Source organism: Wolffia australiana, chromosome 7 (genome assembly GCF_029677425.1).
Source record: "Wolffia australiana isolate 7733 chromosome 7, ASM2967742v1".
Lineage (NCBI taxonomy): Eukaryota > Viridiplantae > Streptophyta > Magnoliopsida > Alismatales > Araceae > Wolffia > Wolffia australiana.
In genome coordinates, this window is record NC_135841.1 from 7,868,531 (window position 1) to 7,936,402 (window position 67,872).

General features: G+C 42.4%; 10 protein-coding genes across 14 annotated transcripts; 5 read left to right on the top strand and 5 right to left on the bottom strand.

Moving 5' to 3' along the window:
• The first annotated feature begins 6,674 nt into the window (after positions 1–6,674).
• UBC27 (ubiquitin-conjugating enzyme 27) lies at positions 6,675–9,788 on the top strand. Its single transcript, XM_078577922.1, has 5 exons — positions 6,675–7,143; positions 7,604–7,652; positions 8,040–8,199; positions 9,430–9,519; positions 9,607–9,788. The coding sequence occupies exons 1-5, from the start codon at positions 6,951–6,953 to the stop codon at positions 9,712–9,714; spliced, it is 600 nt and encodes a 199-aa protein (XP_078434048.1). The 5' UTR covers positions 6,675–6,950; the 3' UTR covers positions 9,715–9,788.
• On the bottom strand, positions 9,521–13,134 carry LOC144705314 (uncharacterized protein At2g33490-like). The gene is made up of 10 exons (XM_078577921.1): positions 12,835–13,134; positions 11,746–11,818; positions 11,532–11,610; positions 11,274–11,331; positions 11,122–11,190; positions 11,033–11,061; positions 10,771–10,969; positions 10,452–10,688; positions 10,343–10,375; positions 9,521–10,259 (listed from the first exon to the last, which is right to left on the bottom strand). Exons 1-10 carry the CDS (start codon positions 12,952–12,954, stop codon positions 9,801–9,803), a joined length of 1,356 nt encoding a protein of 451 aa, XP_078434047.1. The 5' UTR covers positions 12,955–13,134; the 3' UTR covers positions 9,521–9,800.
• Positions 13,135–13,249: 115 nt separating this feature from the next.
• Positions 13,250–15,506, bottom strand: LOC144706135 (uncharacterized). Of its 2 annotated transcripts, none has more exons than XM_078579032.1 (3): positions 14,792–15,506; positions 13,566–13,636; positions 13,250–13,480 (listed from the first exon to the last, which is right to left on the bottom strand). In XM_078579032.1, the coding sequence occupies exons 1-3, from the start codon at positions 15,234–15,236 to the stop codon at positions 13,346–13,348; spliced, it is 651 nt and encodes a 216-aa protein (XP_078435158.1). In that variant the 5' UTR covers positions 15,237–15,506; the 3' UTR covers positions 13,250–13,345. The 2 variants fall into 2 exon arrangements, with proteins under 2 accessions (XP_078435158.1, XP_078435159.1); XM_078579033.1 differs by having other exon boundaries at positions 13,566–13,624; positions 14,792–15,504.
• Positions 15,507–18,335: 2,829 nt separating this feature from the next.
• On the top strand, positions 18,336–19,461 carry LOC144705830 (uncharacterized). The gene is made up of 2 exons (XM_078578659.1): positions 18,336–18,523; positions 19,282–19,461. The coding sequence occupies exons 1-2, from the start codon at positions 18,386–18,388 to the stop codon at positions 19,360–19,362; spliced, it is 219 nt and encodes a 72-aa protein (XP_078434785.1). The 5' UTR covers positions 18,336–18,385; the 3' UTR covers positions 19,363–19,461.
• Positions 19,462–20,100: 639 nt separating this feature from the next.
• Positions 20,101–24,520, top strand: LOC144705990 (uncharacterized). The gene is made up of 9 exons (XM_078578875.1): positions 20,101–20,114; positions 20,165–20,342; positions 22,115–23,056; positions 23,141–23,346; positions 23,450–23,544; positions 23,622–23,691; positions 23,786–23,849; positions 24,094–24,173; positions 24,342–24,520. The coding sequence occupies exons 1-5, from the start codon at positions 20,101–20,103 to the stop codon at positions 23,523–23,525; spliced, it is 1,416 nt and encodes a 471-aa protein (XP_078435001.1). The 3' UTR covers positions 23,526–23,544; positions 23,622–23,691; positions 23,786–23,849; positions 24,094–24,173; positions 24,342–24,520.
• Positions 24,521–26,528: 2,008 nt separating this feature from the next.
• LOC144705648 (NAC domain-containing protein 83-like) lies at positions 26,529–27,531 on the bottom strand. Its single transcript, XM_078578420.1, has 2 exons — positions 27,305–27,531; positions 26,529–27,222 (listed from the first exon to the last, which is right to left on the bottom strand). The coding sequence occupies exons 1-2, from the start codon at positions 27,456–27,458 to the stop codon at positions 26,798–26,800; spliced, it is 579 nt and encodes a 192-aa protein (XP_078434546.1). The 5' UTR covers positions 27,459–27,531; the 3' UTR covers positions 26,529–26,797.
• Positions 27,532–29,969: 2,438 nt separating this feature from the next.
• LOC144705647 (glycerophosphodiester phosphodiesterase GDPD1, chloroplastic-like) lies at positions 29,970–32,322 on the bottom strand. The gene is made up of 8 exons (XM_078578419.1): positions 32,107–32,322; positions 31,847–32,022; positions 31,674–31,733; positions 31,517–31,597; positions 31,241–31,441; positions 30,596–30,691; positions 30,337–30,533; positions 29,970–30,228 (listed from the first exon to the last, which is right to left on the bottom strand). Exons 1-8 carry the CDS (start codon positions 32,207–32,209, stop codon positions 30,030–30,032), a joined length of 1,113 nt encoding a protein of 370 aa, XP_078434545.1. The 5' UTR covers positions 32,210–32,322; the 3' UTR covers positions 29,970–30,029.
• Positions 32,323–32,631: 309 nt separating this feature from the next.
• TIM8 (translocase inner membrane subunit 8) lies at positions 32,632–34,286 on the top strand. The gene is made up of 2 exons (XM_078578421.1): positions 32,632–32,756; positions 33,922–34,286. The coding sequence occupies exons 1-2, from the start codon at positions 32,709–32,711 to the stop codon at positions 34,108–34,110; spliced, it is 237 nt and encodes a 78-aa protein (XP_078434547.1). The 5' UTR covers positions 32,632–32,708; the 3' UTR covers positions 34,111–34,286.
• Positions 34,287–55,842: 21,556 nt separating this feature from the next.
• Positions 55,843–58,924, top strand: LOC144706155 (Ypt/Rab-GAP domain of gyp1p superfamily protein). 4 transcript variants are annotated; one of them, XM_078579059.1, is made up of 9 exons: positions 55,843–56,285; positions 56,375–56,467; positions 56,667–56,771; positions 56,905–57,057; positions 57,342–57,440; positions 57,535–57,663; positions 58,179–58,358; positions 58,446–58,562; positions 58,644–58,924. In XM_078579059.1, exons 1-9 carry the CDS (start codon positions 56,016–56,018, stop codon positions 58,806–58,808), a joined length of 1,311 nt encoding a protein of 436 aa, XP_078435185.1. In that variant the 5' UTR covers positions 55,843–56,015; the 3' UTR covers positions 58,809–58,924. The 4 variants fall into 4 exon arrangements, with proteins under 4 accessions (XP_078435185.1, XP_078435186.1, XP_078435182.1 ...); XM_078579060.1 differs by having other exon boundaries at positions 55,843–56,282; XM_078579056.1 differs by having other exon boundaries at positions 58,446–58,924.
• Positions 58,392–62,099, bottom strand: LOC144706154 (uncharacterized). The gene is made up of 4 exons (XM_078579055.1): positions 59,349–62,099; positions 59,181–59,247; positions 58,994–59,074; positions 58,392–58,817 (listed from the first exon to the last, which is right to left on the bottom strand). Exon 1 carries the CDS (start codon positions 61,962–61,964, stop codon positions 59,514–59,516), a length of 2,451 nt encoding a protein of 816 aa, XP_078435181.1. The 5' UTR covers positions 61,965–62,099; the 3' UTR covers positions 58,392–58,817; positions 58,994–59,074; positions 59,181–59,247; positions 59,349–59,513.
• Positions 62,100–67,872: the final 5,773 nt, after the last annotated feature.

A 67,872-nucleotide genomic window follows, 5' to 3' on the forward strand; every position in this document is an offset into this window, starting at 1 on the left:
GGTTGATTTATAGGAGAAAATTCAGGGTCAAATATTGAAAACAAAGTATTTGATAAAATGCCTAAACTAAGTAAATGAATTTTTATGGATTTTTAATAATGAACGAGAATGATTTTTAAGATGTTTTATCTGATTATGTATATAGATTAGGAATTTTATCTTAACAGATTTTATTATATATTTTTGTAGAATTTTAAATGGTTTAAAAATATTTAAAAAACTTGTTTAAAGATCGTTTAGAAAACAGGCACATTAAGTGTTTGTTGAAATGACTCAACAGCTATGTTTTTTAACCTCTATCTTTTGCTCGAAATTGAGTTAATTCGATTTCGAGGAGGTGGATAAAAGAGATGATTCCTAAATATTTCTTTGATGTCCTATAGTTCTCAATTAAAAGTATTAAAAATTTTGATTACTGACCAGAATTCTCATTTGATGGCTTTAGATCCTCATCCAGTGGTGTCTTCTTTCAGGTAAGTCTTCCTTGAATTTCTCCTTCCTCTCTTCTCTCTGGCTAATCTCCCTTCAGGCCATGGCTCTGTCACCACCGTTGACCAAGAGATGGAGGAGAAACAAGAAGAAGACGGAGGATTGTCCCCTCCGACATTATTTTTATCTCAAAAAGTCAATTCAAAGTTGGCGTCAAAAGATCCTTTTCCGGCAGTTTACAGCATCTTTATAGGTCAGGAACGGTCTAATGACCTTCCTGACCAGTATGGATCAATTTCGGTGCCATCTCCGGCGACCAATCAGCAGAAATCTGCCTTATCGTCACCGGAGTGAAGTCTCCGGCGACGAAGACGGCGACGGGAGGAGAAAAATTGGTCGAGTAATTCTCGATCGTCCGATCATAGAAAAGAGGGTTCGACGGCTACGATTAAATCGTAGCCATGGACCCTCTTCATCTCCGGTGGACCCTGCACAGTCAACTACGCCATGTCAGCGCTGATTCCACGTGTCTATGTCTGATTCATCCACTTCGGCACTCCTCGCTGAGTTGTCGCCTGGAAATAAAAGAAAAACAATAAAACATATTAGGAGCTGATATTGACCGTTCAATCTTCAAAGAGAAGATCGACGGTCAAGATTATATCATCATCTTTAGGAAAAGCCCAAACTGACACGAGCTTCGAGCCGGATTGGCTCGAAGCCCGGTCTGGTTCTGTTTGTATTTTTATTAAGATCGTGGCCCGATGGGCCACGATCATTCTCTTGCCATTAATGGCCCTGCCTGATCCTTTGAAAAGTGATATTACATTACAATCCCATATGGCCACTTTCAGAAATTGGGAGCAATATATAAACTCCAAAATGCATAACGATTTGAATTGAAATAATATGGACTTACCTTGGGCATGGGCTTTACTAATCTTCGGGCTACTTTGAGGAGTCAGCCTTGGCTGCACCTGCGGGTGCCGCCCTGCCAATGCGGCCTTGGCTGTGGCTGCGGGTGGCGCCTGCGGTGCAGTGGCCTTGGCTGCGCCTTGGCAGCTCCTAAGGAGCCCTTTTTATTTATTACATCTATATTTTTATTATTAATTTATTTTATTATTTTTTATTTTTTTATTTTGTTTCTACTTAATTTATTATACCCATTAAAAATATGACATTTCACATAAGGAATGAATAATTGCATAAAAATGGAATTTAACATTAAAATGCATGGTTCATTTCATTATATGACTTTATAAACCTTTAAAAATGTTGATTTGCACGCATGATTATGGTACGTCATTAAGCCTTATTTCAAGGTGTTTTCCTAAGGGGGAACTCGCAGAAAGTTGGTTAGGGCTTATCATCTCCAGGCCTGAATAACTCAGATAACCATTAAAGACTAGCCAAAGCTGTCAAAAAAAATATTAGTCTACCCTACCCTCCATCTCATTCCCTAGATTGGCATATCATGTATCATATAGTTAAATATATTAGAGATACAAAAATTTAAAGAACCTTGTTCACCTACATGAATCAACCTAAGCCAATAAATTTCTCCTCTCAGTCCAATTAAATCCAAACTATCATCTTCATATCTCTATGTTTCTCTCTTCCATATCGTTGATTTTATATGCATATCTTGTCATTTCTTAATAGTCTTTAGATAATTCTAAAGCTCTTATCACTGTTCTCTGTGGAGACAACCTATACTCATCTCTAGCTAGATTGATTTATGTAGATATTGGTATTCATAAAACTCTATTAATTAAACACAAAATCACCAACAACATAAATTTAACCTTAATTTTGAGGTTATCTATATTATGTGGGCCTCTAGCTAATCACACTACTGTATCATGTTTAAGCTCATTGTAAGAAATATGTATTCATTATTATTCTCATGTGATGTTTTTTTAAATCCTTGAATACATAAAATGATTAGGTAAATTATGATGCGATCAAAATATAATGATCACTACATGTATTCTATGTATTCCTATTAAAGGGATACTCAAGATAGACATTGAAATATCCATATAGAATAGCACTACCAAATCCTACTTATATTATAATTAGGGCTTGTTTTATGTCCATTACTGTAGAGACACAAAGTGATGAAATTATACGCCAATTACACAATTCATATCTTGTTTAACATTCATTGATACCATTAATTCACTTTAATGAAGTCCAAGATTACCTGAATGTGATGAGATCATAATACAGAGATAACTAGAATGAGTAGGTTTTTACTGATGACCATAAATTAGACACAATTTTAAATAATAGGATATGATAGTGTATTATATCTGAATGTTTTAATGTCCATCTTGGATATCTCTTGAATATGAATACTTAAAGTACATTTCAAACACTAGTGATCACTATATGATGAGATCATCATAATTTACTCTGTCTTTGTTTGTATTCAATGACGTCATTATAATACCATGTGAGAATAATCATGAATAATAATTCTTGAAATGAACTTAAACATAACATAAAGGTATGATTGGCTTGACAAACATACACAAGATATTGATCGCAAAGGACAGATTATTGGTGCTTGCTGGATAAATATTTCACACAATTTATTTTTATGAATCCTTGGATGATATTGTACCAAGTGTTGATCAGATTCATGTCATAATTATGCAAGTGTTCATAAGACCTGAAACATTAAGGATATCTTATGGATAGATAGTTGTGATTTGACTGACTTGTGAGTCTTTGACCATGCTATTGAAAACTGTCCAAGCTTGGATGCATCGACAAGTCCTCGCCCATGATTGTGCCATCAATATGGGATCATCCATCCTTGGTATAAGAGGAGATATACTAAAGGAATAAGATGTAGTTAAATCTGTCACTAGGGTGGTAGAAATATTGGAGAAGGTTTATGCAACATGACGATTGGGAACCAACAATTTGTGTTACGTCACGGAGGACAATCACTAAATGCAATGTTAATGAGATGAAATGATGAATAGATTTGGAGAATTAACGAGAAGTACGACGGCAGTCAGAACATACGAGACTCGACCAATCGACAACACCGACGGGTTATGTCACAAGCAAGCTCCCAATGACCCGTGTAAGCAGATCAAAAGATGACGAGTGGGGAACGATCTCATCCAAGAGCGTCTGTGTCACCGACGTAATCGACCAATCCGGACACCCTCAAAGAATCCACTCTAATTAAAGACGAGGGCTAATCTATAATGATTACAAGATTTCACTCGAGCCAGAGGAGCAATGTAAATCAGCACTGAAAGACGTAACTAATAAGTAAAATGGGAAAGAGGAGGGAATGAAACCTTGTGAACCGTGATTTGTCATCCGGATAAGATGTAACCAGCACGTATTTGTGAGATCAATCGAATGCAGCCTTAGTCTTGGTCACCAGTAGCTAGTATTCCTGAGGAGAGGGTAGGGTTCTCGATCAATGGATCACTGATTCGAGAGAGTATTTCCTGAGAAAAACTCATTGTTTCTGGCATCGATTATCCAGAGTGTCGGTGATCAGAGAGATTGATGGTGATGGACTATCGACATAATACCCAGTCCGCAACAGAGTTCTAACGACCAGGAAGGCCCACAACCTTATTAACAACAGCTATGGAGTGTTACGGGGGTCGAAGGAGGTTGACAGAGTTCTGCAGAAGCTTGAACTGTCGATTCTGATCACAAAGAGAATAAGTTCCAATCTACGGTGGATCTCAGTGTTTCCGTTGATCGAGTGATGTGAACCATTTCTGAAGGTCGTCCTGACGACCACGACGGCTGACACAGATCGTCGCACTGTATGTCATGGTCACAGTGGGAAAGAGGGTAGCGTTCTTGAACAAACCACAAATCTTCTGACAGTGATTGGAACCTCAGTGGATTGCGGGCAAACGGTGACACTGACAGACGAAAATCATTTCTTAAATGTAATTGACAAGCATTAATCGCATTCCTTTTAGGGGGATAGGGAGGTGGCGATCCACCCTGGTGTAACACCGCTAGAACTCCTTCTTCCAAAATAACCAAGGTAACTTCTTTCAAGAGGACAATAATTGCAACACTAATATCAGAAAATCAAACAGAAGAACGATGAACAAAACGAGATCTGGATTTTCAAAGACACAAGCTTGCCATCCAACGTCCACTTCTTCCCCTCTTATAGAAGGGAAGTGGCAGTTGTGGGTGGCCTAATTGGGCCCCCTTTTAAGGAGAAAGCTTATTGGGCTTTCCCCTTAAACGGGCTCTTTAGGGGGAGAAGAAGCCCAACATGGATTTCCTCCCCCTAAAGATGACAACTAATTTTAATCAAAATAAAACATGTATGAGGGAGAGGCCGGTACTCACGCAGGATGGGCCTCCGGATACTCCAAAGATGATGAAAATAAATAAAAGAACACAAAGACACACGACACGAAGCGAGACAACGACGCCGCTTCTCAAACCTGATAGTGGAACTGTAGATTCTTCAAGTCGGCTTGGGCTCCGTGACGTGGCTGGCGACGGGTCGGGGCGCGATCAACTGGATGGTCCTCCATCAAAGGTGGTCTCAGATTAATTGGACTCATATCAGTACTTACTAGAATGAACAAATAGGGGCCTACAATGAACCATTCCCCAAGTTCTCTAGGATTCTCATGTGAAGGATTATACATATATGGCAACCAATGATGTTAAAGGATCCTTAAGAAAGTTGGCATAATATTTTATCATCTGGATCATGAGGCACAATGTGGCGACCCATGGGCTGTAAATTCAACATATTGATTGAATTTAATTTATTTTTTTAATAATTAATCTATATGGTGATATAATTAGCCTCCACCAGATCAGCCGAAGTCATCAGAAATTGTCAACACATAAGTGGTGACCTAAGTTTTTCAAAATTCCATAATTCATTCCTTACTGATTAATCCATGTTATCACTGCATTGGATGGACTCCTGCGATTCAAAATGACACAGTATTGCAAATAGTGGAATAGATTTGTTATGACTCTTACACTTCCATGGATATCCATTATAATCTTAATCGATATGATATATAAATTTAGAGGAATGATATTGTATTATCAAGTAAGAACTATGCTTGTGAGTTGCTTGATATTAATCATTGGACCCAATGTATCTGTTAGTTAAATTAAATCATTTGTAAATCCATAAAATTAATGAAAGAACATAGTACTAGTTATGATTTGTGGGTAATCACTGAATGAAAGGGGATTTCAACTAAATTCACAAAGTTGATAGCACATGAAAAGTCTTGCCGTAATAAAATAAATATTATAGACACAGGATCTGATAGAGAGATTTGTGTGTGAGTAAGGTTTGGGTCATTTGGCTGCAGATATTTAAGGGGCTATGATGCCACATGTGAACTTTGTAGGCCATTTGATAAGCTGCAAACCCATTCGCTCCCCATAAGATTATGGTCTGCTGCAGGTTTCCAAGTTTGAGAAGTTTCTTTGATAACTGATTTTCTATAAAATCAGTGATCAAAGATATGCCAAACCATAAATTGAAATAATTTCATATTAAGTAAAAATAAAAAAGTAGAATATAATAATTCACAAAAGTAGAATATATTAATTCCCCCTTTGCACACATACACAAAAGTAGAACAATAAAATGAACTCAAAAAACCATAAAATGAAATAATAATTTCATATTAAATAAAAATAAAAAACTTGGTTCTCATGATATGCCAAACTTAATGCTAAATTGATGCATTCATGATGAATCTCTAACTTTCCTAAATTTATATAATAACAAGTGATTTTATATAATTAAACACGAGTAATGAGTTGAAATTATTTGTAGTATTATTATGTTTCATAAATATTAACAGGTTGTGAGTCATATTTACGTAAAAGCTTCAACAAAATGATAATGAAATGAATGGGCAATAAAAATTAAGAATATCAAGTCCTGACCTAGATACTTCCGGCTATATTAATATTTAATATTCAAAGGTTCACTGAATATCCTGAATTAGAGCCACAAGCATGTTGTTCTACAAGGTTTGCTTACTAACTTTGCTCTAAAAAATTACATTTTTAAACAACCAAGTATACATGATTTGAATTCCACATATGCGACGACATCCCAGATCTGAAAAAAACAAAAAACATCAAATCATACCATCCGAATAAAATATTAAACACGGACGGATGCGCGCATCTTTGAGCTACATTTTTTTATTTTTTATTACTGGCGAGAATCGCAATTTGGATGATGATCGCATGGAAATTAACGGAACGCAGCAATCAGCCCATCAACCATGTCCGTGATTGCAATATCTTCCTCCAATAGGAACTATTCACGATCTGGTCTCGAAATTAAGATTTGAAATTCTTTCGCCATCTTTCTCGGTTGGAATTCCAGCTTTTTGCCAGCTTTTTGAACAATCGAAGATTGGCGAGTTTCAAAGAGGGAGAAGAAAAACCCACAAAGGGCAGAGTTCTTGGCTTCTTCCTCTTCTTCTTCTTTCTGAGTTTTCCGATCGAGCGCAAGTATGTTGGACGTTTCTCGAGTTCAGAAGGAGTTGACGGATTGTAACAGGGACAATGACGTTTCCGGAGTGAGAATCGAGATTTGTGAAGATGCTCATGGCCGTGGAAGCCTCTCGCATCTCCGAGGAACAATCTCCGGCCCCATCACCACTCCTTACGAGGGCGGCACTTTCAAGATTAACATCCAGCTCCCCGGTAAGGGCTTCTGGTCATGTATTTTCGCCCTAATTTGTCATTTTTCGCTTTCCCAGTTCATCTTTCTTCACGGAATTTTGCTATTTTCCTCGCGTTATCAGCTGATTATTGATCGAAATCTGAATCTTCTTGGATCTAACCTCTTTACTTGGCCTACGTGCCGCTTGAATTCCCCCTTTTTCTCGTTCTCTATCCTCGGTTTATCTGTTCATTTTCCTATGATCACGATGGGAACATTCGATCGGTGAGGGAATTTTCTCTCAGTTACAAGATCTAGAAGAGGGAAATTTCTCCGAAGAAGCGATCTTGAGCGCCGTTTCCTGTTTATCTCGACGTTAAAATATCTCTCTTCATGAGCTTCTTCCTTTTTTTTCCAACCATCTCTTGCGCGTGTTTCCATCCTTTCGGAATGGATAATTTGCGTGGAATATTTGACAAAATCATTGAAATGGAAGTGCAGATGGATATCCCTTTGAGCCTCCGAAAATGCAGTTTATTACTAAAGTCTGGTAAGTCGATTCCTCTCTTTCACCTTGTTCTTTGGTTCATTCTTCATTTTCATGGGTCATTTTCGTTTTAAACCCGATTCACTGCTGGAGTCCATAATCGAATCTAGATTCTCAAGTTCATGTTGGAGCTCTGATTATGAGCTAACCCATATGAAATTCAGATAAAGAATTGAATTTTTGTTAACCCAGTTGTCATTTTGCTCCGATAACCAAACCGACACTTGCCGCTCAAAGTTTTTGATAAATTAAAATCTGCAGCTTAATTGGCAAAAAAAATCAGATTAAACCCCCAAAACAAATTGTGGAGTCTTAATGTTATGATAAGATTTTTATTTAAAAAAAAAACATGCTATGATAAGATTTCCAATTTTTGTGATGTTTGGCAAGGCATCCGAACATCAGCAGCCAAAACGGAGCAATATGTCTGGACATCTTGAAGGACCAGTGGAGCCCGGCGCTGACTCTTAAGACGGCTCTGGTTTCTCTGCAAGCTTTGCTCTCCACGCCCGAGCCAGATGATCCCCAAGACGCCGTGGTTGCTCAACAGGTCCAATTCCCCGCTCTCCTTGACTCTCTCTCTCTCTCTAGACATACATGGGTCCGTTTAGAAAAGTCCTCTCTCTCTCTCTAGACATATATGGGTCCGTTTAGAACAGTACTCCCTCTCTCTTGACATACATCGGTCCGTTTAGAAGAGTACTCTCTCTCTCTAGACATATATGGATCCGTTTAGATCAGCACTCTCTCTCTCTCTCTCTCTTGACATACATGGGTCCGTTTACAAAAGTACTATCTCTCTCTAGACATATATGGGTCCGTTTAGAACAGTACTCTCTCTCTCTTGACATACATGGGTCCGTTTACAAAAGTACTCTCTCTCTAGAAATATATGGGTCCGTTTAGAACAGTACTCTCTCTCTCTTGACATACATGGGTCCGTTTACAAAAGTACTCTCTCTCTAGAAATATATGGGTCCGTTTAGAACAGTACTCTCTCTCTCTTCGCATACATGGGTCCGTTTAGAACAGTACTCTCTCTCTCTCTTGGCATACATGGGTTCGTTTAGATCAGTACTCTCTCTCTCTCTTGACATACATGGGTCCGTTTACTTAGTACTCTCTCTCTCTAGACATATTTGGGTCCGTTTAGAACAGTACTCTCTCTCTTGACATACATGGGTCCGTTTAGAACAGTACTTTCTCTCTCTCTCTAGACATATGGGTTCACCTTGATCACTTATCTCTCTCTTATTCTCCCTCTAGAGACATTATTCGGTCAGCTATCCTCTTTCCCTCCCTCTCTCTCTATGTGTCACATTCTCTTTCTAAAGATATGGGTCGGTCAGTCATGAACATCTCTCTCTCTCTGTTTCCATAAATATGGGTCAGGCTTTAATAAGCATCTCTCTCACACACTCTCCAAAGACATGGGTCGGTACGCCATGAACATCTCTCTCTCCAAAAACATGGGTCAGACCTCCATGAATATATCTCTCTCCAAATACATGGGTCAGTCCGTCATGAGCAACTCTCCCTCTCTAAAAGGATGGGTCTCTCTCTCTCTCTTTCATGCTCTCTGCAAAGACATGGCTCTGACTACAATGAACAACTCTTCCACTATCTCTCTCCAAAGACGGGTCTCTCTCATGCTCTTAAGGCATGGTTTGGACTACCATGAACAGCACTCCCTCTCTAAAGACATGGGATGGTTTGCAATGGGCATCTCTCCCTATCTTTCTCTCTCTTTCTAAAGAAATGGGTGGTTCACCATGAACAGTACCTGCGCGACTACTCTACTTTCGTGGCGACGGCTCGGTACTGGACAGAGGCCTTTGCGAAGAACGCAGACGCCGGCGTGGAGGAGAAGGTAACAGAAAAACCAAACTCAGCATGCTTGCTGTTGTAACCCAATTCTGTGAAGAGATATATCTTTAAATTGTACCAAAATTGGCAGGTGAGGAAGCTGACAGAGATGGGCTTCCCTGAGAATGCAGCGAGGGCGGCGCTGGAAGCGGCCGGCGGAGACGAGAACATGGCCTTAGAGAAGCTCTGCTCCACCTGACCTCCCCAGTCAACGACCAGCTTTGACTTTTCTTCCAACATATAGTCCAACAGAAACCCCCCCAGCTTCTTCCATTGACTGAGAGCTCATTGATGGGGTTGACCAAGCCCTGAGACGTTGACTTTTCTAGGATCATCGGAGAAAGCCAACGGTTTGACCAGGGTGGAGGAAGTCAACATGGAGGTCCTCTGCCAGCTGGAGGGTATGGAGAAACTCCGGGCCATGGTGACGGGGGGCCTCGGCAGCGGGGACATGGTCTTGGGCAACGGAGCCCTGCCCGCCGGCTGCGGCCGGGGGAGCTCCTGCAGGGCGCCGCCGAGCTTGGGGGCTCTTGTAGGCAGCGGTAGAGGCAAGGCCGAGACGCCTTTGCTCGGGAGTGGCCCCGAGAAGGCTTGCCGGTAAGAGACGGGTGGAGCTCTTCTGGTGCCTTCGTCGGGGGTTGGAAGAACGTATGTGTGTGTCCTCTTCTCCGGCGCGTGTTTGCCCTCCACAGAGATAGGTGCCGCCGACAGGCTCCCCCCCCTTTTGGGTCTCTCATGGTATTCCTGCGCGCAGAGAAAAGAAAATAACAAAACGACGTAGAACTCCCACTGGAAAATAAAAATATTAGAAAAAGTCCAAGTTTGACCTGGGAAAAGTCCGTGGGTTCCACCGGGTCCATCTGAAATAAAAAAGGAATTAAATATCTGAAAACCTTTTTCTCCAGAAAAAAAAACGGGAGAATGATTTCTGTTAACCTCCATAGAGCTTCTCCGGGATCCATAAACAGCATCCAGACCGAAATCAAAGCTCAGCTCGTTGTTGTCGACGGCGGCGCCGCCGTGACCGGTGGAGCTGACGTCATCGCCATCGCTGCACTGTTCTTGATCGTCTAGCCCGCTGAAGTGATAATCAATGTGCTGCTTCTGGGCGATCGTTCTAACATGAGGTTCGACCCTCTCCAGAATCCTAACTCCCTTCCGGAAGAAGCTCAACTGCATTATAATAATAATAATAATAATAACAATAAAAACTGTTTCGGGCGGGGAACGAAGAACAGAAAGAACAGATGAAAACCTGGGCAGAATGATGGCGCACGGCTTGGGTTAGAAGGCTGCGGGATTGCCCTCGTTTCAGAGATTTAAGACGAAAGACGAAGAGCGTCGCCTCCTGCTCGTACTCCTGCCGAGCGTCCTGCAATTTCTTCGGCGAGAAGCTTCCGTTCGAGGTTTTTGTTCTTCCTTTCTGGGATTCGACCATGCGTTCATATAACACTCTGGTGGAGATCCCTGTTCGTTAATCGGTGGACAATACTCGAAAAAAATAGAGCATCTTGTACCTTTTTTCATCACAGTGGAGTTTCATAGCCTGCAGTATAAAATTAAGTTATTTTCAATGTTTGGGATTGATGGTTAAGAAGAAACTTGCCTGCACTGTTTGGAGTTCGTTGAGAATAGAGTCTGATGGGGTTGATATGGTCTGCGTGATATGGGAGCGCTGAAAAGCATGCGAAAATGGCGTTTTTATTCTTTTTTTTTTGGAAAAATTAAACGCTTGAATATAACAGGAGAAGCACCCACATATCTGTCCACAAGTTTTCGAAGTTCAAACTGCAGCTTTCCCAACATCAATAAAACTCTACCTGTGAGTTGAGCCAAATCCAGGGAGAGAAAAGTCAGTTAATACGAAAATTCCTTAGGGAAAATACACGGTAAAATACAAAAATTCGAAAATTTTAGAAGCAGTTCTTTTTAATAAATTTCCATAATTGCTTTTACCCAAGAAAAAGCAACATCATGATCAGACAGAACGCTCACGAAGCAACACGGGTTAATAACCTACCGCTTTCTTCATCATCGCTAAAGGCTTTTTTCTCGAGCAGACATGTTCCCAGCTCCCTCAAAGATTCGGAGAATTCTACAAAGAGGCAAGCCAAGAAAAAGTCAAAGGTTCAGCGAATACATTAATTTTAGGGAGCCAGGCGACAGCAGCATTATTCGATTATCAAAACGAAAATTTACAGTTCATAAAAGAATGGAATTAACGAAGCACCATATGCTGAATTCGCAGCAGACGCGGCTGCAGATGTCAAGCTATCATAAGAGTCCTTCATGTCTTGCATGTCCTACAAAATAAATACAATGCCGTTTAAATGGGATATTTTGGATTCTGGATTTCCTATTACTGCGTAAAAAGGTTTCCAATACATAAAACACACATTTTTTAATAATACCATCTCATCCATTAGATTGATGATCATGAAAATGCAAGAACGGATTTTATAAGGGAAATACATCATATAAAAATCAATATAATGGTTTTAAAGAGCAAACTTCGGATGCTTACAGTGTCTTGATTTTTTGGAATTAATGTCTACTGTTGATGAGAAAAATTCAAAATAAAATAACTTCCACGCGTAGGCAACCAAAGCGTAACATAGAATTTTTTAGAATAGTGTCGTCGTATTCATAAGATATGATGATCATAAAAAATTCAAGAAGGGATTCTCTAGGTTAAGGGGATAAAGAATAACTAAGTCCATATTATGGTTTTAAAGAGACAACTTTGGGTGCCTACGATGTCTTGATTTGAGGAATTAATGTCCATTATTGATGAGACAGATTCAAAGTAAAATAATTTTCAGGCGTAGGCAACGAAGCTGAAAATAGTTAACCATCGCATCTATAAGATACACTGATCACGAAAACGCATGGTGGATTTTGTAAGAAATGGCCATACGTAATAACTTATATAATATTACGGTTTTAAAAAAGCCCAACTATAGGTGCCTACGAGAAAATCCTAGAGAAAATATTGTAAAATAGATTTCTAAGATGCGTGAAATCGGAGGATAGATTTCGCATTTGCAAAAAACTATAATATTTAAGGTATTCAGATTCTTCATAGAGCCAGGCCTACTTAGAATAATCCAAATACGATCATAACGTAAAAACATCGGCCAAATGAAGAAATAAAACATACAACTTCCAATAATGACGTCCCGTAATTTAAAAATATTAGAACCGGAGGAAGGGCAGAAAGCTTTCCGCCACATTAGAACCCCAATATTGAATCCCGTTCAATCAAAACACGCGACATTCGTCTCTTCATTCAATCACTTAGCATGAACACAAGGAAAACCTGAGAGGCTTGCGCCAGCTCTTCAATCTGAGCCTTCTCTAACAGATCTCTTCTCTTCTCCTTGCTCTCCAGCCGCTGAGCAGCCAAGCTCCATAACTTCCTCAACGGTTGCTTCGGCATCGCCTCTAAAATCCGAAAAAACGCCCTTTTCCGCAAACCTTCAACGCGTAATCTTCTCACAAATCCCGCTATCTACCCATCACAAACCCTAGAAATCGACCGAGAAGAATCCTCTCCCCTCCAGCGAAGAATCCATCGTCCACCTCTTCAGCCCTCCCCGGATTTCCAACTCTCCTCTTATACAGCAAAATCCCAGATAAAATAGTCTCTTCGCGCGCGTACGAGTCCATGAGAGAGAGATTTTTTATACCTAAAATACCCTCAGCATGTTCAGACGGCGGCTTGAGTGAAGATAGTCCAAACGAGCCTACGTGCATCACGTGGTCAAGCCAATTTAAAAAAATAAGCCAATAGACACGTGTCGTTTACTTTTCAAGGTCAAAGGATTGACTTAAATATATTTGACCGAGGGGTTTACAGGGTGGAGAAGGAGCTGACGTTGACGTTGATGTTGACGGGCGCGGGTGGTGAGGACGGCCCGAAGCCGGCCCTTCTTGGCCCGGTTGGGCAGCTTCGCTCCCCCTGCCTGCGGCCAGGACGTTTCATCGCCGTCATCGTGTCTGTAGGCTCAGCTCCCCGAAGGGTGAGGCAAGCTCAGTTTCCGACTCTACCTCTGTGTTGCTCATCTCCGCGCTGAGCCTCCCCTCCGCCTCGCTGCCCTCCGCGTGTCCTGCCATAAGAGCTAGCCTTCTATGACTACGGTACTAGCGGTTGATGACGATGACGATAATGTGATAATGTGTTCATCATCGTCTTCGCCATCTAAAAGAGCGAAAGTAGTGAAGGCATCATTCGTCACAGAGTCTGCAGTTTTGTTTCTCTTTTTCACGACGATAACGATGACGAGCTCGCCATCTAGGATGATGATGTTGAGTTTGCTGTCATCATCGTCGTCTAGAGTAGCAAAAAAATGAAGGTGATAGGCCAGAGTGACGATATAGTGACGATTAGACATGGTTGTTCTGTTCTGTTCATTTGAAATGAACAAAAAATTTCGCACAAAAGAACCGCACAGGGCCTTGTTCTTTGTTATGTTCTTTTTTTCCAAAAGTAGAACAAAATTCGCACAAAGCGAACAAAAGAACCGCACACGGGTCTGTGTGATGTTCTTTTCGAATTCGTTTTTGTTCTGCTCAGAAACACGAACAGAACGAACGATTTGCACAAATTCACATAAAAAGAAGAGGACCACGTCTAGTGACGATCTAATCATTTACGGTGGACGATGGCGACGATGAAGGGTTTGTCAACTAAATGATAACAAATGCATCACAGATTCTCCAGTTTTGTCTTCCTTTTATGTAGTAGGGAATGGGCAGATAGTGAGAAGGATGAAATTAGCATCCTAGCCTGAGATGGATGACAATGACGACAATGGGTCCTCCATCATCATCATCATCGGTCAAACAAATTTAAAATGTAGACGAAAACGGGTTATAGTCACATGGCCAAAGTTCGGGTTGGAACTTCTCGGGGAATGGGTGCAGCAATTTTTGGCTAGAAGAATCCTCCATCAGGGCCCATAAAAAAAACCAGAGAAAGGACAAAAGAACTATGAAAAAAACCAAGGCTTGGGGACAGACAACCAACAATGGAATATGACAGATGGGACGAGGTGGAATGGCATTTCAGTGAATCATCCATCACAGAGTCCGCAATTTAATTTCCGTTTTAGTCCTGGCTGGTTTTCTAAACCCCAAATAAGAATGCTTTAGAAGTTCCGTTCCTTACAGTCATCCATCCTGGCCTTCAGGAAGGGTGTGTGATGACGATAAGGAACGGATGACGGATTGAACTCGTCATCGACATCTAGGTGAAGTAATGTAGAGGAGCTCACTGTTGGAGGTGGCGCCGGGGTTATCGGGTTCGGATCCGGCGAAGTAGACCCGAAAACTGGGGGACCCGGGAAGCTCTTCCCCCTCAGCGGAGAGGAGGGCCCCACCGCTGGGCTCCTCCTGGGCCGCAGGGGGGGTCGTCGGTTGACCTTGAGTCTCGGGCGTTGACTTGTGGGGAAGGGGAGGTGACGTGGAATCGCCGGAGGGAGGGGGGAGGCGGGAGCCGCAGTGGGTGCAGACGGGGGTGGGGTCCAGGGGGCAGCTGAGGGCAGATTCGTCATCTTCTTCCTCGGGGTTGAGAAGGCCAACGTTGGATGCGGTGCTGTGCTTCCTGGGACGGACGGCGACGAGGCGTAGTCGTCGGATGTCGTCGAAGCGGCGGTAGATCGGACGGCCGAGGGCCGCCGCCTCGGCCCCGTCCTCCGGCTTGGAGACTCCGCAGCCCATGGGGGGAGAGAGAGGGCTGGCCGGGGAGGGGGGCGGGGGCGGGGCCCACGACGAGGAGGAGAGGGAGAGGAGGAGGAAGAGGAGGACAGACTTCTCCTTCTTCCCCCCCTAATATGGAGAGCCATGGCCGGTTGGACAGCCATGGCCCGCTTCCTTCCCCAGAAATAGACGGCCATGGCTGTCCCTACGTTCAACTCTCTCTCTCTCTCTCTCTCTCTCTCTCTCTCTCTCTCTCTCTCTCTCTCTCTCTCTCTCTCTCTCTCTCTCTCTCTCTCTCTCTCTCTCTCTCTCTCTCTCTCTCTCTCTCTCTCTCTCTCTATCTATCTATCTCTATCTATCTATCTATCTATCTATCTCTCTCTCTCTCTTTCCTTCTCTCTCTATCTCTGTCTCTGTCTCTGTCCCTCCCTCTATCTTCCTCTCTCAGTCTCTCTACCTCACTTTCTTCCTCCCTTCCTCTCTTTCTCTATCTTTTTCCCTCTCTTCCTCCCTCTCCCTTTCTCCCTCCCTTCCTCTCTCTACCTCTTTCTCTCTCTCTCCTTCCTCTCTTTACCTCTCTTAGTCTCTTTCTCCCTCTCTTCCTCTATTTCTCTCTCCTCTCTTCGTCCCTCTCTCTCTCCCTCTATTCCTCTTTTCCTCTCTCTCTCTCCTCGTCTTCTTTCCTCTCTTCCTCTCTCTCTCCTTCTCGTCTTCTTTCCTCTCTTCCTCTCTCTCTCCTTCTCGTCTTCTTTCCTCTCTTTCTCTCTCCTCTCTTCCTCCCATCTCTTTTTCTTTCTCTCTATCTCTCTCCCTCTGTTCCTTTCTCTATCCTTCTCGTCCTCTTTCCTCTCTTCTTCTCTTCCTTTCTCTACCTATCTTTTTTCTCTCTTCCTCTCTCTACCTCTCTTTATTTCACTTTCTGCCTCCTCCTCTCTCCCCCTCTCTTCCTCTCTCCTTTTCCTTCTATCCCTCTCTCTCTCTCTCCGTCTCCCTCTCTCCCTTTTTCTCTCCCTCTCTTCCTCGACTCCTCTCTTTCTCTCTCTCTCTCTCTCCCTCTCTCCCTCTCTTCCTCCACTCTTCTCTCCCTCTCTTCTTTTCTCTCTCTCTATCTCCCTTTGTGCAAACGTTGACCGTCAATGACTGAGAGGAGTCCCAGATCGATTTGGTCTGCCTGATCACGATCTCTACGCCAGATCCGATAACGAGGACCTTTCATGAACCAATCGGCGTCTCCCATTTATCGGATAGACTCCATGGGTTGGGTCAATCCTGAAAAACTACAAGCTTTTGCCCCCTAAGATCTAGTGCAATATTTGTAGTTATTTATATTAAAATATTAGATAGAGTTTAACTGCTGTGTCAAAGATTTTTCGCATTTACCAGAAGAAAACTAAATTCAGCAGAATTTATATCCAATCTTCCCCCCCCCCTCTTCCCATCTTCCATTATGTCCATTCCATCTCGCCCATTATAAATCATTAGCCGTCGTCCGTCCCTGAACTTTTTGGGATAGGATTCTTGGACTGACGACAGATCGTCAACCGAATTCCGCATCCGTCATCGTCCACTTTGGTAGACAGATGATCAGATAGAGACACTTCTGTCATTTAAGGATCGCCCGTCCCGATACCGGTATCGGACTACGGTATCAGGACAGATGCTGTACTGGATACAGAAAATCAATTTTTTGGTATCCATCTTTTCCGATATCTGGATATTGGATATTGGTTGCTACGGTACCGATATCCTATATCGATATCTGTCTCGATGTTGTCATCCGCCTCCGTCTCTCAGGGAGGATGAGGATATCAGATATCAGATGTGAGTATTGGATTTCGACATCCAGCTTAGAAAGGTTGTTTAAAAATATAACTTAACTATCATTGTGCAGCAGTTAGAAAGGATCAACGCGGGGAAGAGGATAATCGGAGAGCTTTTATTTATTAAGTGGCTCGTTTAATATATACAACCGAATCTTTTTCTTTTTTCCATATGGGATAACAGGATTCGGAGTTTAACATCAAACTCCGAATCCTTTTGTCCCATTTGGAAGAAAATATAAATTTTCAGCTGTATTTATTTGACGAGGAATTAATATATTAAATATATTACATATATAACGGGCTTAAATATAGTGACCATTTATTAAAAATACTATTATATGATTTAATGTATATTCTACCTCATTTAATATATACAGGGCAGGATTTCTATTTTCTTCCATATGGGATAACAGGATTCTAAGTTTACATTAAACTTCGAATCCTGTTATCCCATAGGAAGAAAATAGAAATCTTGCGCTGTATATATTAACCGAAGTTGAAAATATATCAAAAGCATACGACATTGATGTACACAAATCATTGAATGTGATGATAAAAAATAATATTATCTGTCGATAACGGATATCGATATCCGGATACCGGTTCCGATATCTGGATATTGAATTCCGATATCCGGTATTCGATACCCGTTTCGTCCCTACCCCTCCAATATCCATCTTCGATATCCATCTAGACCTAAAGGACGGATATCGACCGATATCAGATATCTGATATCAGACACCGTCCCGATTTTTTTCTGATTATCGGATATCGGTTGTCTGATACCGGATATTGGACGGATATTGGAGGGAAAGAGATAGGTGGTCTGGGAAAGAAAGAGAGGTGCCCTGAGGACAGTGGCTGAAGGACTGAACGTGACTGAGAGGGAGAGGGCTTGAGAGAGGGCAGGGGACAAACAACTGAACAGGGTCGATGACCGAATGGTGACGATGATGAAATGCAAGTAGATGAAAACCCGACTGAACCGACGGTCGTCCAGTCCCATTCCGTCCTTCAATAACCGTCATCTATTATCCTTATTCCATCGGTTACCGTCATTCGCCACCCGTCCATCCATATCTGAGTCAGAATTCAGGATGACGAAATGCAGACAGATAATGGTGGAAAGTAAATCTGGACGAATGAACGGATGACTGAACGAATGGTCGCTCGGTCCCGTCCCGTTCTTCGTAGCCGTCATCGACAACAGTCATTCTTATATGGGGTGATTTCAAATGTGGTCTGAGGGGATAATGGGCTAAGCCCAGGATTGAGCGTGACTTCTTTTGGGGGGGAGTTAGAAGGGCTGAAGAGAGAGGAGGGTTCTTGAGCTTCGGAGTAGGGCAAATGGCGGGGGGCTTCTGGGGGACGAGGATTCTTGAAATCGTGAAGAAGAACGACTCGCCGGGGCTTCTTTGGAAGAGGATCAAGCTCACTCCCACTCGCAAGGCCAATGCGAAGAAGAGACTTCGCCGCGTCTGGCAGGTTGATCGCCGTCTTCGTCTTTGGTTCGAAAATTTTAATTAAAACGAGAGAGAAAGAGATTGGTTTTTTTCCTTCCTCGATTGAAAGGTGAAGTTTTTGTGTTCGCCGTGAGGGCGATTGGTTCTTTTTCTTGATGATTATTCTACTGTGGATACTTCTTCTGAATGCCTAGCTTTCGTGATACCGAGATTAAAATTTTAGGAACGTAGAATTCGTCAGATTTTTCTGGAATCTGCTGCAGAACTTGATACTCTCTTTCGGTTATTGGTTCAACTGAGTATTTTACATCATGTTTTACCTTTAATTCTATTTATTTGGGAGGCGCTGGCTCTCGGTCACTGCTCAACATAATTCCGGAATGAAATTGTGTTCGGCTTATCGGTGGAACTATGTTTCCCCTAAGCCACCACTAGATATATTTGAAGAAAGATAAGAGGTATCACACAAAATTGGTGACCCTCCCGATCATTATATTCAAAAGTCTCAGTTCATTCAACTTAAGTGAAGAATTCCGGTTTAAACAGACGCTGAAACCTTCTGTTCTTCGTAAACAGGCTAACATTTCGTTCCCCCAAGTACTTAAACTTTGGCTCGCTAATCAAATGAGTGACGACTATCTATCAAAGCACGTTATGCCTACTGTGGCCTGATTTTCAACTTTGGACAGTCCTATTATGAACCTCTTAAGAATCATTTTTGCGAATCTGCGCTTAATTATCGTACCCGTGTTACTTAATCTCTTGAATTATGTATCGCAGAATGAAGCGGTTCTGAGGAGTTGCGCCGAACCAGCTCCGGAGAAAGTAGCATCAGGCGTCGACCATACTCGTAGCTCTTAGAACACCAAAGTAATAGACCGTTAGTTCCTCTATGTTGTTTTCCTCTCATGTTATTGGTTGAATATTGGTATCAAATGAAGCAAGCACCGTAAATCTCTAGACGTTGACATCGGATAATGATTACGTCATGGAAAAACCGCCCTCCAACGTCTACATTAGACGCAGAAATTTGCTCAGAACAGTGATTAAGCGGAGAACGATCACAAAATTCAAAACCCATCATTTATTTTCAAGAAAAAAATCTTCTTTAAGCTTGACCGACGGTCTTTGCGGTCGGGTCAAGCGTTTTGTTTGAAGGGCGAGTTGAACCGGGCTAAAGAACCGGTCAACGCTTGATCCTTCCCTGTCACGTAACCCGGCTGTGGAGTCCCACACCTCTGTTTTAATTTTTTTAAGGGAATTTAGCACCCTGCAGGCTAGAACTTTCAAAGTTTGGCAGATACATGCCAAACTTTGAATTTGACATCCTACAGTCCAGATATTTTTAAACTGCCAGATCTAGGACGCGCCCGCTTACGTGGACACCGCCTGCCTGCCAGGTGGAATCCGGAGAGTCCACGTAAGACGGGATTCCACCTGGAAGCCAGGCGATGTCCACGTCAAATACCCGATTTCTTACGGGGATCGAAGGGAGAAGGGAGAAGGGAAAGGGGAAGGGGAAAGGCCTCCGGCGGGGAAGATTTCTGAGGCTGCCGGATTCGGGCGAGGATTCAAGAGCTTTAACCGGAAGAGGGGTCGATGGGGAGCCGAAGGTTGGTTTTTTTCTTGATTTTTAGCTTTTTTTCTTCAGATTTTGAGGTAGGCTGTCCGGGGGGCCGTCGGAGGCCACGCAGGACGCCGGGAGACCTCCGGCGACCACCGGAGACCACCTCTGGGTGATCTCCCGGCAGCATGGCCTCCGATGGCCTCCGGAGGCCTGCTGCCGGAGGCCATGCAAGGAGGCCTCCGGTGGCCGTCGGCGGCCTGCGTGGCCTCCTACGGTTAAAGCTCAATCCTCTCCTCTCCAATCCTCAACCTTTCTTCTTATTCTCTTCTCGTCTTCCCATTTCTTCTTCTCTTCTGTTTTCAATTTTTCTCCTCTTTTTCTTCTCGCTTCGTCTTCTTCTCTTTTCTTCTAAATTTCTGCTCTCCTCTAATCTTCTTCCCTCCTCTTCATTTCTCAATCTTTCTTCCTATTCTCTTTCCCGTCTTCCTATTTCTTCGTCTCTTCTCTTCTGACTTTTTCTCCTCTTTTGCTTCTTCTCTTTTCTTCTTACTTCTTCTCTCCCCTTCTCATCTTCTTCCCTCCTCTCCACTCAATCTTTTTCCTATTCTCTTCTCATCTTCATCTTTCTTCTTCTCTGTTCTTCTCTTCTCTTCTTAATTTTTTTATCCTTCTCTTTTTCTTCTTCTCTTTTCTTCCTATTTTCTCATCTCATCTTCTCATCTTCTTCCTCCTCTCCAATCCTCAATCTTTCTTCCTACTCTCTTCTGGTCTTCCTATTTCTCCTTTTATTCTCTTCTCACTATTTCTCCTTCTCTTTTTCTTCTCACTTTGTTCTTCTTCTCTTTTCCTCTTACTTTCTCCTCTCCTCTTCTCATCTTCTTCCCTCCTCTCCACTCCTATACACATTAGCAGTTACATATTTCTATTTTTCTGTCAAGTAGGGGTGACGACGAGAGAAGAGTGTTCGGTTCTTCTTACGATAGTGATACAGATTCTGCATACCTTCCAAGTGAAGAAACTGAGGGGAGTGATGGATATCAGAGTGAAGAGTGGAATGATGAATTTGTTGCCACCCAGCTAAACAGAGAACAACAACTTCAACGACAAGTATATGGTGATGAATGTCATAGTGAGTATGACATTTCAGATGATGATATATTAACTCCTAACGATACAGATGACGAGGGCGAACCTATTATGAATAGGTGCGATGGCACACATTTTGATTCTAGATGCCCGATTGATAAGATAAAATTTTAAGTAGGCATGGGATTTGAGTCGCCATCTGAATTTATCGCTGCTGTGAAAAACTATGCAGTCTGGAATGGGTTGAAGTTTCCACCGTCTAGTAAGAAAAAAGTTGAAGTTGTTTGCACTGAAGGTTGCCCATGGAGGATGTATGCTAGTTTGACTTATACCAAGGGGGTTTTCGTTGCGAAGAATCTAAATGATGTTCATAGGTGCAGTCAGGCTTCAACATGTAGACAAGCTAGCTATCAGTGGATTGCAGACCACCTCTTAGAGAAATTTCGACTGAATATGGATTGGAAGGTAGCAGATATGGTGCGGGAAATAAACGAACAGTTCGGCATCACAGTGACCATGTCTACATATTATAGAGCGAGATCTGCGGCCCGTAAGATGCTTCAAGGAACTTTGGATGACCATTACCACTTGCTTCCTTCTTACGTCACTGAGTTAAAAAAAGTTAATAGGAGGAGTACATTCGAGTTAGTGCTTGATAGGGACGACCCTGATTCTCTGAGTAGGTTTAAGAGACTTTACATATGCTTCGAATCACTGGCAAGAGGTTTTGTTGGCGGTTGTAGAAGACTCGTTGCTCTAGACGGTTGTTTTTTAAATACTGAAATGAAAGGTCAATTAATGAGTGATGTGGGGAAGGATGGGAATAATCAAATGTTCCCTATTGCTTGAGCAGTGATTGAAGGAGAAAATCAATCCTCCTGGACTTGGTTTATTCAACTGCTCATGAGAGATTTAGGAATTGGCGACGGTCTTGGTTGGACGATCATAAGTGACCAATAGAAGGGTCTAGAAAACACACTGACAAATCTGTTACCACAGGCGGAGCATAGAAACTGTGCGAGACATATATATGCGAATTGGAAGAAAAAGGGACACTCCACCAACATATTGAAGAACTTATTTTGGGCCGCTGTGAAGTGCACAACTATTGAAAAATTCCGGAGGATTATTAGAGAAATGACCGCCTTGAAACCAGAAGCCGCGCAGGATTTCGTAAATGTGGGCGTACAAAAGTTTTGCAGAGCTTACATCAGTGAATGGCCGAAGTGTGAGACGATTGACAACAACATCTGTGAATGCTTCAACAATTATATCTTACAATTTAGGTCTCTACCCATCATAGACATGTTGGAAGGTATCCGAAGTACAATCATGGAGAGGATAGTTAGGATGAGGGAGTTATTCTCTAACAGAACTGATCAATTGTGCCCTCGCATAAGAGAGATGGTGGAACGAAACAAGTTAGAGTCTAGGACATACTTTCTTAAACCTGTAGGGTGCCGTCAATTCGAAGTTTCAAAAATGGGGAACAGATTTGTGGTTGATTTACGTGTCGGGACATGTAGTTGTAGATATTGGGGTATGCGAGGTGTTCCATGCTGCCATGCCATTGCTTGCATTCACTGGAACAAGGAAAACCCTGCAGATTATGTCGTTGACTGGTTGAAGAGAGATGCGTACGAGCTAGCGTATAGTCATGGTATCGCACCTATGAATGGAAAGAACATGTGGGTTGAAGTTGGAGGGAATTATGTTTTCCCTCCTCTCGTGAAGAGACAACCTGGAAGGCCCAAGCAGAGGAGAAGAGTTGACATCAGTGAGAAAGAACTAAAGGGTCGAAATTTTGGCAAGAAAGGCGTCCCAATGAAATGCTCTCTTTGCCAGCAAGTGGGGCATAACCGGAAGACATGTATACGACGAAGGATGCAAGCTGCAGGCCAGGTATGGATTGAAATTCTTGTATAACATCCCTAACATGCTCTAAATATTTTTGCAACAATGAATACATACTTATATGTCACTCAGGGGTCCGAGGGAGGTGAACACCAGGGAGCTATGGAACTTCCACTTTTTCAAACATATGATGCATATGAGCCCACGATTGACATGGTCAGCCAAGTTTCAAAAAATTTAGAGCAACCATCAGAACCATTTCCTATACATAATACCACCGAAAAGGGAGAGTACTCTTCACGCGGCACCTATGGAAAAGGGCGAAAGAGCATTGGCAAGTTGCAGGTTTTAATGATTCTTCCTTTTATTTATATACAATGTAATTTGTTGTTTAGATCTCGTATAGTAATCTGTTATTCTATTCTGCCGGTGCGAAGGAAGGAAACAGAACACAATAACGATGTTCAGGTACAGAAGCAAAAGTTCGAGAAGGGCATGGGGTAATAAGGGGAGCTAGTGGAGTAGCCTATGCGCGCGTAAGTTTATTCTATGTGTCCATTGTTACATTTCTGTTCACATTGAGGAAAAATCTTGAGTCACTAAACTTTTTTAGATGCATGATGAACCAATGAGAACAACTTATATGGGTGCATATGGTGGACAATTTTTCACTCCTTACAAAGGTTGACTTTTCACTCCATACACAGCCATTGATTTTATTTACGATTGGGTAAATCACCATTTAGTTATTGACCTAATCATCTCTTTGTGGATTAGACGATGGGGCAAGTGATCAAAGGAAGACTATGTAAACTCCACCGCAAGGGAAACACTAATCATGGTAAATCCACGCCATGGAGCAATTGAGATCTGCTTGACACTATTGCTATTTGCTTTTTTTTTATTTTAAGACAGTCAGCTGACTATTTCGATTTGGAATAAAAAAAATATATGTGTCTAAATCCCAGATGATGGGCTCATTTGCGTTTGACATTGGAGAATTTGTCGCCATTGGTTTTTTTAATGTATTTAGTGTGGCAACCTTACTATTAATTATTCCATAATCGGGGATTTTTGTAATTTAGGTACCTGAAAAAACTAATGCTGAGGCTGCAAAAACATCCTTGACACCGGAGGAAGCTAAGATTAAGGCGCAAGAGCTAAGGTTTGTACTTTTTATTCATGTCTTGATTGGCATAAGTAGGACGAGTTGTAATTTACAATTAGTTGAGCTTATTCGAAAGTTATGCATCGGAAATTCTCATGTGACATTCTCTTCCTCCAATATGTCGTTTCATCTGTATGAATTATGAATTCAAGTTTATTCAAACAGGGTGAGAAATGAACCAAGTCGAAGTTATACTTGGAGAACATATTTGGAAGGAAAAATTTTCGGCACTGAGACAGAAAGACAAGCATTAGCCAACCTGTGAGGGACACGGTCAAGAGAAGACTGTACGCGTTCAAGAGAGACAACTTGCCCGCCAAAATCAACTTTCAATTTGTTAATCATTCGAATCACTTCACTTGCAGGCCTCTGCAAGAACTAAGTAAATGAGTGATAAGAACAGTCAGGAAACGTCTGAATTAAAAGGGAAGAGTGCGTAAATTTTATTAGCTCATGAAAAAGAGTTTATTTTTCTCAACTGAAATTCGTAATAACTGTGAATATGAAATTGGCCTTAGGGTAGGGTTTCAGAAAAGCCATCGAATTTGTTGCGCAAGCATGCTTAGTTCAAAGATGAAAAGCAATTCACTCCATTGAGAAAGTAACTTCTTTTCTTGTCATATCTAGAGAACCAATTATCGCTCTTTCTAAAGAGGAAATCGGAAGAAAATATGAAACCACTTCACTGAAGAATTCTAAAAAGGGACATAGCAAACGACTATGAACTGCCAAAATGTAGAATTAACTGCCCAAATGTAATAGCGAAATGTAAAGTTGCAGTAAGTCTAAATACGTAATAGCAAATGATTATCAACAGCCCATTAAATGCAAACACTAAACCTTAATGAATATAAAACCTGGATTGGTCTGTAGTGTATTTTTATTTTTGCCAATAAAAAAAAATTACTGGCCTTGTATACTGTTTTAGTAGGGAATGAAGGATGGAGGATAAATTGGTTTCTATGCAAGATTCCCAGCGCATAGCAAGCACCAATATTGAAACATTAATAATTCCCTCCCAGATCGCGGAGGCCTGGTGCCGGAGGAGAACGACGAAGGCCGCTTGGGTTTAAAAGTTTCTATGCAAGATTCCCAGCGCCCTTTTTATTCTGTGACGCTCGTGAAGAAGTGCGACTGTTGAAGTGACGGGGAAGGAGAATGGCGGGTTTCATTAGAGAAGAATGGAGGATAAATTGAAATGAAAATCAAATGAAGGAAGCATACTTCAAATGTCGCCAGGATAATCACAAATAATTAACGAATTAGGAATCCCCAAATCTCTGGAGTCTGGAGAAACCAGTGGATGAATGCGGTCATATCAGGCTTTCACACCAGGCAGGTAATGGAGGCGCTGAACGATTGGATTCTGCGAAGGAATACGCCTTTCTCTAGCTCTCCAACTCTATTAATTTATCCACCCTTCCATTCATATATATCGACAAGAATAATCCCATCCAATAATGCTCAGATACTTGTATCCAATAAGACGCCAAACTGTCTGAACAATTGGTGATAAATCTAAGGTGCGTAATCGAAAGGCGAGAGAACCAAAGAAATTCAATCAGCCCAGAATGCATCGTTCTCGTTACCTTCAGAAAATCCGAGATAAACAAGGCAACCGACGATCGAGACTCTGATGAGCGAAGGCAGTTCATCAAGCAATGGCGTTGGCGAGCACTTGTCCGCTCTACGATCTCGGGTGAGAGAAGAAGTACGTACCCGCCATAAAGGCGCTAAGAGGAGTGGGGTAAAACGAAACGGGGTCGAGAAGTGCGTACCGGCCTTCGTCGTTCTCCTCTTCTTGCAAACTTTTAAACCCAAGCGGCCTTTTAAACCCAAGACGGCCCCCCGGAGGCCTGGTGCCGGAGGCCCTCCCAGGTCGCGGAGGCCTTTCCGGAGGCCTGGTGTGGGACGTCTCCGGGAAGGCCTCCGGCAGCCTCAGAAATCTTCCCCGCCGGAGGCCTTTCCCCTTCCCCTTTCCCCTTTCCCCTTCCCTTCTCCCTTCTCCCTTCGATCCCCGTAAGAAATCAGGTATCTGACGTGGACACCGCCTGGCTTCCAGGTGGAATCCCGTCTTACGTGGACTCTCCGGATTCCACCTGGCAGGCAGGCGGTGTCCACGTCAGATATCTGCCAAATATCTGGACTGTAGGATGTCAAATTCAAAGTTTGGCATGTATCTGCCAAACTTTGAAAGTTCTAGCCAGCAGTGTGCTAAATTCCCTTTTTTTAATGTCAGGAAACTCTCAGTACGCAAGCATGACGGAGAAGACGACTGTTTGGGGATGTAGGAGCAGACGGTTAAGTACCCGGCAAGAAATGCCAACCAAGTCAAGTGACGGGCAATGGAAATCAGAGGGAGCAGGCAAAAATTTCAAGTGGGCAAAGGCCAAAGCCTCTCTCTCTCTCTCTAAAACTACAGATAGAGAGAGAGAAGGGGGATTTCTTGGGGGTAAATCGAAGACGATTCTCTTTTTTCTTTCCTTCACGGCCAAGGATCTTGCGCCAGAAAAAAGAAGAAAAAAAACCCAGAAAGAAAAGCCCCACCATCCAGCTCAAGATCTCATCTTTCCAGGCAGACGGCGACATGGGCAGACAGACAAAGCCTTTCTCTCTCTATCTCAAGACAAAGCAGAAGAAGAAGAGACTTCGCCGGTGCCGTCTTCACCCTCTGCCTCTGTGAGGCAGCTGGGCTCAGACTCTTGGACCGATCTCCGGCCCAATAAGCAGCGGTTCTTGCTCGGCTTCCTCTTCCTGAAGACCCGGCAGAGCACCCAGTCCGGGCTTTCTCTCTCTACACAGGCTTTAGAGAGAGAAAGAGACGGAAGAAGAAGAAGGCGGTACTCGTGCATGCACCAGTCGGTCTTGGCCGCGCCGCCGGCTCGGCGGCGGTAGAACACCAGCGCCCTCTTCAAGCCCACCACCAGCCCACTCCGACCGGCCTGCACGGGCCGGTCCGACCCAGCCGCCTTCCAGAACCCGGTCCGGCCGGCCCGGTTCTTCCCCTCCCTCTCCGTGAAGAAGTATCTCTCCTTCTCCCCGCAACCTTCAACAAGAACAAACCCAAAGTCAGTTCTTTCCTTGTGTCTTCATTTAAGAGGCTTGCGTTCAAGATCAAGACATCTCACCGGGCAAGTCCCAGGGGCTCAATCGGAAGAGGCTGATATCTGGGATGACGGATGACGGCAGAGGGCACCCCAAGACCTTCCTCTTGAGGTACTGGATGACGAGTTCCTCGTCTGTGGGGTGGAATCTGAACCCGGGTGGGAGAGACTTCTCCATCTCTCTTTCTCTTCAAGCTCTGCGGGAGAGGCTTAACTCCTCTCCTCTCCCCTCCACCCTTCCTCTATAAATAACGCAGCGGTCTATCTGGGTTTCTTTATTATTATTTTTTAATTGATTTATTTGTTTAGTGTGTCTTCTCCCGGCGACGGCGACAGGATGAGGAAGAGGGAAGAGGAGGCCTGTCGCGGGTTTCATGTGAATTGTGGATAAAAGGCTGGGAGATTGCGTGTGGGTAGAATTTCGTGTGACCCTCTTGAGGAAAAGCGAGATTGGTTTGGGGGAAAGAAACAGTGGGGAGAAGCGACGGGACGGGAGAAGAGTTCTACCCCGGGAAGCCTTCTTGTTTCTAGTGGGGGACGGATGACGGATTGGCGTGTGAAAAGCCTTCTTTTTGACGGTGGAGTGCCGTTCTGGAGGAACCGGCGAGAGCTGTGAAAAGTCTAAGGCTTTTTTGATGGAGACGGGGCGGCAAGTTGGGGGTGATTTGAGGGGATGTCTCTCCTCGTCTCACGGAACCTTGTTTCCTTCCCATCCCACCGGAGGTACCCACGCCATCTCTTTCTCTCTCTAGTTCTCTCTCTAGCTCTCTCTCTCTCTCTCCGTCTCTGCAACGTTCTTTCCTTCTCTCTCTTTCTTTCTAGCTCTCTGTCTTTCTCTCTCTCCATCTCTGCAACGTTCTTTCTTTCGCTCTCTATCTCTCTCTCTCTCTCTCCATCTGTGCAGCGTTCTTTCTCTCTTGCTCTCTCTCTCTGCAACGTTCTTTCTCTCTAGCTCTCTATGTCTTTCTCTCTCGCTCTCTGTAACGTTCTTTCTCTCTCTCTAGCTCTCTATCTCTCTCTCTCTCTCCATCTGTGCAGCGTTCTTTCTCTCTCTCTCTCTCTCCCTAGCTCTCTATCTCTCTCTCTCTCTCCATCTGTGCAGCGTTCTTTCTCTCTCTCTCTCTCTCCCTAGCTCTCTCTCTCTCTCTCTCTCCATCTCTGCAACGTTCTTTCTCGCTCTCCCTAGCACTCTATCTCTTTCTCTCTCCATCTCTGCAACGTTCTGCCTCGCTCTCCCTAGCACTCTATCTCTTTCTCTCTCCATCTCTGCAACGTTCTTCCTCGCTCTCCCTAGCACTCTATCTCTTTCTCTCTCCATCTCTGCAACGTTCTCTCTCTCTCTCTCTCTTTAGCTTTCTATCTCTCTCTCCATCTCTGCAGAGTTCTTTCTTTCTCTCTCTCTCTCTAGCTCTCTGTATTTCTTTCTCTCTCTCTCTATGTAACATTCTTTCTCTCTCTCTCTCTCCATCTCTGCAACGTTCTTTCTCTCTCTCTAGCACTCTCTCTCTCTCTCCATCTCTGCAACGTTCTTTCTCTCTCTCTAGCACTCTATCTCTTTCTCTCTCCATCTCTGCAACGTTCTCTCTCTCTCTCTAGCTCTCTATCTCTCTCTCCATCTCTGCGAAGTTCTTTCTTTCTTTCCCTCTCTCACTAGCTCTCTATCTCTTTCTCTCTCCATCTCGGCAACGTTCTTCCTTTCTCTCTAGAACAGTTCTTTATCTCTCTTTAACTTTCTACCTTTATTTCTCCATCTCTCCCACACTCTCTCTCTCTCTCCATCTCTGTAAAATTGTTTCTTTCTCTCTCTGTCTCTATATCTACCTCTCTCTATCTCTCCAACACGCTTTCTCTATCTCCCTAGAACAATTCTTATTATCTTTCTCCCTGTTTAACTTTCTAGCTCTATTTCTTCATCTCTCCAACACTCTAGCTCTATTTTGTCTGTAAAGCTCGTCCAGTCTCTGTCTCTTTTTCTCTCTCTCACTCTCTGTCTCTTTCTCTCTCCATCTCTTCCTATCTTTATATCGACATCTCTTGTAAACTCTATCTCCGTCTCTTTAGATCTATTGTCTCTCAAATGCTTGCCCAATCTCTCTCTCCTACTTTATCTCTCCAACTTTCGAACACACTCTTTCTCTATCTATATAGATCCGTTCTCTCTCTATCACTTATTTTATTTACTTTCTCAATCTCTCTTGAACTTTCTATGTGCGTCTCCATTTCTTTCAAAGTTATCATCTCTATCTCTTCATCTCTCTGGACATCTGCCGCCCCATCCCTATCTCCGTTTGTCTGTGTCTCTCTATGTATATCTCTTCAACCATCTCATCATTAGTCCTAAGTATGTCTTTATATCTCTTCCACTCCTCTGTAGCTCTCCCATCTCTCTCTCTATTTCAAGATTTATCCTTATCTCTACCTCTCTCTAGGTCTCTATCTCTATCTCTTTCTCCATATCGATTTTAATTTCTTTCTCTTGCTCTCCTCTTCTACCTCTCCATCTCTCTTTAAGTCGGTCTTTATTCTCATCTCTACCTCAATTTATCCCTCTCTCTATGTCTCTATCTCTAGCTCTTTCTTTATGTCAATTTTAATCTCTTTCTCTTGCTCTCCTCTATATCATCACTCTCTTTGTCAGCAGTCTTTAGCTCTTTTTCTCTCATTCTCTCTCTCAATTTTGGGCCATGGGCAACATAAGTTCACTCATTGAACCATGACCTGCCAAGGAGAGACAATAGGAACAGATAAATCAAGGTTTGTGCACGAGCTCTGGAATAAGCTTCAGCAGGAAGGAGAGCTCTCTGTGAGAGAACTTGGGCCTCAAGGCTGTCTCGGCCGCCGCGTCGCCGCCCAAGTCCGACACTGCCTCCGTTATCTCCTCCACCAGATCCACTATCACGCCGTCGATGCCCATTAGATGCTGCATGTAAACGGCCTCCGCCACGTTGCTGTGGACACGAGAATAAGAGACCATATCAAAACCGCCCTCGGGTAATCAGGGAGATGGGTTTTGAACTCTTTCATGGAACCTTTCGAAAGTGAGAGAGATGACTCACTTGAGTTGGCCGTAGGTGAGGAGAGAGAGATTAGATTCCTTGATCCTGGGGATGAGAGATGGGTGTCTGAAGACTCCCCTGACCTCGGAGACGATACCATGGAGGCGGCCGGCAAGGCAGTGCTCGATGGCCTGCTCCAGTGAGTTCCTCCTCTCGTCGCCGTATGTCTCATTGCCTCCATTGGTGAGGAAGAACACCTGCGCCAGCCTCTCCGATGTTGATGATGATGATGATGATGATGATGAAATTGAGTTCGTACCGGGTATCTGTTCTGCAGATTTCGGGCTAGATGGGCGGCGTCTGGATGAAAGGTAGAGAAGATGATAGGCCGGCCCTTGGCGGACTCGAACACCACCTGGTCCACAATGCCAACATTCAAAGATCAGAAGAGAGATTGATCCACGTAGATATGGATGGATTGGTAGATTGATACCATAGATACGGATGTCGATTGGCAGGTTAACATTAATTTATTGAAAGATGAATTGATAGAACAGACAGATTGATAGGAGATACGTATAGATCAATCCATAAATGTGGATGTAACTATTCATTGACACATAGATACGTATAGATCAATCCATTTATGTACGTCGATCTTTATCTATCTATCATATCTTTCTATAATCGAACATCAGTATTGTAGAAAATTTATGGATGGATAAAAAGATATAAACTTAAACATAGGACCATAGATGGACGACGATATAATATTAGACGGAGAGATATGGATGGATGGATGGATCAATAGACATCTATATCTTTATTATCCATGTAAATGTATGGACTGAATGATAGATAGGGAGGGATCCATAAAAACTGATCGATTGGCAGATGGAGAGACGGATGGACCAATAGATTGACATACATATACTGAGAAAGAGGTAGAGAGAGAGATGGGCACCTGCAACGTGGCCTGGAGGGCCTGAAGGAGCTCGTCGTCGCTGTAGGAGCGATGGTCATCGAACTTGAGTTCAATATTGAAGCCCAGCCGGGAATTGACTCTCGTGAAAGCGTCCTCAAGAGTGCAGAGATGGTCGTCGTTCTCCACCTTCCAGTTGAACAGCTGCCCATCTTTCGTCTTCCTGTGCAGCAATTTCCCCGCCTGATGTCGCCAAAGAACACTTAGAAACGACCCAAAACCCTAGCAAGATCGCCCAAACCCAAGCGTTCCTCCTACCTTGTTCGAATCCTTTTGGGGCCCGTAGGAGAGAAATTCCTCCAAGCTCAGCTCCGTGACTCGCCTTTCTGCCATGATTCCCTGCGGATGAAGATCAAACACGAGCAAGTTGATCAGATTGAGCTCCTTGGACTTGGGAGATGGCCATCAATCTTACCCCTTCCTCAGAGAGGATGAAGATGTCATGGAAGATGATTGGGCATCCATCCTTCGTCACCTGCGAGAAATCATATCAGTTCAACGCGGCTCTTAATCCATTCTCGACAGGATTTTCCAGTGATCTTGTTCGTTAAATTCGAGAACGGATTGGAATTTGAACAAGGCTGGTACCTGGACGTCGAATTCGACGAAATCCACAGGAAATCTGCCGGCCTCGTTGAAGGATAGGACGGTGTTCTCCTTGACAATCTTCAGCCTGCGATCAGGCGACGACAGGGCGTTCATTCCCCTCCCTCTATGCCCGATCACCAAGAACTTGCTCGACTGGGACACCCCCCGCGCGATCTCTGAAACTTCAACAAACTCCGGCCAAAAACAAAAAAAAACAAGAAATTGAAAGGGAATTCGGTCCAAGGATCGAGAAATCATACCGCGATTCCCATCGCAGCCGACGGCTGTCTGAAACGCCGAGGAACTCTCGGCGATCTGCCCGAGGTTCGGCAAGTCCGCAACGAGCACCGCGTTCATCGCCATTGCAGGATGAACAGAGAGACGTTGCAAGGCCGGGATTTCCTCCCGAGCTTCGTCCTCCACCGGCTATGGCGATGGCGGTCTTCTTGGGAGGGCGGCCCCTGCGGTCGTCGTCTTCTTCCCCGCCTTTTTTATACCCGCCTCCATTCGGAATATCCCAAAGGATAATCCCCAAAACGGACACGTCACCCCGGATCAGCTGTTCCACCGATCGGACGGTTCTCGTCCCCCCTCTCACCCATCCGACGGCCCTCGACGTTGCTCTCAGTATCTCGTCCTACGTTGAGCGGTTATCCAAATAAAGTTCGCTTCTGGTGGGATGACGTGGCGGAATTCCCCCGAGGGTGTGGATGCTGAGTTGGAAACACGTGTGCGCCACGTGGGTTGACCGATGAGGTGGGTCGGGTTCTGTTATTGGGCCTTGTTTCTGGCCCGTTAAGGGTTGGAGTTTTAGGTCTACAGCGGGGGCTGAGAGAGGAAGAACTCCGGCCGCTGCCAAGGGATGGATTCCTCGTCGTTGAACTCGCCCGAGTTGCAGCGGTTTCTAGAGGTGATTGATCTATCTATGGCGCGTTTTTTGATCCTTTAATCTTCTTTTCGCAGCGTTTTCTTGGACTATGAATGCGTGAATGATGTGAACATAATGTTATTCTTTTAGTTTTGCGTGATTCTTCTGGCTCTTTGATAACTTTTAGTGTAGTACAGTAGTCTCGGGGCGTTTTCTTGGATTATGAATGAGCGAATGAAGTGAACAAGATAATCGGTTTGTGTATTGTTTTTAGTTTTGTGTGATGACTCTTCTGGCTCTGCGCAAAATGGCAGTATAGTCTGGAAGTGTCGCGTTACGCGAGCTTGTGCGCGGAGGAGACTTGTATTTTCGCTGTTCTACTTATCTGCGAGTTTGATCGGCATTTTCTAGTGTTGTTTGGTCGAATATCAGAGTCGTCGCATTGTGTCTTGGTAGCTTTTGACACTTATAATCGAACTTTGTTTGTGCTTGTTTAAAAGTCTTTTACTCTTTGGGTGGGAGGAATTTCATTACTCCTTAGAGATTTAACAATTTTGGGTGAAATAGTTTGAGGGGCCAGATTAAGAGGGAGGAAACGATTCCCTTAAAATATCAAGGTGAATGGTCTGAAGCATTTTTTCTCGAGAGTTATTTATCTTGAATACGCCTATGATTCTGAATAATTTCTGGGTTGCCGAGGCTAAATATTTTCTTCTTTGATTCCAATGGCGAGTGTTTTTCTAGACAGTCTTCATGAAAATTTCAAGAGCAACCCTTTAAACTCTTTCCATAGACTGAGAGGAATATCGGCACAATGGGTCATCTGATTTCATGGGTCTTTTTGGGTATTGTTGACATAATGTCCATTTTCTCTATTTCTTGATTTGAATTGAACCGAAATGTTGCTTCAGATAGACGTGAGAGAGAGAGACAGGGATGCTTTGTTAGGAGCTTGAGAGAATGAACCTCCAATCAGGCAGCCATGGAGCAGCTTTGAGAAACTCTGTGGAGCAGAAGCCCTAATATTTTTACAGAAAGATGGGTCTTCTCCATTAGTGAGACCCGTTAGTGAAAAAGGACATGAACACAATTTACTAGCATCTGACGTAAAATAGCAATAAAATGGGAAAAATAGCTCTGCCAAAATGATTGAATGCCTGAAGAACTTTCATAGATTTTTTATGCCTTCTGTTAATTTTGTTCCCAGCAAGAGAAGGAGAAGGCGATGGTAAGCGAGATGGTGTCGAAGCTTACAAATGTCTGCTGGGACAAATGTATCACTGGCACGCCGGGCAGCAAGTTCAGCTCCGGCGAAACCAGCTGCCTGACAAACTGTGCCCAGCGGTACATGGACATGAGCATCATCATCATGAAGCGCTTTCAGTCCATGCAGTAGACCTGCAATTGAAGTCTACAACTTTTTGTAGGTCGGTCGTGCTTTTAGATGAGCTCTGTCGAGATCTGAGGCTTTTCTCGATTCATCCGACCCTTGTGATCGTCAATTTGATGAGATTACTTGACTCAATGTGCTGCTACCTTCTTGATCCACATATTTAGTTTTCAAGCGTAAAATGAATTTTCTGTGATTCCCTTTAGGATTATTTAGTGATATGTAATAGAGCAGATACTTGATATCTTTTATGTGTGCAGCTGCAGAAACATATTTGTGATTGGTCAATGTAAGCTCAGTAGGGTTTGCCATTTTGGACCGGGGACCAGTCAGTCCGAACTGAGACGTTAGTTCGTCCTTTCAGAGTGGACCAGTAGGTCGCGCCGGACTTGTTCCAAGGGGCAGACCAGACCGGGGCCAAATATACATGTTATCACTATATATAGGTTATATATCTAGCTGTTGAAGATAAGTTCACCTCCTACTCTCATTCTCCCTTCCAATGCCACTCCTTTTCCAAGAAAAGTATTCTTTTTTGCCACAGAGAAATTGAGACGGGGGATCTATAATTGTAGGAGCTCCTTGATCTTCAGATTTTTATTGAGAAGAAAATTCGTCACTATCCTCGAGAAATTCTCGGAGGTGTGTTTTGCAATTCATCGTTCTTCATGATTTTCTTGGAAAAATATTCAACAATCGTACCCTTCCATTCATCTGATTTTATTATATTTTGGATCAATCTAGGGTCTGCATTACAAAATCTAAAATCATAACAAGAGGCATTAATTTGATGAAACAATGGAAGTCAGCATATTCATAAGAACCCATATGTCTACTCTTTCATCTGGGTCCATCTCCAGATTTGTTGGGTTTGGCATCAATGCCGAATTGTCATTGTCATCCATCTTGTTGATGATGATGACGGTCATGAGATTTGGAGATGGCAATGGCAAATTCATCATTGCTTGCTAAATTTAGTTTGGCGTCGACAATGAAGATGATGAGCAGACCATGAAGATCCATCATCGTTGTCTTCATTGTCATCATCATTCATCCAAACCCGACTATGGATTGCAATATGATGACACGATGTGGGGATGAAGGCGATGGCAAATTCTTCATTGCCATTCAACCCTATTTATAAATGAACAATGAAGAATGATGTGTGGATGATGTAAATTTGTCATCATCATCTGATTTCTAAGAGTATCAACACCATTCTAATCATCACTCATCAGTTGATCATGAATTATCATTTTCATCATCATTTATCCAAGCCCAAAAATTGATGACAAAGTTTGGGAATGACAATGAGGAATTCAGTATGACAGCAAGATATGGGGATGATGGTGATGGTGGTGAATTTATCATCGCCTCCCTGCCCGCTGCGGATTTTTGCTTGTTACAATGGTTTGAAATTTGAAATATCTTGGATAATTATTGGTGTTGGTTGCATAAAATTTTGTTCTTTTTTGAGAACTGCTTTCTTTTTATCACTTCCATGTGGATAGTTGAACTCAACAATGGAAAGTCCATTAGCCAAATCCGGTGCTTGATTGCCTGGGAATTGAAGCTCATGAAGATCTAAACTTTGTGTTGATAATACCCCACAAGCAATGGTATCCGTACATGGTTTTAACAAATCTCACATGTGGCACATGATAATACTCATAGTATTCTGATATAATACCTTTTTTTCCTGTCAACCTGTTCACCCATCAAAAAAATTGATCATTGCTATTTCACTTGATGGCCTGGTTGCCAAAATTAACACCCCTTGTTCTTTCTACAGAAAAAGTCCTTGCTGATTCATGAGTATAAATGAAAAACCATGTATCGAACTGGTAGAAATTCAGAAATGAAAATGAATCACTTACATTGAGGGATTTGCTCTACTAAATCTTTCAAGTGGAATGCCTGCCATCTCCTTCTCCAGCCTTCTTGGTAGCCCAGACTTGCTCGAATGTCTTTGGCGGAATGCAGCGGGTCCTCCCAGCTCCCGTGCACTCCAAGGAATAGTCTGTTGTCGGATGCTTTCTTCACACCAAGCCTCATTTACTTATAGTCTCCTTTATTCCCTCTCTAAATTACTAGTCAAGAACTGGTAATTATTCTGCCAGGTCAGCACCACCTGGACTTGTGCCCCTCTCTAGGACATTGACCCTTTTTTCTGTCCCTGAAGTTTTCTCCTTCTGTGAACTTTTATAGGGAATACATTTTGGGCTTCAACTTCAAGTGATGTTGGTAATCTACCAACTTCTCCTTCATTAAAGTGTACACACTTTTAAGGGACCTCATTCCTTCATTCCTAAGAGACCTTAAGATATTAGTAATGAATTTTCCAACACATGAATTGTAGAGTCCAACTAATCTACTAGAAGTGGATGCACCCTAAAAACAGTGGATACTGTTGTGGCCAATGACTATGAAAGGATGGTAGTAGTTATACAAAAACCTTCTAGGTCATCTGAAAACCTTCTCAAGAGAACTCACTCTTTAGCCATGATAAAATAGCCCACTTTGTTTGTATTTAGATCATCACTCCCCATATTGCGTAATAAAGTTCTATTCTTAAATGATGCTTCAATCATTTCATTTGTGGAGATCGACCAGGTAGGGACATGTACAGTGAGCACACTGTGATCCTCCATCCCCAAATTATGAGTTGAAGTAAAGTAGTTGTGAGCATTTTTGTGGTGAATTTCCATCTTGGATGACAAGTTCTAAAAGTGTATCTAGAAGTTCTTTAAATGTAAGCTGAGTGCTACTGATGAGATCTTTTTTGTCATCATTGTCTATATAGAGGAACCGTGTCGCCCAATAACATGAGTAAAAGTATGGAGTAAATATTGTTGAAAGAATTATTATAATTAAAAAGGTCTAATGAGCTTAACTACCTATCGCCTTCAAGCCTTGTTGCACTGCCAAGTTTAAAACAAGTGCCATGCATGGTGCATGATATTGGTTGGTAAAGACTAAGCCATAACCCTCGAACTTTCTAAAGTTTTACATATAGTTTTAATATTAATGGTATTATCAATTGTGATAGAAAGAACCTAAAAAAAGGGAAAACTATTAATTATAACTTAACATTCCTGTGAGATTATAATCCTTCAGCATGTTGTGTAATACCTCTGCCAAGTATGCACCTTGATGAGAACCAATTAATTGACGAACACAGATAAATTGTCTAAAAATTGTCTATGGTGCATCAGTCCAATGCATAGTGGTGTCAAGTACGGGGAATTGATCTGAGGTGATTTGAACAATCGCCCATTGGCTTGATAAACTCTTTCAGCTTTGACTTAATTGGATAAAATGTTAAGCTGTTGTGCGTTGTATAGTCTTGGAAATTAGAATATATGCACCATCATTTTGTATATAAAAGGCTAAAATAGTTTAAATTTGATATGGTCAACAAGAGAGAAAGACAGGTCCACAATCACAATGAGATCCAAAAATAATGCTTTTGTTTTCTCTTGAATACTTGGTAGTCTTTTCAAAATAACCTGTGATAGGTTTGATGCAGATAGCACGCTTCAAGTATCGATGGGTATTTTCATCAAACTATGTTATTGACAAAGTACAGCTTAGATGCATCAAAATGAGAGCTGAGTACTACATAAGAAAGGCCACCAATTTCACTCAGCCCTGTAAAAACTCTAGAAATAAAAAAAATGAGCGTGCATGATGGCCTCGAGAGGGTTCCGTGGTCTCGATTGCTTGCGCCCAGTTAGCGAACTGTGAGCAACTGTAGTGTTTCAAGTGCAAGGGATTTGGACACCAACGATCTGAGTGTCCATCCCTATTTTTTATGGACGTTAGTGGGAACCCGATCAACCCACTTACCCGAGGATGACCTAGAGGTAAATGTCTATCCAAGCGAGTGCCTCGAAGACGAAGTTTATGAGGAACCATTAGGGTAAATCCATATTACCCTCGTGGCCCCATTGCCCGTTATATCGATAGTGAATTTCGTAATTCAACAGGCTACTATGCATCATGACGTCTACAGAGCACCGAGACCTACTTCAGTTGCTTCACCAGCGCCACTAACTAGGACTCTGTCGATGTCAGCACCAACAACCCGAGCATCCCAATCTCGACCACCGTTAGTGACGCCTAGTATTACCCCAACACGAACTCCTACTCCGGTGGTCATCTTACGACCTCCGTGGACACAGTTGGCGTCTAACTCCGACAATATTTTGCAGTGCACATCGATCTTTTACGACTATGTAAAGATGAGTGGGCATACGTGCAAGTTGATTATTGATAGTGGGAGTTGCATCCATGCAGTATCTGAAGATATCGTGGCCAAGCTCGGCCTTAGGTTGATGCCACACCCTGCTCTTTATATTGTACAATGGATTGATGCTTTAACCCTTCCGGTATGATCACAATGCCACATGTTGTTGAAGATGTGCCCCTATGACGAACGGGTGCTATGCGACGTCCTGCCTACGAAGATCGACAATATTATATTGGGACGTCCCTGGTTGTTTGACAACGATGTCCAACAATCAGGCCGAGCGAAGACGTGTTCATTTATATATGGTGGACGTAGGTTGATATGGTACCCAGTAGTACGTACACCAACTCAGCTAGCGCCGACTGTACCTATACCGGCTCCCCAACCAAAGACACCGTTGATCACCAATGGATGTAATTTTTGACGAGAGCTTGATCAGGAACGTGAAGACTTAGCCGCATGTTTCGCTCTCAACCGAGATGTTCCATCAGAGGAACCATCAAAGACGCCTAATGTACCAGATGCGCTCGAGCTGACTGAGCTCATGGCTGATTTCGGGGATGTTTTTCTTGAAGAACTCCCCGACAAGCTCCCACCTATGCATAGCATCTAGCATGCCATTGATCTCATTCCTGGAGCTTCATTCCCAAACTTAGCACATTACCGGATGGACCCAGTAAAATACAAGGAATTTTATCACTAGGTAAAGGAACTCTTGGCTAAGGGCCTCATACGGGAGAGCCTTAGTCTGTGCGACGTCCCCACACTACTCACGCCGAAGAAAGACGGGATGTGGCAAATGTGTTGCGACTCCTGCACCATCAACAAGATAACGCTGAAGTACCGTTTTCCCATCCGTAGGGTGTAGGATGTTATCGATCAGATGACCGGAGTGACCATCTTTTTGAAGATTGACTTACGTAGTGGATACCACCAGGTCCGCATCCGACCAAGGGATGAGTGGAAGACGGCCTTAAAAATTAAAGATGACTTTTTTGAGTGGAACGTTTTGCCATTTGGGTTCTCCAACGCCCTGAGCACGTTCCAACGTTTGATGAATGAGATTTTACATCCGTTCATCGGTAGATTTGTCTTTGTATACTTTGACGACATATTGATCTTTAGTGGGTCCCGCGAAGACCTCCTACGACACCTTTGAGAGGTGTGTGCCATGCTTAAGAGGGAGAAGCTCTACGCCCACCCAAAGAAATGTAGTTTCTTCATGGCCCACTTTACTTTCCTTGGCTTCATCATATCAGCTCACGGAGTTTTCACCAATCCGGCCAAGATCAAGGCCATCACGTCATGGCCCAAACCCAAGGACATTCATGACGTACGTAGTTTTATGGGCTTGGCAACTTTTTACCGGAGGTTTGTTCTAGGATTTAGCACCATTACCGCCCCTATCACTGACCTTATCGCACTCAATAAGTTCGAGTGGATGATTGCGGTCGATAAGGCCTTCGAAGAGATCAAGCGCCGCATGACCAATGCACCCGTCCTATGACTACCCAACTTCAACAAGGTGTTTGAAATCGCTTGTGAGGCCTCAAGAGTAGGTATTGGTGGCGTCCTTAGCCAGGACAGACACCAAGTCGAATACTTCAGCAAAAAGTTGAACAATACGAGGCATAGATACAATAACTACGGTCGCGAATTTTACGCCCTAGTTGAGTCACTTCGGCATTGGTGACATTATCTTCTTTTTAAGGAATGCGTGCCCTGCTCAGACCATAGTGCCCTTTGGCACTTGCATGACCAGAAAAAGGTCAGCGATTGAGACGCCTGTTGGATCGCTTACTTGCAGGGACTACACATTCGTGATCTGACATAAGAAAGGGAAGGACAATGCCTTAGCCGATGCTCTTAGCCGGAAACCAGTTGTTCTAAACGTGATGAAGACCTGAGTTCTGGGATTTAATCAAATCCCACAAGACTACGATGACTGTCCAGACTTTGGGAAGATTAGACATGTCGTTAGCGATGGCCCAAAGTCTGAATACTGAGATTATTATATCTCCGACGGCTACCTCTTCCATGGGAAGTGGTTATACATTCCTCAAACATCGCTAAGGGATTTCCTTATCTAGGAGACACACGAAGGTGGTCTGAGTAGACACTTCGGTGTCGACAAGACCATCCAATTGTTGGAATATCAGTTCTACTGGCAGTCGCTGAAGAGGGACGTCGGGCAGATTGTCTCCCGTTGCTTGATTTGCTTGAAGGCCAAGATGATGAAGAAGAAAGCTAGGCTATATGCGCCTTGATGTGTACTGACGCGTCCATGGGATGACGTGAGTATCGATTTTGTTCTCGACCTACCAAAGACTGCCCAACGACATGACTCTATTATGGTCATAGTTGATCGATTTTCTAAGATGGCCCACTTCATACCGTGTTCAAAGACTGCAAACGCTGTGTGAGTAGCGTGCTTATTTTTTGACGAGATTGTCCGTTTGCATGGAGTACCACAATCGATCATGTCGGATCACAATGTGTGATTCACTAGCTATTTCTGGAAGACCCTATGGGTCTTGATGGGGACGAAGCTTAAATTTTCCACGGCCTATCACCCCCAAATGGATGGGCAGACTTAAGTAGTGAATCAAAGTCTAGGGAATTTACTTCGCGCAATCGTCGAAAAAAATGTCTCCACTTGGGATCGTGTCCTACCCTGTGCTGAATTTGCATTTAATTCTTCAGTGAACCGTACCATCAGTCGCACACCATTTGAGATTGTTTATGGCCAGATACCTTGTAGGCCTTTAGACCTTACCCCCATAGAAAAGCATTCTAAAGCTTCTGAGGATGGCATTGCATTTGCACAACATATTAGGGACATGCATCATGACATCCATGCACGCATTGCATTACAAAACGAGAAGTACAAAGTCACCGCTGATGTGGGTCATAGATCAGTTAGCTACACCGAGGGAGAACTTGTCATGGCCAGGTTGTGGTCTGAGAGATACTCTCCTGGGGTCGCTATGAAGCTTCATTCTCGTAGTATCGGGCCTTTCCCGATAGTCCGTGTGGTCGGTGAGAACGCCTACGTTGTGGGTATCCTGCCAGATTGGGAGATCTGTCCCACCTTCAACGTTAGCGATCTGGTCCGGTACCAACCTATGCCACCTATCTTTGAGCCTTACAGCCCCTCAAGCCTTAGTAGAGAAGTGAGCGAGAAAAGCTGTCTCATGAATGAATAGTTTTACTTTGATTATGACCTACGTGTCCCTAATCATGGGATTCTAAGGCTTCAAAAATTCTACGAAGATGATTGAGTGGTCAAGATGAAACATCCACCCTTGGTATAAGAGGTGACATCTCAAGGAAGATAATGTGATTGGCCAAGGTAGTGAAATATTGGGAAAAGATTTCTCCGATGATCTCTGAACGCATCAGTACTAACTCGGATGACCGATTAAGGTTTGAAAGTTGACCATACCCTAAGTTGTCCGTGGAGCATCAAGTGGATGAAGGATTATACATACACGATAACCGATGATGAACATGTTCCATGAGTGAGTCGATATACAGTCCTTTGTATTTTCTAGAGCACGAGGTTTAGCTTGGCAACCTACATGTTAGAGACTCATTCTATCGATTGAGGTAAGTTGATCGGACTTTAATTAATCTATATGATGATACAGTTAATTAATTTAAAAGGCTAACAAAGGTTATTGGGCTGCTTGAGTTATTAAATAAATTGATATATGGGCCTAGAGGGTCACACGCAAATGGTCTTTGGACGTGGGAAGATACACTTAAAGTTTGGGGGTTTTTGTAAAAAAATCTACTTAGTATAGGGGAAGGCCCTGAACTAAATTCACCCATGCCAGAATTGTTCAGGGGCCTTAACCTTCTTCTCCTTTCTCCCCACACCTCCTCTCCACTCTCGATGCGATCGGGATGATGTAATAAGGACGACATAGATTGAATGGGGCTTGTCAACAAGGAGGATATCCGACGTGTCGAGGACTGCATGTATAATTCTAAAGGCTTCACACATCCATGTGACTCGTTGAGGATCAAAGGAATCAAGGATGCGATTTGTGTCAAGGTACTTTGTTTCAATGTTTTATCGATTTCATTATGATTTTGTTATGTGTTTTATGCTGCATGGAGTCCTCTTCTTAATCCAGATCTAGGCCTCTAGAACCCAACACATTGCACTCGTCCATGTTTGGTAATTCTCTCAATTGTGCTTTAGGTAAACCACTGCTCTGGTCAGAATTACCACTGGGACTTGTTTCATGGTTGCCATGCAGATCTCGCAAGTGAATCTAGAAGAAGAAGGTGTTGTAAAAGACAATGTGCTTCAAACATTTTGAATATCTTGATGCTTGTTGTAGCTCTGATACCATGTAGAGAATAGCTCAAACTATGGAACAAGATGGGATATGCGATGAGAACAAAGAAGAGAGAATTAAGTGAACAAAGATCAGTTGTAATAGTTTGTACGTCCCCCACAATTAACAATAAGTTGGTTTGTATTTATAATACAATATATCGCCATTGTATTTTCAAGTTTCTAAACTTAATATAGCCTTTAAAACTTAGTATAATGACTATATTAAGATTTAATTGTAGCCGTTAAATTGTTTTCCTACCTAAGTTTGATCCTAGCCATCTATATTTTATTCTATGTAGATTTAAACCTATGTTCAATCCTAGCCGCTAAGTCTTATAACGAGTATAGGGGTGCTAGTTCAATTATTACTAGCTAGTCTTTATTATAAGTCCTATTGGTCTATGTGCTGACTTGGACACCAGTTCATTGACTTACTTACACACCCTACTCCCTTATCCAATGTCATTTTTCTATGATAGCCATACTACTCAATAGAGAAGTAAGGGAATCAAACTTTGATGACAGCCCACATAAGCTTACAAAGCACCTCCTTTGTTATCTCATCACCAATGCTTCTTAACTTAGAAACCACATCTATGAACTTAATCACAAAATCGACCACTATCTCCTCATTTCTCATCTTGAGTTTTTATTACTCTAGTATTGGTCCTTTTATTATGGTCTGAATAACTTGTTCGACTCCTAAGTTACTGCTTCTGAGACCTCCTAGTTCTTTTTTGAGGTCTTCTTCATCGTCAATTGACCCTAGAAGCTTTCAAAATGGTTTCCATGATATCTGACAGTCCCAGGCATACCTACAGGCTGTGTGCTTCTAGGTGTCTCTCCTTTCTCATTGCTCAAAAACAATATTTTTTCTTGGTGAGACTGGAAGTGGAGCTGGGAATGTCAATTCAACCACCTTGGGTGTCCCTTCATACATATCATTTGGCTCTACATATCGAAGGATGGGCGATATTCCACATGCTTCCTCTCTCACACAAAACTTTAAGATATATACTTTCTCTGATACCAATTGTTACAAAAACAAAGCTCCCTTCCTGCATTGGTAAAACTTTTCAAAGTATATTTACAATGAAAATTTTCAAATTATTCATATAATTCAAATTGGTGGAAGTAAGTTCTGGAATTGGTGGAAAAATTACTTCTCTTTGACAATAACTGATGATTGTAAATTGCCCTATTTCAATAAAAAGGTGAGATATATCCAACAATTCTTATCCTATTTTATTCCTTGCCACATATTCTCTCTCTCACTTGTTCTATCTTTCTGGCTCCCTCTCTCTCTCTCTCTCTCTCCAATCCTTCACTTACTCTATTTATCCCACTCACTCTATCTCCGTTATTCTCTCTCCAACCCTCTCTTTTACTCTCTCTCTCTCTTATACTCTCCAGTCTCCACCTATCTTTCTCCCGTCATTCTCTCTTTTCTCTTTCTCTCCATCTCTCTATTTTCTCCCTTCATTCTCTCTTTTCTCTTTCTCTCCATCTCTCTATTTTCTCCCTTCATTCTCTCTTTTCTCTCTCTCTCTCTCTCTCTCTCACTGTCAATCTCACCCTTTACCTCATCCTTTGTCTCCTCACTTTCAATCTTACTCTTTACCTCTCTCTCTCTCCCTTAATTATTTATCTTACTTTTTCTCTCTCTCTTACCCTTACCCTCATTTTATATCTTACTCGTTCACTCATTCTCTCTTTGTTTCACACACACACACACATTCTGCGTCTCTTGCTTCTCTACTCTTGAACTAGGGAACAGCAAGCGTCATCTGTCACGTCACACGTCACCGTGATGGAAACGTGACAGATAACGTGACGGATAACGTGACGGATAATGTGACGGTGATGGTGACGGTTTTAGGGGTACGTGACGGTGGCTGTGACGGATGACGATGGGGGCGTGACGTGACAGTGACGAGGTGCTCAGGACGTGTGATGTGACGGAATGGCCGTCACGGATGACGGTCGTTGCGTTATTTCTAAATACAGTTAAAAACAGTATTTTTAAACTTTACGAGAAATTACACCAAATTGAAAGGAGAGAATTGCTGGGATAAGAAATTCAGCGACGAGGGCATTCCTAGGATAAGGAAAATTTGAATTTCAATGCATAGAAACAAAATCGTTTCCAACAAGATCATATTCTTCTCTTCCGCAACAAGATCGTTTCCAAACCGCCGCTGGGCATCGGCGTTCTCTTATTGAAGAAAGAGTACTGTGACGATTGACCTTCAGTGGTTCCTCTGTAGTGCAAAATCAGTCCTTCAAGGGGCTTGTTCTTGTTCAGCTGTGCAATGTAGGACTTCTTGGAGTAAACGCTGCAAACCTATACATTAAACATCTGGGGGGGGCCGCTGGAGCAGATTACGTGTCAGCGGGACGTCGAGAGGATGGATCGTAATGGTGTGAAGGCTGAGTTGCATTCATGCCCTCAAGCCCTTTACTCTGAGCTGTCTCCTGTTCCGTCCCGTGGTGAGCTCGGAAATCAGAGAATTCCATCTTCCAGTTCAAACTGTTCAATAAGAAGAGATCTCAATCGGCGATCGTGGACATCTGTCTCTTCTCCACGAACGGACAATCTTTCTCAAAGATTACCTCTACGAATCTCAAACCGATCTTGAACATAAGCGTTGAAGATAGCCATTAAACGATCATGCTGGGGTTCCATGATAGCTTTCTTGTAGGACCAGACATCCTTCAGTTCGGACAAGAGAGAAAGGTGAGCAGGGTGGTCAGCGCCAATTTAGAGCACAAGCAGCTCCACCTTTGCGGACCTCGACCATCTCAAAATATTGTTGTTAGTGATGTCAATTTTTCTATTTCTCGGACCAGTAACGATGCCGCATCTCTTCTTCTCCATCTGTTGCAAAGCACAAATGAGATGTTCTCCATCCAAATTGGTTATTACGTCAGCTTTCCAAAGTTGCAAGGACAGAAATGAATTTTTAGAGAGAGAATCAAAACAACGGATAAGTTAACGACCAAGAAAGAAGGACCATCGAACCTCAAACAATGCACCCCAAAAGATAAGAAAATGCATGTGCAAATGAGAAACGAGAAAAGAGAGAGTGGGAGAAAATATATGGTGCGGTTTTCAGAACAGGTTCTTACCTGCTCCGGTTTTCATAATGTCAACTCCGCCTGAGCGCATCCCCAGGGTCGGACATTCTCTCTCCCTCTCTCTCTCTCTCTCTCTCTCTCTGATTCTCTCTTCTCTCTCTCTTTCTCATTTTCTCTCTCTCTCTGATTCTCTCTCTCTCTCTCTCTGACTGTCTCTTCTCTCTCTCTCTCTGATTCTCTCTTCTCTCTCTCTCTCGCTTTGATTCTCTCTTCTCTCTCTCACTCTGTGATTCTCTCTTCTCTCTCTCTCACACTCTCTCACACACGCACACTTTCAGAATTTCTAACAAAAGATCTGATGGTAAAAAAACATGAGCTGAGGCCATGGCGCTCTTCAAACCAGTTTCTACCCTCTTGTCGACATTCCTGGAATTGTGATGATGAACCAATTATTTTATTTCATGGATGGACAATAATTCGCAACTTCTCTTGTCATTCTGCAAAAACCGCTTCGCCAGAATAACCAAAAAATCAGCGACGGCCATTCAGCTGATTGGCAGCCCGGCAATGACGGGGGTCAATCGAGTTGTGGCGTTGCACGCAATGGTTAAGCATGTTGCGGCCTCTCTCCCTCTCCCTCTCTCTCTCTCTCGTTCTCTCTCGCTCTCTCTCTTTCTCTCTCTCTCACCTCACAGCAGCCACCCAATGTGCTCACACAGCGCTGACCGTCCGTCTTCCTCACAACGTGTTCGTCCAGTCCCTTCCTCCAACATCTCCTCCCGTCTACTCTATAAAACCAACTTACAGCTTAGTGGGAAACAACAACAAACACAAAGAAGATAAAGATAAAGAGAGAAAGAGGAGCAAAGCCGACGCAGAATCAATCACAGAAGAGGAAGAATGGCCACGACGACTAAGTTGTTTCTCTTGTTCGTGCTCGCGTTGGTGCTGGTTCTCAGCGCCGTTCCGGGCATCGCCGGCTATGGCTGCTTGGAAGACTGCGTTGAACGTTGCTCCAATGGGAAGAACCTTGAGTCTTGCGCCAAGATGTGCGCCGAGGCTTGCTTCACGGCCTTCTCCAATAACAACTGATAAGATCTCTTGACTTTACATCAAAGGATCTGCCCTCTGTTGACAGTCTTCTGATTCCAATAAACAACGCCCCCTCCCCTCCTCTTTCCCTTTCTCTCTGTACTCCCATGGAATTACCACCATTTCCAGTTGTCATGATCCTTTTTCATGTTCTCTAGTGAATTTTCTCTTGCTTGGTTTGTCTCTTGGAGTATTTCGCCCTACCACCGCCATCTTGTTCATCTCTATCTATCTATCTATCTTTTTTTTTTTTTTTCCAAATGCAATTTCATTGATATAAACGTTTTAGTACATTGTTTATATTTGCCCTTTGGGCAAAAAGACACCATTTACATAAGATTTCTGGGGTAGGGGTCTCTTCACTTGACTATTCTGCAATCGCTTCCCTTTTTTTTTTTATGCTCAACTTTGCAGATTTTTAACCAGCTCAGGAGGCGAACGGTACTTCCTTTCTCCTCAATGCCAATAAATCTTTATGTCGTCCTCCATTGTATTTAGTTATCTGTATTTGGCTTCTGTTGAGGTTGCGTCTGTTCCCATGTCTTCTTTTTGTATGGCTCCTGATTTGGCTTTAATTCTTCCTCCCTCTCTTGCTCGCCACATTACACTTTGAAGATAGTACGTATGCCTATCTATCTATCTATCTATCTTTTCTTTTTTAAAATAAAATGTTATTGATGTGAACGTGAAGGTACATTGATTGAGATGCCTGCGGGGAAACATCATTGATATGAGAATTTTAGCACTGGTGGACTTGTGACTTCGAGAACTGTGAGCTCTTGACAAGCATCGATGTGACTCATTGTTGATTGCTTGGTGGATGCTCCATTTTTGTTGTTTTTTGCCTTGTAGGATAATATTTACCGCCATTGATATCCATCTGTGAATTGTTGTTGCACGTGTCCTGTCTGTCTTTTCTCATCACCCAGTGTTTCTTTGCGGCTCTGAATAATTGTCTCGCATACAGGGCTGGATTTGCTTCTCTATCCATCTCTTTTTCTTATTGTTTCCTTCGTTTGGACAAGTTGTGATGAAAAGATGCTCCTGCCATACATCTTCAACAAACTTTTTTGAATGCTTAAGCTGTTCCAAATTGATACAATATACCACACATATGCATCTTGAGTAAAACTTGGATAGATGTTAGGATCAACATGAGAGCTATTACTTCATAGAAAGGCGATGAAACACATTTTTATCAATCGATTTGACATAACATCTAGTTTTTGTTACGATTTAAACGTTGTGACAATCATACAATTTAAATGATATTGCCTTCATCTGTGATGCTCATATACTCTTTTAGGCCTTGATCTATGACTTGGAAGCAATGTTGAGATCAACTAATAGTAGTAGAAAATGTCCATCTCATCAATAACACAGATTCTGTAACATAGAGAGCAATGGTATATTTCTTAGGCTAGTGACTCAGCGTCCAAGTTGTTGGGTTCTAGAGGCCTTGACATGGATGAAGATGAGGATTCCTCACAGCAGGAGACATGTAACGGAATCATAACGACATCGATAAATTCCATGAAACGAAGTACCTTTACACGGATCACATCCGTGATTTCTTGGATCCTGGAGTGAGCCGAGTTGAGCTACTCAAATGTGCAACCTCTAGATGTATCCATGCGATCCTCGGTGCGTCGGATCTCCGCCTTCTCATTGACGAGCCCCATTTAGTCTCCACCTTCATCGTTATGACGTTCTGATCACATCGGGCATAGAGAGGGGGTGTAGGGAGAGTGGAAAAGAAGGAAAAGGCCCCTGACCGATTTTGGCCTGTGTGAATTTTGTTCAAGGGCTTCCCCTATTTATACTAAGTGAGAATTTTTCATAAAACACCCAAAACTTAAGTATATCTTCCGACGTCCAAAAACTTAAGTATCAGTCTAATTAACGAATCTAGTGACCTAATAACCTTTATTGGTGTTCCAAATTAATTAACTATATCATCGTATAAATTAATTAATGTCGAATCAATTTAACCCAATCGATATGTCGAGTCTCCAACACGTAAGGTGCCAAGCTATACCTCGTATTCTAGAAGATACAAAGGAGTGTGCATCAACTCACTCATGGAACTTGTTCATCATCGGTTACTATGTATGTATAACCCCTCATCCATTTAATGCTCCTTGGATTACTTAGCATATCATCAATTTTCAAACCCTAATCGGTCATCCGAATTAGTACTGATGCATTCAAAAATCGTCGGAGAACTCTTCTCCAATATATCATTGCCTTGGCTAGGGGCTTCGTCACATCGTCTTCCATTGAGCTGTCACCTCTTATACCTGATGAAAATATATGTGGCCGGCAAGCCAATCACATTCCACATCTCATTCCATGTTCATTAATACAACATATGCATTATAGTGCACGTGTGATGCTTATAATGAAGTCCGTGAATACATAATCAGACTTAGTGAATTATGATGAGATCGTAGCACAAAGATCGCTAGTCTTTAAGAATGTGTTCTAAATATTCCTATTTGAAGGATACGCGAGAAGGACGTCAAAGTATCCGGATAGAATAACACTATCTAGCCTCACTCATATGATGAGTATGGTAGATCCCGTAGCTATTAATGTGGAGACACTAAGGATAGATAGTGGATTATCTTTAGTGAAAAGAGTTTATTAAATTGATCCGTACAAATCTTTGAATGATATTATACCTAAATGTCAATCAGGTTGATTCACATCACAATTGTGTAAATAGTCCTTAAACCTGAGATACCAAAGATGTCTTGTGGACGGACGTATGTGCTTTAACTATGGCCAACGAGTCTCTAATCATGGGATTCTAAAGGGTCTTATGTCGGGTGCATTAAGAAGTTCGTGAAGATGATTGAGTGGTCAAGACGGGATCGTCCACCCTTAGTATAAAAGGCGATAACTCAAGGAAGACGATGCGATGAAGTCCTTGGCCAAGGTAGTGAAATATCGTAGAAGAGTTCTCTGATGATTTTCGAATGCATTAGTACTAACTCGGATGACTGATTAAGGTTTGATAGTTGACCATACTCTAAGTCATCCAAAGAGTGTCAAGTGGATGAGGATTTACGTATACATTGACCAACGACAAGCATGTTCCATGAGTAAGCCAATATACACTCCTTTGTATTTTCTATTACACGAAGTGTAGATTGGCACTCCATGTGTTGGAGATTCGACTTATCGATTGGGTTAAATCGCTTCAACATGAATTAATCGATATTTGGATTTAGTTAATTAATTTGGAAGGCTAATAAAGGCTATTGGGCCGCTGAAGTCGTTAACTAGACTAATACATGGGCCCAGAGCGTCACACGCAAATGGTCTTTTGGATGTCGGAAGATATGCTTAAGTTTTGGGGGTTTTTATGAAAAATTATCACTTAGTATAAATAGGAGAAGGCCCTGAACAAAATTCACCCAGGCTAGAATTGGTCAGGGGTCTTTTCCTTCTTCTTCACTCTCCTTACACCCCCTCTCCATGCCCGATGTGATCGAAACAACGTAATAACGACGGTGGAGGTAGAACGGGGTTCTTTAAGGAGAAGGAGGACATTTGACATGTCGAGGATCGCGTGGATTCGTCTAGAGGCTGCACACTTGAGCAGCTTGAGTGGACTCGCTTTGAGATCCAAGAAATCACGGATGAGATCAGTGCAAAAGTACTTAATTTCATGGTTTTAATGATGCCATTCAATTCACAAGTATCTTTCGATGCGTATCGTTTTCCATTTGTTCATCAAGCTCTAGGCCTCCCGAACCCAACAATACCAAGGGTGGACAATCCCGTCTTGGTAACTCAATTGTCATCATGAACTTCGTGAGGTGCCCGAACTAAGACCTTGTAGAATGCCATGATTAGAACTCGTTGGCCATAGTCAAAGTACAACCATTCGTCCACAAGATGTCTTTGTTATCTCAGGTGTAAGGACCATTTACACAATCGTGACGTGAATCGACCTGATTGATAATTCGGTATAATATCATTCAGGGATTCGTACGGATCAATTCAGTAAACTCCTTCCACTAAAGATGACCCACTATCTATCCTTAGTGTCTCCACACTAATGGCTACGGGATCGGCCATACTCATCGTATGAGTTAGGCTAGATAGTAATATTCTATCTGGATACTTTGATGTCCTTCTTGCGTATCCTTCAAATAGGAATGTTTAGAACACATGCTTAAAGACTATTGATCTCCGTGTTACAATCTCATCATAATTCACTAAGTCCGATCATGTATTCACGGACTTCATTATAAGCATCACACTTGCACTATGATGCATATGTTTTATTAATGAACATGGAATGAGATGTGGAATGTGTGATTGGCTTGCCAGCCACATATATTTTCAATCACAAGTATCCTTGAGGAGGGTTAGAATTCACCTTTATTGGGAAAGAGAGATATCTTCCATCGTTGATTGTTCACTCTTGAGAAATTATGATGGGATAACTTTTAGAGCTTCTACTTGTGCATCGTAGCCTTTGTTTTGGTTGTTTCACTTTTTTTGGATTGACTATTTTTTTTGGAGCTGTTAACTTTGGCAATTCCCTCTTTTCATTACTCATGCATGTCTTTACAACTATTCTTTCTTTGCTGAAGGTTTTGTTGAATTTTCTTTGCTGAAATGCTTCTAAAAAGATCTTCAAACTTGGCATAAATTCTTGAATTTTTGGCCATGTTCATCTGATGTAACACGACGGGCCCGGGATCGAATGTCTTGTGTTACACCTCATGACGGGACAAGTAATCTAGGATGCAAATGTGAATTGAAAATGCAAATACAACAAGACCAATCATATTTATGTCAAAAGCGGTTGACCTAGGGTGACAGACCCGCTAGACGACACGAGGGGTTTAGGGTAGAAGACAGGCTCCCAATGACCCGAGGAACCAGCTCAAAGGCCGACAGGGTGGAGGATAATCACTGTCTGGTGGCATCCACAACCGTCGCCAAGAGTTACACAAATCTGACATGGATAACAAAATTTCATATCTCTCGATGTGGTGGCTAAACCTATGATTCTCAATTTCCCAGCAAAGGAGCAAGCGAGGGCGGCACTGAGGAAGGTAATAATACGGGACAAAGAAAGGGGAAGAGCAATGTGGCCTACAGATCGGGGCTCTAAAGCCATGCTGGACATGACCGATTGTCTAAGAGGAAGTCAAAGGATCCCAAGCTAAACCGAGGACAACCTCTTGCGGGAGATCATCTAAGAGGCTGGTTGAGTAGACGATGACGGAGAATTGTGAACAACCTCTTGCGGGAAATGAATGTCCACAAGCAGCAATAGGGCGCACACTCAACTCACACGGTAACCGAAGGGCCGCAGACCAACGGGTGCACGCACAGTGGCCGTGAATAGTGGCGGCTGTGAGAGGAGGGCCCAGTCAAAGGCGGCGATCGTGGTAGGGGCGGCTGCACTGGCAAGTGCGTGGACAACGGCTGTTGGGAGACATACTGATAGACGCGGCGGTCGGTTGCATGGTGCTGGCCTTGCATTGGTGGCAGCCGTGCGCGTGCATGGGTGGCAGCAATGCGTGCGCGACGGAATGCTACGAGCTGGCAGACCGAGTGTGGGCAACGATCATGCGCATGCATGAGCGGCAGAGTTGCATGCACGGCTGGCGTATCTAAGCTAGCGGTCACGAGAAATTGTGGTGGCGTCCTGACGCAGGCTATTGGAGGAAGACGAAGGGGCGCATCAGTGGCTGTGGTTAGATGTCAGTGGTCACGATGTCAGATGGTGAGTGTTTGCTGACGAACAAGGATGCATGGCGGCGAGCGATGAGCGGCAGCGACTATTCTGTCAACGAGAACAACGACTTTGGCAGTGGTGAACTTGGCGGCGGCAGGTCGTCTGGTGTTATCGTCGTCCTCGAACTACTCTGGAAAACTAGAAAGATAGATCTCCATGAAGGAGGAGAGTCAAGGAACCCCAAGAGAGAAGAAAAACACTTTCAATTTCTCAGAAGGAATTCCAAAAGTCTCTTTATGCATACCTTCCCTTATATAGGGTAGGGGGGGTTGCCCTAATGGGCAAAATTAGGGGAAACATCCAAAGTGACTAGATGATGGGGGACCATCCAGCTTCGAAGACCCCGTCGAACCAGTTCATCGAGTGAGGGCTCACACGCGAGATCCACCCTTCGGAGTACCCAACCTCATCAACGGGCTACAAAGGTTTGACGTTATCTTTCCTTATCTTTTCTTTGTTCAACAGGCCTTGTATGCCGGTCGCGTATGGGTCTGTTTTCTATTTTATCACATGTGTTTGGACCGCTCTATGGACCTACACGTTTGCATGTGTGTGAGCCCATGTGTGGGCATGCTAGTGGGTTTCTTTCTCCTATTAGGAGGGCCTAATTACTCTTTATTGGGCCTTCTACCCTTTATTTCTAAGGGGGAGGCCCATATTTGCCCCTATAAAAGGTGGGGTTCGCCCATAAGAAGAGAAGAGGAGAAAAGATTGAAGAAAATGTGACTTTATAAGGATTTTTCTTGATTTTTAATTGATTTATTGAGTTTTTGCTATATTTATGAAATGCCCCTCCGAAGTTAGGAGAGTGAAAGAAACCCTAGAGTTCACCAAAAAACGCCGCCCTCTTCACTGAAAATCGCCGCAGCCGACGCTTTTGTTGAGGCTCCGGCTGCTGCTTCCCAAGACTGTCAACCGCTGCCAACGGCTGCCTAGTGCCTCATGAGGCTGCCAAGCGCCATCCCTTGGGTCGGCGTGCGGCCACCGTCACCGACCGCGCCGCCAACGCAGCCTTTTGGCCACCAGCCGCGGCCGCAACCGCGGCCATCAGCCTTTGCTGCGACAGCAACTACAGAGGCGGCCGCCAACCGCAGCATTCCAAAGTCACATTTACTATAGCCTGGTAGTCATTCGTGTCCGTTGACGCCAGATTTATACTTTTCATTGATTTCATCGTTGCATCATCACTTGCATTGCATCCGCACTAGTCGTCTCCATGACATGACATGACTGCCTTTGCCCTCCCTGTGTGTAATATGAGCTGTTCGATCCGGGCGTCCATCGTGTTACATCATGAGGACATTCCCCTAATGGCCCGAACAAAACCAAAAATACGGAAAAGATGTAGGGGCACCTAAAACACGGGGGCCCTCCATAAAATTCATAAAGACAACGCGCAGAAAATAAACAAACTCTAGATACCTGTCGTCAAGCTTGGTACTTGAAGCTTGGGTTATTCGCGTCCACTCGAGCTCCAAAAACTGTGTATCCAGCCAATATTGGAGGGCACCCACCATCACTAAACTTCACAAAAACTGGTGTATCTTGTGGGTATGAGGGTAATTTATTCAACATATGAAAACTAGCTAACATTAAATATACCAAATAAAATGAGCTATATATCACTACACATTATTTTTATGATAAGTGTATTCTCATCTTTCAATGAGCTCATCCAGCTAATCACAACTGTAGCATCTAATAAATCAAAATAAGTATTCACCAATCATTAATCATATTAACTTATTGTTTGTACCTTAAGTTACATGATATTATTCATAATTAGGGACAATATCTGACTAAACCCACTCAGCTTTCTTCAAATCAAGCAATAAATCTCTAATGGTTTCTTGTGTTTGGTGGAATCAAAAGTTATAGGTATAATTCTGTGAATAGTGAAATAGAAATATGAGGAAAAAAGCAAGAAAAAATTACCAGGCTGACGACACATGCAAATTCCAGTCAAGAGCATCATTAAGATCACCCAAATCCCAATCAACATCGTTCAAAGCACATTACTTGTATATCTCACATCTAACTCAAATGGGTTCTCAAGCGTCTTATTTTCAAAGGTCTCAAAAGTTGACAAGGACAATGAAATTGGGTTTGTAAAAATATTTAGATATTTAATGTATCATCTGTAAGTAGACATTATAAATCCTATAAAGTTCCATGAAATAATATATTAAATAACTATATAGAAGATGAAAATGTATTTTGAAAGAGAAAAATTTCTAAAAAATCCTTAATATATGAGTAGCAACATAATACAAATGAGGGTATGTTCTCTAGAAACTAGAAGATTATCCTTGTATGCGATGTATGATTATCAAGTCAATACTGAATGAAAGGATGCATGTAAACTATCAAACATTATCCAAAAGGCTACAGAAGAAGCGCACTAGATCCACGATGAGAATTATCATGCCATTGATATGACTCATTATTTCTGCTTCTATTTATGGTGTCACCTATCCAACTTTATTAAAAATATGAAGATGAAGTGGATTCTTCATCAGCTTTCTGTGATTTCTGAAAACTCGACTCAGGAGAGGCCTTCCTCATCATTAGTTCTTATCCACAAACACTAGCCCACATTTGCTCTCATCTGAAGCAATATAGTTATTAATAAAACAGATACGATAGAATCTTCCCCCTCCCTTCTCTTTCTCTCAATGGACATTAAAAAATCTTCAAAGATTTTCTCCTTCTACAACTATGGAGGTAAAATTAAACTTTACTATTGAAGTATTACATGTATTCATAGTAACATCAGCCCGCATTCTTCTACAGCTGACTTTGCAGCCTTCTTCCTCCCCTATCACAACTCAAGATTGAACTATACTGCAGAGTCTATCTTAGGATACATTACCGGGTCTACCCGGGTCCAAAGACACGTGGAACCTAATCCGACCGTCAACATTAACCACTAATAAGGACGGTTGAGATTCACCCATACTGCAGTCTATCTTCGGATACATTAACGGGTCATATCCGGGTACAAAGACACGTCGACCGTAATCCGACCGTCGACGTCAACCTGTCAAATGGACGGTTCAGATTAACGAATCGGGTACGGGGTAAAGGGACGCTTCAGCTTCAACCCGTTGGATGGACGGCTGGGATTGACCCACCGGAATACACTTCGATCTTAAGGTATCGCAAATAAAACCAACTGTACATGAAAATTATTAAACAGTATGCGTTGCGCTAAACTCGAGTTCTCCGATCTCCCCGGCAATCGCCGAGGGAGAAGAGGGGATTGTAGCGGCGGATCGGCAGAGCGGAAGGTAGAAGACGAGGAATTGTTCGCCATTTCTAGATTTTGATCGTGAATGAGTATCTGAGATTGAGTGGAATTGCTCGTTACGATGAAGAAGAAAGGAGTGCCAGATTGGTTGAACAGCTCGTTGTGGTCGAATCCTTCTTCGAAAAGCACCGCCGGTGATCAGCATTCCGGCAGATACTTAGCCAATCCGGAAGAGATCGTCCGCCCAGCGGCGGCGCCGCCGCCCACGCCGCCGCTGCCCCCGCCGCCGCCTGCTCCGCGGGTAGAGATTAAGGAGGAGGGATATGAACAAAATTCTTCGCGTTTTTCTCTGGAGGACGTTACTCGGCAGTCGCAGCTCTTGGCGGAGGTGGTACATAGTTATTGCGTTTCTTTCCGATCATTTCTTCTTTGAAAAGGCGGTTTTTTTATCTGGTTCTGAGGGTAGAATGTTCATAATAGCTTTCCAAGAAGGTCGTGAATATCTTGGAGCTCCGTAGATTGGCGACGCAGGGGATTCCGGATGGTGCTGGAATCCGTTCCACTGTTTGGAAGGTATAATCCTCCGGTTTCATCAGAAAATCGTTAGCACTGTCGTTCCAGTTGTAATTGCTATCTGAAGAACGGTTTATAATAATTTTTTGATTCATATTTAGGTTTAATTCTCAGGGATTGAAATCAGGGCTCAAATTTTCAATCATTCCAACAAATTAGGCTGTTCTGTTGAATCTAAGTCTTGAGTTCATGCATGCAGCTTCTTCTGGGTTACTTGCCCAGTGACCGAAGCCTGTGGGCATCTGAAATGGCCAGGAAGAGGTCCCAATACAAGGCTTTCAGAGACGAGTTTCTAGTCAATCCTGTCAGTTATCTATCCGATTCCAACTTAATCCATTTTCCTTGTTATCCATCTATAAATCTGTTTATTGTTAATTCATGTTGCTTCTCGCTTACATGCTATTGCAAATTCTAAAAACTCTTTTACTGTTAGTCAGTCAGAAATTACATGGAGGATGGATGAGTCTGCAGGCGTCAAGGCCGAGCAATTGAAAGGCGACGGAAAAGGCTTGCTTAGAAGATCTGAAATCGTTCAGGGAGAACATCCTCTGAGCGTCGGGAAGACTAGTGTTTGGAATCAGTTTTTCCAGGTAATTTTTCAAAAAAAATTAGCATTGTTCAAAAAAAATTTTTAATTAGCTCTCGCAAAAGGAAGTAGAAAACTCAAATCCTGGCGATCTCATAGAATCGACTTATTTATCATCGTTTCAATAGTATTATTTGGAAAAAAATAGTTTTATCTTCTGCAATTCTAAGCGTGATAACGAGGAATTTCATTGTTTCATTTTCAATATCTTATTTCTTTTCAAACGGGTAGAATATTATCTCCTTTTTCTTTCAAAAAAAAATTAATAGCATCGCTTCTCACTCAAAGGATTCGGAGATCATTGAGCAAATTGATCGGGACGTCAGACGCACGCATCCAGATATGAATTTCTTCTGTGGCGACTCGTCTTTTGCAAAGTCAAATCAAGTAATTATATAACATTTTTTCATGAAAATTTCCCCTCATGAGGTTGTTACTTATTTTAGCTCTAGTGCTAACTACTTGTACTCTTCAATTCTAGGAGTCTCTCAGGCGAATCCTCATCATCTTTGCTAAACTAAACCCTGGCATTCGATACGTTCAAGGAATGAATGAGATTTTGGCTCCTCTGTTCTACGTGTTCAGGAATGATCCGGACAAGGATAATGCAGTAAGTCAAGGAGTCCCTTGTGAAATCTGTTTAAATTTCGGGTGATTTTGTGATGTCCTTCATTTTTCAAAGTTTAGATAGAGTCCCTTTCGTCGAGTATTGGGTATTTGCTACTTGCTTTAGTTGAATTCCTGTCTGAGATGTTGATTATCGTTTGTTTTTTGTATCGATTTAGTTGTAAAATTAGGAGCTCCGCATTTGACCTAGGCTATTTCATATCTGAGGTATTCAATTATCACTTTGCATTGAAAGTTTAATTTACATTCTCGCATGATTAATTTCCATTATCCAGAGAAAATGCCAATAGAAATTTATTTTGGGATTAAATACTTGTGGTTTGTAAAACTCATCAGAATTCAGTATATTTTTTTCCTGAAAAAGATGTACCTATTGGAGCTTCAAAATTCTCTAAACGCTAAATTCATGGGTCCAAATTCTTGCTGATTACTATAATGTTTTATTGAATTTAGTGGATGAAGAAATAAATTGATTATTTTTTCATTTCTAATTGTCAGGCAGCAGCAGAGGCAGACACCTTCTTCTGCTTTGTGGAGGTTCTGAGCGGGTTCAGAGATAACTTCTGCCAGCAGCTTGACAACAGTGTCGTGGGCATCCGATCAACAATTACAAAACTGTCCCAGCTCCTGAAAAAACACGACGAAGAGCTTTGGCGCCATCTAGAAGTCACCACGAAAGTAAACCATTAACACGGAAATTCTAGATAAGTATTCATCGTAAAAAATATATTATTTCTCAAATATTCGAGCACAACAATTGCCCAGGTGAACCCTCAGTTCTACGCGTTCAGATGGATAACGCTGCTGTTGACCCAAGAATTCAACTTTCCTGATTGCCTTCACATATGGGACACACTTCTGAGTGATCCAGAGGGGCCCCAGGTTGGTAAATTTTTGTACAAACCCTTGCTTCTTTCATCAATTTTGTACAAACCCCAGGATGATAAATGGGATTTTTCACAGGAGACCCTGCTAAGAGTCTGCTGTGCAATGCTGATCCTCCTGCGGCGGCGGATCCTGGCAGGTGACTTCACGTCGAATTTGAAGCTATTGCAAAATTACCCTCCCCCCAACATCAGCCATCTCCTTTACGTTGCCAACAAACTGAGAGGAACGTTGCACGGATGAGCTCCCTCCCTGTACGTAAGCGCCCCCTTTTAAAGGTTTTATTTTAAAAATTGCTCTTGTTGAAAGAATAGAAACATCGATTTCAAGTGTTAAGAAGTACCCTCTTTAACGAGTCATTTGAAATATTTTGCTCTTGATGCACCGAATAATATGAAAATAAAGGGAGAAAAAAAAAGAAATTTTACCTCATCTTAGTAAGGAGAGGGAAGCTGATTAATTATTAGTTGCAGCTCTCTTCTTTCTCGCTTTGAATGGATTCCTGGAGACTATAGAAAGAAATACATAAATTTTAGCCATGTTCATTCATGTTTCTTGTGACCATTATTGAAACTATGAAGGCACAAATTTCAGTAATGAAATATATTCTCTTACGTATGGAGAAGCTTTCGTTGTTGAACTGCATAGAAACCTGACGGGGATCCCTGACTGGCTTTTTCGCCTGATCAGCAGAAACAAATCAAGTAAAGATTACGGTGAGGGAAGATGACAGTGATAAACTATGGTGGAAGAATGGCAAAATTTAAAAATATAATAATTTACCAGATTGATCCCCTGCAATACCAGCGTAGCAGAAAATTAAAGAGATGTTATTATCCGGGAAATGATCCTAGACCAGAGAACTGATGCTTGATCTAGATCTCTGAACATTCGTACAATCAGATTCCAAATTTTGTCAGAGAAAACTTCCATCTTGCCAAACCCTAATTATCCGCCCGTCATATCTTTCTTGACCATATTTTCAAAGACAGAGATGGTTTCCTGCGAGCATCCGGCACTGACAAACCCGTCAACCAGCGTAGTATACGTGATTTCATCCAAAACAATACCCTGCTGCGTTATCCGATCGCAGATGCGAAAAGCCTGACCCATTTTCCCATCTTTGCAAAATCCGGCAATCAGAGCATTAAAAGTGATAATATCCGGTGAAACACCTGTGCTTATCATTTCTTGAAGAACATTCAGGGCTTTCCTGACATCACCTACTTTACAATACCCATCAATCAAGACCGTGTAGGTAACTTTGGTGGGGAGCAAACCACATTTCCGCATATCCTCGAAGATTTTAATCGCTTCTTCCATTTGGCCTGCTTTACAATATCCGCCGATCAGGATCGTATAACTTACTACATTTGGCATCAATCCGTCTTCCTTCATCACATAGAGTAGACTGGCAGCCTCTTCTACTTGGCCAATATTGCAAAAACCTTGCATCAGATACGAATAAGTCACATGAGTGGGAGAAATGCCCTTTTCTCTCATCCCAGAAACCAACTTAGAAGCATTGGAGACATCACCAACTCTGCAGTAACCCCCTATTAAACAGTTGTAAATGACTATATTAGCTTCAATCCCTTCAGCTACCATCTCCTTGAAAAAGACCTCTGCCATGTCTATCTCCTTCGACTTGCCATACCCATCTATCATTGCACCATAAGAAATCACATCGGGCTTTAATCCATCGTCCTTACCTTTCTTCCAGAGGGCAACTGCCTCCTTCATTTTCCCTTCCCCGCACAGAATCATCAACTGAGAGTTAAATGTGCTGGTATCAGGCTTGATTCCCCTATTTTTAATCTCCTCCCTGAGCTTGGAAGCTACATCCATCTTCCCTTCATTAGTACATGCTGATATCATCATGACATAAGATACCCAATCCACCATTATATCTTTCTCAAGAACAGCATCTAACAGGTCTACCGCTTTGATTGTTCCGCCAGAATCACATAAACCGTAGGTTAAAGCATTAAAAACCACCAATTTCGAATCTTGCCATTTCTCCAATGACATCCACCAAACATCACAAGCTTTCTCTGAATCCCCATTTCGACATAACCCAACAACCAGCCTTGCCAAAATCGCATCGGTGGGTCTCAAACCCCTCAATCCCATCTCTCTCGTCAGCCTGAGAGCAGATTCAAACTTCATCCTCACCGTCAACAGCCAAGAGATCACCGAATTGAACGGCCCAACATTAATCTGCATCCCAAGAGCCAGCATTTCATCCAAGAGACTCTCTGCCTTCTCCATCTCCTCTGCTCTGCAAAGCCCTTTTAACAATGAGTTGTAAGTCACTGGCGTGGGATTCATCCCCTTGGACTCCATCCCATCTCTCAAGTTCATCGCCTTATTCAACATTCCAATTCTACAATACCCATCAATCAAACTGTTGTAAACGTACTCGTTAGGCGAGATCCCCCTCTCAAGCATTTCATCAAGCAGGAGATGGGCCTCTTGGAACTTCTCCATCTTGGCAAGTCCGTTGATGAGAATACTAAAAGTGATCAGAGTTGGGCTGATCCCACTGCTCACCATCTTCTCTTTATATTCGAAAGCTTCAGTCATCCTCTTGTTCCTGCAGAGCCCATCGATGAGCACGTTGTAAGTGACTACATTTGGGGGAATTCCAGAGTTCTCCATCTCTGAGAATACCCGAAGAGCTTCTTCGATCTTTCCTCCCTTGCACAGAGCAGCTATCAATGGAGTGTAAGAGTAGACATCAGGCGAGACGTACTTCTTCATGACCTCAAACACTGAACAGGTATTTTCATGGCCACCCACCATCTTCGCCAAGGAGGCAAGGAGATAGTTGCAGGTCTTGAGGGAAGGGCAAACACCGCGATCGATCATCGCCATGAACGCGTCAAACGCGAGCTGAAATCCGTCCGATTTGAATTGGGTGCAGCAAACGTGGACAAGAAGATCGGCGGGGCCGAAGATCGACGAAAAATCCTTCTTCTCCCGGGGTAAATTAGCGAAGTAATCAACAATTTCCACGAATCTGCCTCCATCGATCAAGCGAATCAGGAGCAATCTGGCGGGGGCGACGAGATTCGCTCGCAGGAGCGCGTTGACGAGGAAGCAATAGGAGGAGACGGTGAACTGAAATCCGCAGCGATCCGAGGCGAAGGAGAAAAACCCTAGGGCCGCTCTGGGATTCATGACGCGTTCGTCCATCTCTTTGAGGAGACGATGGAAATCATCAGCGGAGAGCTTCGCAAGGGTTTGCCTTGATAGAGCGCGATCAAGCCTGGGATGGGAGAGGAGCTGCGCGAGGCTCCGGCGAAGGCCGGGGTCATCCTGGGCTGTAGAAGTCGCCGTCGACGCCATGGAACGAGGGGGGAAGAGGGTTAGAAGACCTCGCCGGAGAGATTTCATGGCGGAAGGCGGATCTGCGACCAGGACGACGGGGAGAAGCGAGCGGCGCTGGTCTCATGGTGGTGGCGCCGCCGCTCACGGGTGGCGGCGACCCGACATGCCTCTCTGGGAAGGCAAGAACAGAAATTTGTGTCAATGGCGAGGGTTTTGTGGCCTGAACGGCTCCACGCTGAGATCCCGGCGCATTCCTTCCCACCACGGCCATTCCTGACCGTCCGATCAATCGTTTTTTTTTCTAATCTGGGTAGGGAACGGCACGTCCGGGACGTAACGCCCCGGACGTCTCGGAACGGATGACGATCCGTGACGGACGGTGTCACGTCACGTCTTAAGATTTCGAAAAAATCCTTCATTGGTTTGCTGCATCCCCATCACGTATCTTTGGATGGCATCCTCTTGCGCGGGCAAATTAATGTAGGGGCTTTTCTGCAGAATGCCAAGAAATCTAGTTAGCAACGCCACGTGGCGAAATCTCAGCCGTCAAAAAGCTTAAATCTAATGATTTTAAAGCTTTTTTTGTCATTTTTTAATATCAGTCGCTGCCGCCATCCGTGAAGGCCGTCCCGTCACGTCACTTGTCCGAGGCCCTCCGTCAATGTCACGTCACCATCACACCCAGTTCGTCATCCATCACCATCACCGTCACCGTCGTGTCATCCGTCGTGTTGCCGTCATCATGATGTGTGACGTGACTGATGACGGATGCCGTACCCTAAATCTGGGATCCTATTTTTTCGCTTTGTTTTTTAATTTTAAGATTTGGAAGTTCCCCCCTAACAAACCCAGGATGACATGGGACTAAGATATGTTTACCATGTATATTACAATTTTTTTTTACTATTTCTATAGTGCACCATTGTCCAGGACGGGGTCGAAGGATGCAACAAAGATCATCCCATTTTTAGAGGTTCTCCCGAATCATTCCGTCCAGAATTTGTCCCGTCTCGTCCAAAAACCGTCCCATCCAAGACATTCTCATCCTGTCCTAAACATTCTTGTCGGGGACGAACCAGAGCATATGCCGACTGTGTATCAAACATTAGGGCACTCAGAATTAGACATGGTCGTTCTGTTTTTTTTGTGTGAATTTTTTTGAATATTTCGTTCCGTTCGGTTTTCAAAACAGAACAAAAACAAATTCGAACAGAACATCGCACAGACCTGTGTGCGGTTCTTTCATTCGCTTGGTGCAAATTTTGTTCTAGTTTTGTGCGAATGTGTGAATTTGTGCGAATGTGCCAATTTTGTTCTTTTTTGGAAAAAAAAAACAGAACAAAGAACAAGGCCTTGTGCGGTTCTTTTGTGCAAATTTTTTGTTCATTTTAAACTAACAGAACAAAACGACTATGTCTACTCAGAATTTTACGAGCTCTTAGACTCCTATGTGACTCCCACGGGATGCTGAAACCATCATGTCCCCTGTCCAAGGCCCCAGACGAGATGGTTATTTTGTCCATGGACGAAAAAATCATAATGTCCCAAGACTGGCAAACGATTCTATGCCCCTTCATTTTTCGGACTCCCAGACAGGATGGTGTTTTCGTCTGCAGACGAAATAACCATCCTGTCCAAGTCCAAGCACTGTAACTATTTGTGTATGTCAAGTAATGCTATAACTAGTATGTCAATTTAAGATAGATTAGTATATCAGGCTTAGTGCCCAGATCTGCCGCCCATGTCGTCCAGGAGCACATCATTGCAGCCCCAAGTGGTGGTGATGTCGTGCCCAACCCTTTTGTAGGGCCATTTATGATATTATTAGTATGCCCAATTATCTCCTTGGTTATTAAATAATTTGTAGTTTTTTTCTTAATTATTATATTCTTGGAATAGACAAGTTGGCGTTCGAACCTCAGGGAATTGTGTATTGCTTTCTTGATATAGTTTTAGAGGGAAAATGAACGGAGGGGATTGGGGATTATACGATTACATTGGTAAAATGGGGGAGGTAAAAGGATCAAGAGGGTTCAGAAAATAAATAACTTCAAGAAATTCAGATTTCCTGTTTTATAATTTATGTTTTAGTGAACAATCCAAAAAAGTTGAGGAACAGAAAGACAACAGAATCAACAAGATTCTGATTTTATTGTGATATAAAGAGCTCCAAGAGTTTGAAGAGATTGATTATAAGGAACGATATGGTATTAAAAATGGGATCAACAGAGGGATATAAACATCATTTATATTAAGATGTTGAAGGTGGGTTTTTTATTAAGATGTTGAAGAAAGAATTATATGTCTACTATATATACTACCTTCAATATTGAATCACATCTATTACCCAGACCAAGCAACTTTTTGGCAATAATAAACTTCAGAAAATCAAGAAAACACTTCAAATAATTAATACTGAATCATATATATTAATATGGACCCTAGCAAATCCCTATTTAACCATGATGATAGAATAAAAATATTTACTATAAAACTAAATCACCTACAAAACTCACTTCTCCAAAAAATTTAATATCCCAAGGAAAATGGAGAGAATGTATAAATGTATTAAAATTTAAATGAAGTTAAAAAGAACACCAAATCTTCTTCCACATGAAAGCAAAAATTATCCACTTTTTGGAAAAGAATAAATTTTAATATATATTAAGGTTTTTTGCACCCTAATGGCGAAAAGAACTTGAATTCTTAGATTTTATTTTTTGAAATAAACTTTATAATTTTTTTCAAATATCTATGCTTATTTTATGTAATAAAACTTGAATACAGTAGGGATTTAAAATTTCAACCATTATTAATGGCACCAAAATTGATGTGCCTAAGTTGTTTCTATTAAATTGATAAAGTCGATAAAATTTTATTGATAATGCCAATATTTTTTAAAAATCCAAAATTATTTAAAGCCTGAAAATTCAGAAGTTGCGGTGGTACATGTAGCACTCACATGGTAGACCACAATTGGTTAAAAAGTGAATGTTGTTGATGTGGCTCACGGAACGACATCCCCACATCATGCACTCATTGAGCATTTCTTATATTTCCTGACATGAACATCATGCATCATTGTGTCATTTAATTTAGCAAAATAAAAAATAAGAGAGAAGGTGTGTTGATGTGGCATGTGATGATTTGCCACCGTGTTACACAATGATTAAGTAATAAAAATGTATTTTTGCCTTTCTTATTTTGGGGGCACATGTCACTCTCGGAGTTAGCATTCCCAGAAGACAAGGGATTGGAGCCAATGATTAAACATATAAACATTTATGATTTCAACAGTGAATGACAAATGAGGAAGTAACAGTGTTGATGATGAGGAGAGAGAAAAATGGATGACTAGGGTTTCTCCAACTTTAAAGCTTGATATCTGACAAACCAAAAGTTAGACTGAGCAGAAATTTTGAGGGTAGCTTCTTCTTTATACCCTCTCTCCATCCATGCCCTTGGTTCTATGAACTGAGGCATGAATCTTTGTTAAATCCATCCTTAAAATTGCTTTCTACATTTTTGTTCTTATTGAAAGTGAGTTTATGAGGTCCATCAAGCTCGTTCTTGGTGTCTTGGGCATGGGAGAAGAGGCAACAAAAAAGAGAGGAAGCTGAATGTGATCCAGGCAGCACGTAAGGATTTATGGTAAGCACCCTCTAATTACATTTGTTCTTTTTAGCATCATCATTAGCTTATATCCTTTTCCTCATTCCATTTTGCCATACTTTCACAAATTTGCATATTTTAATCATGTATCATGCCTCTCTTTGTCATCCCCCGTACACAAGTCACTCTTTTGTCACATCGTTCTATCTATTTTGCACTCTTATCCCATTGTTGTTACCCCCTTAGCATTCTCAGTGGATCTTCCAATATCCTCATTCTCACTATCTAATATCTACTTATTATAATCATCTTAATTTAATTAATAACTTTCAACCTCTCATCTTACACTTTCTTGTCTCCCTATCACGTATTTATACGTATTTTATCGCATCTCATTCATATTTAAAGAATATTAAATCATTCATTATCTTGCTTATGGAGACGATTTGTACTCCTCAATAGCTAGATTTAATTAAGTAAAAACATGTAAATTTGTTCAATGAGTAAACTCAAAAACACCAATGGCAAATTAAAACCCGAAATTTGTGTCTATTAGCTAGAATATTAGATGCTAAGCTTTATCACATTTCTCAAGAGGTACATGAATTTTAATCAAATATTTCATGGACATATACCTGTCAGAATTTACCATGATGATATGTATGTTCTATAAAACAGACCTTGACTCAGGGCACAATCACATTTTAAATCCCAATCTATCATCTTAGTTTTCACATGGATTGATAAATAATTAAAAACACTTTTGTGACATTTTCATAGGTTTTTCTAGAGACTTTATTACATTATTATTGTCAAATTGTGTGTCCTCTCACATAAAGAGAGGGTGGAAGATCCTAACACACCCTAAGCAGAAGAATGGTGTAGAAGCATGACCTGAATCCACAAGCCTTGCTCTACTTGAAGCAACAAAGTCCAAATCCACAAAACTAGCCTCTTCACCCTTGAATCCACAAGGGAGTTTTGCTTGAGTTCACAAGCATTAGAGCACTCTGTAATAAGGAGAACACTTTGACTTGAAAAAATGTTTCCAAAAAAAAGAATACACCAATAATGATCCTTTTATGTTACAATGAGTCCTTATCTAATACACTAAAGGTTCAAGGTCGTCCATAATGACAGTAAAATCAGTTAACTTAGATCCTTGTGAATGATGCTCTTGTTGAGCCAACATTATATGTCATTGAAGGGATATGAGTTAAGAGTTATGAGCAAATATTTCACCCTAATATGGCTCAATGTTACACATCCTAAATGAGCCATATGATTTTGGATTAGTGCAAAGATGTAGAACCTTAGGCCATAAATGACTATTTGGTAGAGTCCTTTGGCGAGTATAATATGACACATAAATGTAGAATCTTAAAAGTCTATTAAAGGCTTACATGGCCGGTATATATTCTGCATATGATCTTCTACATATGATTGAATGGACTAGAAAGTGGGATCTCTTTGGAGAATGGTTCTCCCTTTGAAGTGGCATTGACCTTGTTATTCAATTCTTTCATGAAGCCTATATATAATTCACCATTATTCTTAAATCAAAAAAGATTCTGGCAAACCTAGTTGAACTACTTAAATTGTTCAAGAATGTCAAGGGTCAAAACTTTTGGAATGAAAATGTCGAGGCCCTTGGTTGGTATGTCCAATAAGGCACTCCATATCAATCAGAAAAAAAAAATTGAATAACAATGTTAAGTAGATCCATTGCAAAAAAATACATGCAACAACAAATACTTTCACTATGGTCTGGAAAATCAATGTTTGAGTCGAGTGTAGTACCTCATTGAAAAATGAAGATGGTTCAATTTGATTAAAAATTAGTATGAAGTTGAGGAAAGTAAATATCACAAAGGTTGTGATTATAATTATGGAGATGGCGAACCTCAAGCTTCACATGGAGGCTACGGTATCTTTATAATATTATTAAATTCATAGCATAGAAAAAGAACATTGCATCTGTAATTAGCAAACTTAGATATTCTGGAGCAATTTGAAAAACGGTTGCTGTAAGTATTTGAGAGATAAATCAATTGCTTAAGCAGAAGTATTTGAAAAATAGTCAAGGGAATGAATCTATCAGATTTTTTTGTCCATTATCTAAAATGGATTTTTATGCTAGAAAGAGCAAGAAATATGTTAGTCATCTTTTTGAGCTTATGGAATATTGGAAAAGCTAGATAACTTAAGATGCATCAGATACATAGTCAGTGCAATTGATTTTGAATCATATGAAACTTGTTAGTCATACATTATGGGTAAAGTTCCATGACTCTAATCTTAAAAATGGAGAATATGCTGAGGATAGGTTAGGGTCCACACAAGTTGATGTATATGGCTCCAT

What these genes read in the sequence shown, in the direction of transcription:
- UBC27 (XM_078577922.1), top strand. Translation starts at nt 6,951, where the DNA reads ATGTTGGACGTTTCTCGAGTTCAGAAGGAGTTGACGGATTGTAACAGG. An exon ending in CAGTTTATTACTAAAGTCTG is followed by an intron (nt 7,653 to 8,039) that starts GTAAGTCGATTC and finishes ATGTTTGGCAAG; the next exon opens with GCATCCGAACATCAGCAGCC. An exon ending in ACGCCGGCGTGGAGGAGAAG is followed by an intron (nt 9,520 to 9,606) that starts GTAACAGAAAAA and finishes CAAAATTGGCAG; the next exon opens with GTGAGGAAGCTGACAGAGAT.
- LOC144705314 (XM_078577921.1), bottom strand. Translation starts at nt 12,954, where the DNA reads ATGCCGAAGCAACCGTTGAGGAAGTTATGGAGCTTGGCTGCTCAGCGG. An exon ending in GAAAACTTGTGGACAGATAT is followed by an intron (nt 11,191 to 11,273) that starts GTGGGTGCTTCT and finishes CATGCTTTTCAG; the next exon opens with CGCTCCCATATCACGCAGAC. An exon ending in TGCGCCATCATTCTGCCCAG is followed by an intron (nt 10,689 to 10,770) that starts GTTTTCATCTGT and finishes ATTATAATGCAG; the next exon opens with TTGAGCTTCTTCCGGAAGGG.
- LOC144706135 (XM_078579032.1), bottom strand. Translation starts at nt 15,236, where the DNA reads ATGGGCTGCGGAGTCTCCAAGCCGGAGGACGGGGCCGAGGCGGCGGCC. An exon ending in CCCCGGCGCCACCTCCAACA is followed by an intron (nt 13,637 to 14,791) that starts GTGAGCTCCTCT and finishes ATAGAAGGCTAG; the next exon opens with CTCTTATGGCAGGACACGCG. An exon ending in CGGAGATGAGCAACACAGAG is followed by an intron (nt 13,481 to 13,565) that starts GTAGAGTCGGAA and finishes TCCTGGCCGCAG; the next exon opens with GCAGGGGGAGCGAAGCTGCC.
- LOC144705830 (XM_078578659.1), top strand. Translation starts at nt 18,386, where the DNA reads ATGGCGGGGGGCTTCTGGGGGACGAGGATTCTTGAAATCGTGAAGAAG. An exon ending in GACTTCGCCGCGTCTGGCAG is followed by an intron (nt 18,524 to 19,281) that starts GTTGATCGCCGT and finishes TATGTATCGCAG; the next exon opens with AATGAAGCGGTTCTGAGGAG.
- LOC144705990 (XM_078578875.1), top strand. An exon ending in GGATGCAAGCTGCAGGCCAG is followed by an intron (nt 23,057 to 23,140) that starts GTATGGATTGAA and finishes TATGTCACTCAG; the next exon opens with GGGTCCGAGGGAGGTGAACA. An exon ending in GGGCGAAAGAGCATTGGCAA is followed by an intron (nt 23,347 to 23,449) that starts GTTGCAGGTTTT and finishes GTGCGAAGGAAG; the next exon opens with GAAACAGAACACAATAACGA.
- LOC144705648 (XM_078578420.1), bottom strand. Translation starts at nt 27,458, where the DNA reads ATGGAGAAGTCTCTCCCACCCGGGTTCAGATTCCACCCCACAGACGAG. An exon ending in GAGCCCCTGGGACTTGCCCG is followed by an intron (nt 27,223 to 27,304) that starts GTGAGATGTCTT and finishes TTCTTGTTGAAG; the next exon opens with GTTGCGGGGAGAAGGAGAGA.
- LOC144705647 (XM_078578419.1), bottom strand. Translation starts at nt 32,209, where the DNA reads ATGGCGATGAACGCGGTGCTCGTTGCGGACTTGCCGAACCTCGGGCAG. An exon ending in CGGCTGCGATGGGAATCGCG is followed by an intron (nt 32,023 to 32,106) that starts GTATGATTTCTC and finishes TTGAAGTTTCAG; the next exon opens with AGATCGCGCGGGGGGTGTCC. An exon ending in ATCTGCAGAACAGATACCCG is followed by an intron (nt 30,534 to 30,595) that starts GTACGAACTCAA and finishes AGGCTGGCGCAG; the next exon opens with GTGTTCTTCCTCACCAATGG.
- TIM8 (XM_078578421.1), top strand. Translation starts at nt 32,709, where the DNA reads ATGGATTCCTCGTCGTTGAACTCGCCCGAGTTGCAGCGGTTTCTAGAG. An exon ending in AGTTGCAGCGGTTTCTAGAG is followed by an intron (nt 32,757 to 33,921) that starts GTGATTGATCTA and finishes TTTTGTTCCCAG; the next exon opens with CAAGAGAAGGAGAAGGCGAT.
- LOC144706155 (XM_078579056.1), top strand. Translation starts at nt 56,016, where the DNA reads ATGAAGAAGAAAGGAGTGCCAGATTGGTTGAACAGCTCGTTGTGGTCG. An exon ending in ACGAGTTTCTAGTCAATCCT is followed by an intron (nt 56,772 to 56,904) that starts GTCAGTTATCTA and finishes ACTGTTAGTCAG; the next exon opens with TCAGAAATTACATGGAGGAT. An exon ending in ATCTAGAAGTCACCACGAAA is followed by an intron (nt 58,359 to 58,445) that starts GTAAACCATTAA and finishes ACAATTGCCCAG; the next exon opens with GTGAACCCTCAGTTCTACGC.
- LOC144706154 (XM_078579055.1), bottom strand. Translation starts at nt 61,964, where the DNA reads ATGAAATCTCTCCGGCGAGGTCTTCTAACCCTCTTCCCCCCTCGTTCC.